This window comes from Zea mays, chromosome 3 (genome assembly GCF_902167145.1).
Source record: "Zea mays cultivar B73 chromosome 3, Zm-B73-REFERENCE-NAM-5.0, whole genome shotgun sequence".
Taxonomy (NCBI): domain Eukaryota; kingdom Viridiplantae; phylum Streptophyta; class Magnoliopsida; order Poales; family Poaceae; genus Zea; species Zea mays.
In genome coordinates this window covers 189,299,930-189,371,712 of record NC_050098.1, presented here as the reverse complement: position 1 = coordinate 189,371,712, position 71,783 = coordinate 189,299,930, and the positions used below count along the sequence as shown (strand labels likewise).

The 71,783-nt window shown below is 45.7% G+C and overlaps 3 protein-coding genes and 1 pseudogene across 7 annotated transcripts; 3 read left to right on the top strand and 1 right to left on the bottom strand.

Moving 5' to 3' along the window:
• Nucleotides 1–17,355: 17,355 nt before the first annotated feature.
• On the bottom strand, nt 17,356–22,906 carry LOC103652423 (probable glycosyltransferase 3; annotated as a pseudogene).
• A 26-nt stretch (nt 22,907–22,932) lies between these two features.
• On the top strand, nt 22,933–25,413 carry LOC100278334 (EPIDERMAL PATTERNING FACTOR-like protein 6). Of its 4 annotated transcripts, XM_035965798.1 has the most exons (5): nt 22,933–23,189; nt 23,321–23,407; nt 23,529–23,709; nt 24,017–24,060; nt 24,584–25,413. In XM_035965798.1, the coding sequence occupies exons 3-5, from the start codon at nt 23,532–23,534 to the stop codon at nt 24,782–24,784; spliced, it is 423 nt and encodes a 140-aa protein (XP_035821691.1). In that variant the 5' UTR covers nt 22,933–23,189; nt 23,321–23,407; nt 23,529–23,531; the 3' UTR covers nt 24,785–25,413. The 4 variants fall into 4 exon arrangements, with proteins under 4 accessions (XP_035821691.1, XP_035821690.1, XP_008672645.1 ...); XM_035965797.1 differs by having other exon boundaries at nt 22,933–23,407; XM_008674423.4 differs by having other exon boundaries at nt 22,936–23,189; nt 23,321–23,709.
• A 17,325-nt stretch (nt 25,414–42,738) lies between these two features.
• LOC100281650 (uncharacterized) lies at nt 42,739–45,933 on the top strand. Of its 2 annotated transcripts, none has more exons than NM_001154569.1 (2): nt 42,739–43,088; nt 43,833–45,891. In NM_001154569.1, the coding sequence occupies exon 2, from the start codon at nt 44,129–44,131 to the stop codon at nt 45,668–45,670; it is 1,542 nt and encodes a 513-aa protein (NP_001148041.1). In that variant the 5' UTR covers nt 42,739–43,088; nt 43,833–44,128; the 3' UTR covers nt 45,671–45,891. The 2 variants fall into 2 exon arrangements, with proteins under 2 accessions (NP_001148041.1, XP_035821738.1); XM_035965845.1 differs by lacking the exon at nt 42,739–43,088 and having other exon boundaries at nt 44,129–45,540; nt 45,600–45,933.
• Nucleotides 45,934–46,870: 937 nt separating this feature from the next.
• LOC100383263 (uncharacterized) lies at nt 46,871–48,631 on the top strand. The gene is given in 2 exon segments (NM_001175923.1): nt 46,871–46,947; nt 47,303–48,631. Coding segments are annotated over 2 exon segments (1,296 nt in total). The 5' UTR covers nt 46,871–46,917; the 3' UTR covers nt 48,569–48,631.
• Nucleotides 48,632–71,783: the final 23,152 nt, after the last annotated feature.

Sequence of the window (71,783 nt, the reverse complement as noted above, 5' to 3'; positions counted from 1 at the left end):
ACCGCGCACATCATGCCTACGGCAGGCACACGAAAGAACTCAAAACAAGGACTCGCTAGCAGTAGCAGAGCGCGCGGCACGCACGAGAGGCGTTGCGGCTCGATTGCCAGCGACCGACCCACAGCGTGCAAGGTGCAGCCATGCATGTTCTCCTGCGTGGCAGCTTCTACGTAAACTTGTAAAGTAGTTTACGCCTTTACGGCAAAAGGAGGCAGACATATATGTACTGAAAGCGAATGGTTCGCGGACCGGCGTACCGTATGTATGGAATCAAGCTAGCTTCTAGCTTACAGGCCCGACGAAAGCATGCCGCCGATCGATGCCTTGCCACTGCCACCCGCTGTTCTGTTCAGCAGCTGGATGCCTGGATGGATTTCGCCAGCAGACAGAGGACACCCTGCTGACGCTGACCAACGCCCGAAACAGGATGGTGCCTTGCGCCTGCAACCGCTTCAACAACTTGCATCCTCCTGTCACTCACCACGGACGGTATGGTATGCGTTTCCGTTTCGGCGTTCCGAGAAAGCACACGCGGACGCGCTCCGATCCGCGCCCGTATCTTCTGGACGCAGCTGCGCGGGCTAGGGCTAGCTCTTCCTGCTCCATGCCCTTCTCTGGGTCGTTGTGTAGCAGGCCGAGCAGCGTACGTAGGGGGCAAGCAGCCCGTGGCGTCTGGTAACCGATGAGATGAACAGGTGCGCGGATATGACGCGGGATGAATTTATGCGTGTTTTTATGCTCTTCGAGTTCATTATCATGTCAGGTAACTATATCAGGTATAAACTTAAAGTTAAAGATAACTATATCAAGTATAACCTTATTGTTAAAGCTATCAAGTGCGACAAATAATTTTTTTTTACATCAGTTCTATCCTTAGGTCCAATGTCAGAAGCGTGACATAACTCTGACAAAAGCTGACCTTAACTTAGTAGCTTCAAATCTTCTTATTATTGCTCTAACACTTTTGATTCGGCTGTCCGGATGGGTATTCGACAATGATTTACCAGTTACAGACTAGTAACGTACTTGTCATAGCATTCCACGTTTTCGTTGAACTAGAAAACAATACGTATATGCGTTGAACAATTCCAAAAAAAAAATGAAACAACTTTTGCATAAGATTTTGCTACATCACAAAGAGTAGTATCGTATACTTGGGGCCCATAGATTTTCGGGCCAGAGCGGCTGCCTTCGTTCCTTCCCTCCCTTTAGGGCCGGCCCTGTAATGTCCTTACTGCGATGCTTCGTCGTTTGGAATTCTGCTAAACATATCTGAACTCGTCCATTCAGGTGCTTAGATAAGGCTGCTGACGTTTTAGAGGACCAAGGGATGGTCAGTCATCGCCCATGGCTAGTACTACGTCTGGATGCCTCCAATATGCATGGTTCACCTGTGTCTTCTATATTATTCCGCTGCAATGTAGGAGTACCAGACTGCTACTACTTTCGTTCAGCAGGGGAACGCAATGAACACACTAGGATCGGATCCTTCCTCCTACTATTAGATTAACGCATGCCCATCCTGTTCATTCATGTGCCCCTCTTCTTCCTCTTCTTCTTCTTCTATCCGCATATCGTAGTCAGCGTGCTCGCTGGTTTGTACTCAGCAGCAAGAAACTTATACTATTGAGATGATATAAACGATCTCCTGTATGTATGCAACTAGCTAGCGAGGGACGACAAATCAATCAGGGGACGGACGCATGCATGACATGAGGCATGAGCTCAAGCCTGAGTTCAAGGAAGTATACAAATGATGACACCCACTAACCTGAAGCTTGTGTAGAAGCCTCTATATCATTACGCTCAGTATATGTGCTCAGGCCTTAGTGTTATCATCTTTACAAAGCCACGTTTGTCAAATATATATAGTCAATAGCTTATGGTCTTTAATTCATGGCGCAGGGCGTCCGAAAGGGCGCCTTATGTTCTAGGATTGTTTGAATATACAGACAGTTCACCGATAGCTATATGGTTTACACTGTGTTTGCTATGATCGAAAAGGCGCTCTTTCGCAGCAGGTTCGCCTTCAGCATTGTATCTGTTCCTGTGAGGCTGTGACTGTAGCCAAGCGAAGAACTTAGCATGAGGCGCTCTTTCGCAGCAGGTTCGCCTTCAGCATTATATCCGTTCCTATGACAGTAGCCAAGCGAAGAACTTGGCATGAGGCGCCCTTTCGCAGCAGGTTTGCCTTGCATTCGCGTTTCGCGTGGTCTGGCGCAAGTTCTCAAGATCACCATTCCGCTGGCTGCCTGGCTCTGACGACGGTCCGGGCATGTTGCCCTACGATTTCCAGGGCCTGAGTGGCCGCGACCATGGACATGGAGCGAGTGTGACAAGGGAACGTCAATTGACCCCAATTTCGCTACATGACGACGCGTTCTGCCGCTGTTTTTTTCTTTTTCTTTTTTGAGGTATGAGTGAGAGCACAACTGAAAGAAGGCTGACGGCGATACTGTGAGATCACGAAAGACGGTACCGAGTACCGACTGATGCAGTCAATTAACGTGTACACATCTCCACGTCGTTACATGTGCGGTGCACATTGCTCTGATGTTCTTCCGCGTCAAACCCAATACAACTACAGTTTGTTAGTACAACTCGAGCCGTGGCGTGACGACTGTTGCGCCACATGCCTCCTGGGCCCTGCCCCTTGTAAAAATTTGGCGCTAGGCCAGCACATATCGTCGAAACCAGACGCGACGCAAGCAGCCAAATGCCTTCACATCGGCGGCTCAGTCCCAGCTGCAGCTTGGTGAGTGGTAACCTCACTCGCATTTGGCGCCGGCGCGAGAGGACGGGTCAATGCTACACAGTGCACACACGGAATTGTCGCCGGGCCGATCCAGATCTCGCCGGCGAGCAGAAATTTGTAATTGTTTCGCCGGTTTGCCATTTTTTAGGCTTAATTCGAATGCCATTATCAAATATGTCACACATGCTATAATACCATTTTGTCATTTAATAAAACAATAAAATGATATATATAATTCCCAGCGAGCACTGCACCGCCGACAGTCGGCGGCGACGAACCAATCGAGCGCGCGTGGTGCTGGCGTCATCAGCAATGGCTCCGTCGTCGGCGTTGGACGACTTTTGGTGCTGACCGTGGCGCAGGTCGGCATGAGGCCAGCGTCGGTATTGGCCGACGACCTCGAGCAGCCAGGCCGGGTTGAGGGCACAGTCCATCTCCGGGCTCGGCGAGGCGGCACGCCTTCAAGTGCTGCCAAGGAGGCACTCCGGTGAATGGATGGCAACGTCACGCACGGCGACGAGCGTGACGAGCTTGGCCTCGTTGGTGCTGCCAAGGATGACGCCGCCACCGGTGCCGCGCCCACGGCCCACCCAGCTGCGGTGGTGCAGTTTATGAAGCTGGGCGACAGACGCAGGAGCTGTGAGCCAGTCGAGTGCGAGGCGGACCTCATCTCCGTGGCGGGCTGGCGGCTGGCGCAGCCTGCCATGTTAAGCCGCCGTTGTTCAAGGCGGCGCTGTTGGTGGGTGGGAAGAAGTTGGGGCTAGCCGCTAGCCCAATGGGTCATTTCGAAGACGACGGAGGCTGTCAGCTCCTTCATACCGATGAAGACGACGAAGAATGGTGCCACGGACAGTTACGCCTCACAAAAGAAAACTGAGAGTTCTATTCAATCGTTGTTTCGTTTTTTCGTTTTATAAAATAACAAAATGGCATTATAGCGTATGCAACGTGTTTGATAATGGCACTCGAACGAACAAAGACTCCAAAAATAATGGCAAAATAGCGAAACATAGACCTTATAAATGGCATAATTCCTAATTTCTCGCCGACGAGTGGTGAGTGGCGACGTCTGCTCGGGCCGACCAGAGGCGTTGCTGGGTCGCTGCCCTCCCTGTTCCTCGACGCGACCGAACTGCGTCGTCGCGCGCCGCGAAGGACCGTGACTCGACGACGACGGACGGTTGAGCGAACAGGGGTGCAGCGATCGAACGACAACGATCGAATCGGGACACCGGACGAGTAACGACGTGTGCCGCGACAAGGCCACCGTCTAATTTTAACTCTGGAGCCTTGGCTGCCAGATGCCTCGCCAATTGGCAAGTTGTACCGACGAGACGATGAGGATTGCCGCAAGCTTCATCCAAGACTGCTATGAATCTGTTCAGCTGAGAAACGCAATGTCTCAAACTCTTCAGACGCACTAGTGGGCCGTCTGTTCAGTTGCAAAGTCAAAAGTCTCAGAGTCATACGGACGTACTAGTGCGCTATCTACAAGAGATAGTTTTAGAGCATCTCTAGAAGTATTTCTAAATCTCACTCTCCAAATTAGAGTCATTTGCATAAAAAATCGCTTTTTATATCTTTTCAATATCCAACAGTTTTTCAATATTTTGTTTGCACTTTAAAGAGCCATTCACGTTTTCTATATTTGACTAGCGAGAAATCTGAAATAGAAGATGGCTATATTTAAATAGCCATTTAGATAAGATGTTGTAAGAGATATTTTTTAAAAAAATCTCTATTTATATAGATTAGAAAAAAATATAGAGAGCCTCTTAAGTTGCTCTTAGACCCTTTTTGGGATGGATTCACTTTAAAACTTTCAGGTCTATTCCAACTTCTATCTAAACAGGTTCAGCTCCACGAGCTTTAGCTTTAAAAAAATAAAATTAATGGCTAGTTTCATAAAATTGTCGAAGCTACTCAACCGGTGCTTCAAAAACATTGTTTTCACACCTCCTTACAAAGCTACATCATGTAAAACGGTCGGTAAAACGCCGTACCGATTCCGAATCAAAATTCCGACAACCGATACCGTTTCCGAAAAATACCGATACCGATAAATCCGACCAAGAAAAACCGAAAACGGTTTTCGGAATTCCGAAAAATTCCGAAACCGTTTTCATCCCTAGCTACATAAAAGTTACCCACCATGCCATTGATTACACAACCTATTGATTCATCACTCTCCTCTCCTCATTAATAAGGGTAATTAAAGAAACCCACACAAATTAATTGTATTATAAAAGCTAGAGTCTATGTGTAAGCCAAACACTACTGAAACACACCTTAATAATATATTAAAGTTGTATTATGGCGAAGCTGAAAAAACAAAGCTGCAATTTTTTAAATGAAGCCCTCCTAATCGTAGCCTTAGCTTAAACTTCTCTGGAGAGTGAGAATCACTGTCAACCAACATGACAATTAATTGAGATAAAAATTAATCATCCCTTTATTTACACTAGGAGCTAGCTATGAGGTAAAAGAATCCGCTTCGTCCTAATCCTCGTCATATTCTGCTACATATCAGCAGAGAACCAATTCACATCATCGCCTCTCCTCTACTCCCTCTTACTTAGGATCTAATGTCAATTAGTCAAAAAAAATCAAGGAGCAAGTCTAAAGGATTAGAATTAAAGAGTGAAGCTATTCTAACTAGGGCCTAGGATATGCTTCTGGAGTGAAACTACTTTGCATAAAGCTGTCATTTCAATTCATAGTCCATTCAATAGTTGTGAGATAATGACATAGTGTAACTCTTAAGTCTAGATAGATATTTAACTTAAAAGTCTCCACCATAAAATTGGCATACAAATAGCATTTAAGAACATTTGGAGAGACGATTATGCTGTGTCTTTGAGATCTAGCAGGGATTGTTGGTGTTTATTGGACTCGTCTTATTTACATAACAATAAAATTCCAGATAAATTCTCAAAGGCCTATTCATGAATCTGACTTTGCCTTGTGCAACAAGTTTAGAATTGAATCCACCAGAACATGAAGACCATAACCAAGTAAATTTCCGATTTTGCTTTGTGTGACAAGTTCAAAACTGAATCATCTGGTCGTGGTTTCCTATCTTTTTTGTGTGTGCTTATCCTGGGCCTAATTCCTCTATATAACAGAGAGGATGTTCTTCTCGGAAGGTATGAGAAATAGCCAATTTACTATGGATTAGGGTTTTAGATAAGGGAGTCCTTGGTGTTACGCGATCTTAGGCTCCAGCAGGCTTGTCCGGCTGGCTGATAGTCGTAGCTGCTACAACTGCTCGGACTGCTGCAACAACAATCTATTGACACAAAATACTGTAGAAGCCACAGTCGCAGCCCGATTAAAGCCACAACGAACAATGACATGGAAAAGTAGGGCCTCTGAAACCTCGCTTTGCTAAATAACATGCATAGATGTGTGCAAATCAAAATTTTGGACGACAATTACAGACTGCTCACTGAGTTTATGCACTATGACGTTTGAAGACTTCGACAACACCTTGAACTCATATTCGACTAGGTTGAAGCTGAAAGTCGCCTAGAGGGGGGTGAATAGGGCGAAACTGAAATTTACAAAGTTAATCACAACTACAAGCCGAGTTAGCGTTTGAAATATAATTGAGTCCGAAAGAGAGGGCGCAAAACAAATCACAAGCGAATAAAGAGTGTGACACGCGGATTTGTTTTACCGAGGTTCGGTTCTTGCAAACCTACTCCCCGTTGAGGTGGTCACAAAAACCGGATCTCTTTCAACTATTTCCCTCCCTCAAACGGTCCCTCGGACCGAATGAGCTTCTTCTTCTCAAACAATTGGAACACAAAGTTCCCGCAAGGACCACCACACGATTGGTGTCTCTTGCCTCAATTACAAGTGAGTTTGATCTCAAGAAAGAATGAGAAAGAAAAGAAGCGATCCAAGCCCAAGAGCTCAAATGAACACGACAAATCACACTCTCTAATCACTAAAGCTTTGTGTGGAGTTGGAAGAGGATTTGATCTCTTTGGTGTGTCTTGTATTGAATGCTAGAGCTCTTGTAAGTAGTTGGAGGGTGGAAACTTGGATGACTTGAATGTGGGGTGGTTGGGGTATTTATAACCCCAACCACCAAACTAGTCGTTTGGTGGAGGCTGCTGTCGCATGGCGCACCGGACAGTCTGGTGCGCCACCGGACACTGTCCGGTGCGCCAGCCACGTCACCAGGCCGTTGGGTTCCGACCGTTGGAGCTCTGACTTGTGGGCCCGCCTGGCTGTCCGGTGGTGCACCGGACAGGTCCTGTAGACTGTCTGGTATGCCACCCGCGCGTGCACTGCTCCTCTGAGCGCGCTGGCGCGCATTTAATGCGTTGCAGTCGACCGTTGGCGCGAAGTAGTCGTTGCTCCGCTGGCTCACCGGACAGTCCGGTGTGCACCGGACATGTCCGGTGAATTATAGCGGAGCGGATTCCCGAAGCTGGCGAGTTCAGAGTTGCTCTTCCTTGGGGCACTGGACACTGTCCGGTGGTGCACCGGACAGTCCGATGAATTATAGCGGAGCCCTCTGAAAATTCCCGAAGGTGAAGAGTTGGGCGTCGAGTTCCCTGGTGCACCGGACACTGTCCGGTGGCACACCGGACAGTCCGGTGCGCCAGACCAGGGCAGCCTTCGGTTATCCCTTGCTCTCTTTTGTTGAACTCTTTTCTTGGTCTTTTTATTGGCTTAGTGTGAACCTTTAGCACCTGTATAACTTTTTGACTAGAGCAAACTAGTTAGTCCAATTATTTGTGTTGGGCAATTCAACCACCAAAATCATTTAGGAAATAGGTGTAAGCCTAATTCCCTTTCAATCTCCCCCTTTTTGGTGATTGATGCCAACACAAACCAAAGCAAGTATAGAAGTGCATAATTGAACTAGTTTGCATAATGTAAGTGCAAAGGTCATTTAGAATTGAGCCAATATAAATACTTATAAGATACGCATGGATTGTTTCTTTAATTTTAACATTTTGGACCACGCTTGCACCACTTGTTTTGTTTTTGCAAATTCTTTTGTAAATCATTTTCAAAGTTCTTTTTGCAAATAGTCAAAGGTAAATGAATAAAAGTTTGAGAAGCATTTTCGAGATTTGAAATCTTCTCCCCTTGTTTCAAATGTTTTTTCCTTTGACTTAACAAAACTCCCCCTCAATGAAATCCTCCTCTTAGTGTTCAAGAGGGTTTTGATGTTAATTTTGAAGAGGGTATACTAATTTGAAATTACATCACAAATAAGATACCAATTTGAAAATCCTTCTTTAAAACCAATTGAAAGACTAAAATTTTTGAAATTGGTGGTGGTGCGGTCCTTTTGCTTTGGGCTCATGCTCTCTCCCCCTTTGGCATGAATCGCCAAAAACGTTATCATTAGAGCCCTTTTATAACTACTTTCTCTCCTTTGGCAAATGAAACATATGAGGAAGACTATACCAAAGATGGAGAGATACTCAGAGCGACGGCGAAGGACGAGTTACGGAGTGGAAGCCTTTGTCTTCGCCGAAGACTCCAATTCCCTTTCAATACACCTATGACTTGGTTTGAAAAGTACTTGAAGACACATTAGTCATAGCATATAAAGGACATATGATCAAAGGTATATTTATGAGCTATGTATGCAAGATATTAAAAGAAATTTCTAGAATCAAGAATATTTAGCTCATGCCTAAGTTTGTTAAAAGTTTGTTCATCAAGTGGCTTGGTAAAGATATCGGCTAATTGATCTTTAGTATTAATGTATGTAATCTCGATATCTCCATTTTGTTGGTGATCCCTTAGAAAGTGACACCGAATGGCTATGTGTTTAGTGCGGCTATGCTCAACGGGATTATCCGCCATGCGGATTGCACTTTCATTATCACATAGAAGAGGAACTTTGGTTAATTTGTAACCATAGTCCCTAAGGGTTTGCCTCATCCAAAGTAGTTGCGCGCAACAATGGCCTGCGGCAATGTACTCGGCCTCGGCGGTAGAAAGAGCTACGAAATTTTGCTTCTTTGAAGCCCAAGACACCAAGGATCTTCCCAAGAACTGACAAGTCCTCGATGTGCTCTTTCTATTAATTTTACACCCCGCCCAATCAGCATCCGAATAACCAATTAAATCAAATGTGGATCCCCTAGGATACCAAAGCCCAAACTTAGGAGTATAAGCCAAATATCTCAAGATTCATTTTACGGCCGTAAGGTGAGCTTCCTTAGGGTCGGCTTGGAATCTTGCACACATGCATACGGAAAGCATAATGTCCGGTCAAGATGCACATAAATAGAGTAAAGAGCCTATCATCGACCGGTATACCTTTTGATCTACGGATTTACCTCCCGTGTCGAGGTCGAGATGCCCATTGGTTCCCATGGGTGTCTTGATGGGCTTGGCATCCTTCATTCCAAACTTGCTTAGAATGTCTTGAGTATACTTTGTTTGGCTAATGAAGGTGCCTCTTGGAGTTGCTTCACTTGAAATCCCAAGAAGTACTTCAACTCCCCCATCATCGACATCTCGAATTTTTGTGTCATGATCCTACTAAATTCCTCACATGTAGATTCGTTAGTAGACCCAAATATAATATCATCAACATAAATTTGGCATACAAACAAATCATTGTTAAGAGTTTTAGTGAATAGAGTAGGATCGGCTTTTCCGACTTTGAAGCCATTAGCAATAAGGAAATCTCTTAGGCATTCATACCATGCTCTTGGGTCTTGCTTGAGCCCATAAAGCGCCTTAGAGAGTTTATAAACATGGTTAGGATACTTACTATCTTCAAAGCCGGGAGGTTGCTCAACATAGACTTCTTCTTTGATTGGTCCGTTGAGGAAGGCACTCTTTACGTCCATTTGATAAAGCTTGAAGCCATGGTAAGTAGCATAAGCTAATTTAATAATATACGAATTGACTCAAGCCTAGCTACGGGTGCATAGGTTTCACCGAAATCTAAACCTTCGACTTGGGAGTATCCTGTGACGGAACCTCCCAAGTAATTAGGCCCACCTACAGTTGTCCTTGTCTAACAGACATCAGACACCCTGTAGATGTTCCTAAGTCACTTGACAAGCTCGGTATCTTTCCTTACCTTACCAGGAACGTTTCACCCGTCTTGCAGACTTTACAGAACATCGGAGATAAAGAAATGCGGAAGCGATAACATAAATTACATTTATTTTAAAAGCAAGCTTAAGTTATTTTATTACAAACCAGAACTAAAAAGGCGAGTGCTGAGTAGTAATATTATACAAACCAAGGGAGGCACAAACTCCTCCCGATAAGCTATAAGCAAAAGTTCCTATGTGGAGGACCAAGTCCTCCCGCACTTCAATCTTGTTTTTCTTCATTTGGTACCACCTTGGAGCAAAAGCAACAAAAATTTGTCGCTTCCTCACCTAAAAACAACAAAGGGATAAACCCTGAGTATGGAATTACTCAGCAAGTCTTACCCGACTAAGGAAAAGACTCTCAAGGGTATGCTGGATAAATAGGAGTCAAGGAGAGGCTTTAGCAAAAATCAACTTATACTTTTGCAGAAGTAGCTTACTAAAGTGAGTCCTTACTTTCAATCTTTTAACGCCATATTAAGTATTAATAGACTCTATTTGCATCTAGTCTAATTTCAACATCTCATCAATACCACATCATTTTTATCTAAAGTGAGAGTTCTTGAACTCCGTTCCGTTGTCGCTTCTAATTTTCTTGATCCTTAAGCCAAACTCATTTTGAGCCCATCTCAAGAATCCCTTTAAGGTCTCTTGGGTGTGAGATTTTTCCTGCAAAAAGAACACCCAAGTGAAGCGATAATAATCATCCACAATAACTAGACAGTACTTACTCCCGCCGATGCTTATGTAAGCTATCAAGCCGAATAGGTCCATGTGTAGGAGCTCCAGTGGCCTGTCAGTCGTCATGATGTTCTTGTGTGGATGATGAGCACCAACTTGCTTCCCTGCTTGGCATGCGCTACAAATCCTGTCTTTCTCAAAATGAACATTTGTTAATCCTAAAATGTGTTCTCCCTTTAGAAGTTTATGAAGGTTCTTCATCCCAACATGGGCTAGTCGGCGGTGCCAGAGCCAACCCATGTTAGTCTTAGCAATTAAGCAAGTGTCGAGTTCAGCTCTATCAAAATCTAAGTATAGCTGACCCTCTAACACTCCCTTAAATGCTATTGAATCATCACTTCTTCTAAAGACAGTGACACCTACATCAGTAAATAGACAGTTGTAGCCCATTTGACATAATTGAGATACAGAAAGCAAATTGTAATCTAGAGAGTCTACAAGAAAAATATTGGAAATAGAATGGTCAGGTGAAATAGCAATTTTACCCAAACCTTTGACCAAACCTTGGTTTCCATCCCCGAATGTGATCGCTCTTTGGGGATCTTGGTTTTTCTCATAGGAGGAGAACATCTTTTTCTCCCCTGTCATGTGGTTTGTGCACCCGCTGTCGATGATCCAACTTGAGCCCCCGGATGCATAAACCTACAAAACAAGTTTAGTTCTTGACTTTAGGTACCCAAATGGTTTTGGGTCTTTGGCATTAGACACAATAACTTTGGGTACCCAAACACAAGTCTTTGACCCCTTGTGCTTGCCCCCAACATACTTGGCAACTACTTTGCCGGATTTGTTAGTTAACACATAGGATGCATCAAAAGTTTTAAATGAAATGCTATGTTCATTTGATGCACTAGGAGTTTTCTTCTTAGGCAACTTAGCACGGGTTGGTTGCCTAGAACTAGATGTCTCACCCTTATACATAAAAGTATGATTAGGGCCAGAGTGAGACTTCCTAGAGTGAATTCTCCTAATTTTGCTCTCGGGATAACCGGCAGGGTACAATATGTAACCCTCGTTATCCTGAGGCATGGGAGCCTTGCCCTTAACAAAATTAGATAATCTCTTAGGAGGGGCATTAAGTTTAACATTGTCCCCCTTTTAGAAGCCAATGCCATCCTTGATGCCAAGGCGTCTCCCACTATAAAGCATACTACGAGCAAATTTAAATTTTTCATTTTTCAAGTTCATGCTCGGCAATTTTAGCATCTAATTTTGCTATATGATCATTTTGTTGCTTAATTAAGACCATATGATCACGAATAGCATCAATATCAACATCTCTACATCTGGTGCAAATAGGAACATGCTCAACGGTAGATGTAGAGGGTTTGAAGGATTTTAATTCTACAACCTTAGCATGTAATATATCATTTTCACTTCTAAGGTTAGAAATAGTAACATTGCAAACATCAAAATCTTTAACCTTAGCAAGCAATTTTTCATTCTCAATCCTAAGGCTATCAAGAGATATATTTAATTCTTCAATCTTAGCAAGCAAATCAACATTTTCATCTCTAAGATTGGGAATTGAAACATCACAAGTATTAGAATCAACTTTAGCAATTAGTTTATCATTTTCATTTCTAAGGTTGGTAATAGTGTCATGGCAAGTGCTTAGCTCACTAGATAATTTTTCACATTTTTCTACTTCTAGAGCGTAAGCATTTTTAACCTTAACATGCTTCTTGTTTTCCTTAATTAGGAAGTCCTCTTGAGAGTCCAAGAGATCATCCTTCTCATGAATAGCACTAATTAATTCATTTAATTTTTCCTTTTGTTGCATGTTGAGGTTGGCAAAAAGGGTGCGCAAATTATCCTCCTTATCACTAGCATTATCCTCATCACTAGAGGTTTCATATTTAGTAGAGGATCTTGATTTTACCTTCTTCTTTTTGTCGTCCTTTGCCATGAGGCACTTGTGGCCGACGTTGGGGAAGAGAAGTCCCTTGGTGATGGCGATGTTGGCGGCGTCCTCGTCGGAGGAGGAGTCGGTGGAGCTCTCGTCGGATTCCCACTCGCGGCACACATGGGCATTGCCGCCCTTCTTCTTGTGGTACCTCTTCTTTTCCTTTCTTCTCCCCTTCTTGTCGTCGCCCCTGTCACTAGAAATAGGACATTTGGCAATAAAGTGATCGGGCTTACCACACTTGTAGCAAACCTTCTTGGAGCGAGGCTTGTAATCCTTCCCCCTCCTTTGCTTGAGGATTTGGCGGAAACTCTTGATGATGAACGTAATTTCCTCGTTGTCGAGCTTGGAGGCGTTGATGGGTTGTCTACTTGATGTAGACTCCTCCTTCTTCTCCTCTGTCGCCTTGAATGCTACCGGTTGTGCTTCGGGCGTGGAGGGGCCATCTAGCTCATTGATCTTCTTTGAGCCTTTGATCATCAATTCAAAGCTCACAAAATTCTCGATTACTTCCTCGGGAGTCATTAGTGTATATCTAGGATTGCCACGAATTAATTGAACTTGAGAAGGGTTAAGGAAAACAAGTGATCTAAGAATAACCTTAACCACTTCGTGGTCATCCCACTTCTTGCTCCCGAGATTGCGCACTTGGTTCACCAAGGTTTTGAGTCGGTTGTACATATCTTGTGGCTCCTCCCCTTGGCGAAGACGGAAGCGACCGAGCTCCCCCACGATCGTTTCCCGCTTGGTGATCTTGGTCACCTCGTCTCCTTCGTGTGCGGTTTTTAGCACGTCCCAAATCTCCTTAGCACTCTTCAACCCTTGCACCTTATTATACTCCTCTCGACTTAGAGAGGCGAGGAGTATAGTTGTGGCTTGGGAATTGAAGTGTTGGATTTGGGACACTTCGTCCTCATCATAATCTTCATCCCCTACGAATGGTACCTGTACACCAAACTCAACAATATCCCATATACTTTTGTGGAGTGAGGTTAGGTGATATCGCATCATATCACTCCACCTAGCATAATCTTCACCATCAAAAGTTGGTGGTTTGCCTAATGGGACGAAAAGTAAAGGCGTATGTTTAGGAATGCGAGGATAGCGTAGGGGGATCTTACTAACCTTCTTGCGCTCATGGCGCTTAGAAGTAACGGACGGCGCGTCGGAGCCGGATGTGGAAGGTGATGAAGTATCGGTCTCGTAGTAGACCACCTTCCTCATCTTCTTTTTCTTGTCGCCACTCCGATGCGACTTGTGGGAAGAGGATTTCTTTTCCTTCCCTTTCTTTTTGTTGCGGGACTCTCCCGATGAAGCCTTCCCGTGGCTTGTAGTGGGCTTGTCGCTGGTCTCCATCTCCCTCTTGGTGTGTTCTCCCGACATCATTTCGAGCGGTTAAGCTCTAATGAAGCATCGGGCTCCGATACCAATTGAAAGTTGCCTAGAGGGGGGGTGAATAGGGTGAAACTGAAATTTACAAAGTTAATCACAACTACAAGCCGAGTTAGCGTTAGAAATATAATTGAGTCCGAAAGAGAGGGCGCAAAACAAATCACAAGCGAATAAAGAGTGTGACACGCGGATTTGTTTTACCGAGGTTCGGTTCTTGCAAACCTACTCCCCGTTGAGGTGGTCATAAAGACCGGGTCTCTTTCAACCCTTTCCCTCTCTCAAACGGTCCCTCGGACCGAGTGAGATTCTTCTTCTCAAACAATTGGAACACAAAGTTCCCGCAAGGACCACCACACGATTGGTGTCTCTTGCCTCAATCACAAGTGAGTTTGATCTCAAGAAAGAATGAGAAAGAAAAGAAGCGATCCAAGCGCAAGAGCTCAAATGAACACGACAAATCACTCTCTCTAATCACTAAAGCTTTGTGTGGAGTTGGGAGAGGATTTGATCTCTTTGGTGTGTCTTATATTGATGCTAGAGCTCTTGTAAGTAGTTGGAGGGTGGAAACTTGGATGACTTGAATGTGAGGTGGTTGGGGATATTTATAACCCCAACCACCAAACTAGCCGTTTGGTGGAGGCTGCTGTCGTATGGCGCACCGGACAGTCCAGTGCGCCACCAGACACTGTCCGGTGCGCCAGCCACGTCACCAGGCCGTTGGGTTTCGACCGTTGGAGCTCTGACTTGTGGGCCCGCCTGGCTGTCCGGTGGTGCACCGGACAAGTCCTGTAGACTGTCCGGTGTGCCACCCGCGCGTGCACTGCTCCTCTGCGCGCGCTGGCGCGCATTTAATGCGTTGCAGTCGACCGTTGGCGCGAAGTAGCCGTTGCTCCGCTGGCTCACCGGACAGTCCGGTGTGCACCGGACATGTCCGGTGAATTATAGCGGAGCGAATTACCGAAGCTGGCGAGTTCAGAGTTGCTCTTCCTTGGGGCACCGGACACTGTCCGGTGGTGCACCGGACAATCCGGTGAATTATAGCGGAGCCCTCTGAAAATGCTCGAAGGTGAAGAGTTGGGCGTCGAGTTCCCTGGTGCATCGGACACTGTCCGGTGGCACACCGGATAGTCCGGTGCGCCAGACCAGGGCAGCCTTCGGTTATCCCTTGCTCTCTTTTTTAAACCCTTTTCTTGGTCTTTTATTGACTTAGTGTGAACCTTTGGCACCTGTATAACTTTTTGACTAGAGCAAACTAGTTAGTCCAATTATTTGTGTTGGGCAATTCAACCACCAAAATCATTTAGGAAATAGGTGTAAGCCTAATTCCCTTTTAGAAGCAATCCTCACCGTGAATAACGATGAGTTTGTTTCTGTTAGATACATTCAAAATAGATTTAATCTACCACTTGGATATAATTTTATTTGCTATATGTGATTTAGTCATTGTTCACGTAGTGATCGCTTTAGAAATTAATTTAATCTTAAAATATACAATTATCTAACAACTTTCACTTCAACTAGTTGTTAATCTATTAGTTGATAAATATAGACAAAATTGAAGTAGAAAGTGCTCATGAATTTATCCGTAAGAAATAATTTATTTTTATTTTAGTCTTTGTATTAAACACTTGACTAAAATCAATCCATCTAAATTTAACTCAACTAAATATTAATTTATAAACTTTAGTCTTAGACCATCTAAACATGTTGAAGGAGTAAGTATAGTAACGGCTATAAAAGACTAAACTTTGAGTTGGAGGAGAGGGTTATAGGAGAAGCAGGCTATTATCTTACAACGGCTTAGATACGAGAATAAAAAAAATCTTCTGAGAGAGAGACTGGTGGTCTAGTGGATTATACATTGAGGCTCTGTTTATTTCTAGTGCTAAAGTTTAGCATAACATTTTTTACTAAAAAGTTTAGCACATATAAAACCAAACAGGCATACTAAAATGGCAGCGCTAATGTTTAACACCTATTAGCTCATTAGCTCTTTCTTTGGTGCTAAACAGTGCTAAAAGTGGTCTGCTCACCCATTAACAAACTCCATTGTCCCTCCTTTAGCATTGCTATCCAAACAGAAGTAAAGTGCTAAACTTTAGCATCTCTTTTAACACTGCTAAAGTTTAACACCTTGCTAAAGTTTAGAACATAGGATACAAACACGTCCTAAGACTCTCTCTAGTAGTGTGAACTAAATTTCATTCGCTAAGAAATATTCCATATCCTTTAGACTTTAGAGCACACTCTAAAATATTTTATCCATTATATCTTCTTCATCTCCAACAACGTCATCAATATCTCATACCCTATATCAATTTTTATGTTCTCCCGTAACCCCTCACTTCCTAGCTGACGCGACCACTGATTATCTTGTCACACATCCTTCAAGGGAAAGAGCCCACGCTCGGACGCAAGAACGTCTTCTCCGTTGCGCCGTTGGCAGCGGCCTTCGCCCTCACCTCCCCACGGAACATGCCACTCTTGACAACTTCGCATCCGGATCCCGCGCTATGGACCAGATGCTCTAACGTCATGGAAAGAATGCGAGCTAGACGCTGGTGCCGCTCGCATCCCACGCCAGCAGAGGCAACTTCCTCCCGGCGCCTCTCACATCGCTCTTTGCTCACCATCGCCTTCGCCCCCAACTGCATCTTGTTGTCGTTGTAGTAGTGTGATGTGCAATATGCCTCGGGCCCATGAAGATGCAGATAGCGGACGAACAAAGACACCCAGATTTGGCGGGCACCAGAGGCGAACACTATTTTAGCAGATGCGATACAGGTTGTTGTTGGAGGCTTTGTGTTCTAATAAAAACGTTATAGTTAGGGTACCATACCTTTTTTATAGGTTGTTGTTGGAGATCTAACTATTGTACAAGTGAGCTAAGAGGTTGGTTGCAACAATCCTTACGACCAATGGTAAGCTATATTAATAGCCTTGCTCTTAGACGACAGGCTATCCTAGGATGCTTGACCATAGCCGCTGAGTCCACTAAGACTGTGGCCATCATATTATGTATATGGTCGTGCAAAATATTATTTTGTACAATAAAACATACTGTTTATACTGTTTAGAGAGTGAAATTTAAAATAGTAAATATCTCTACTACTTATTAAGGCTGTAAGGGTAGCCTGTCGTTCTGCCTTCGTTCAATCTGGATCGTCCATCGCCACACTAACCTGCCCTCCTCACCCCACCCCATCCGCGCGCGCAAAAATTTGACGCAAGTAGACAATACCAAGAGCTGATTACACAAGCTGACTGCTTCCTCTGTAGCAGGAAGGTTTATAAGTTGCTACCGCAACCTTTGGCTGGCCGATATGGTACAATATATTTGTGCTGCGGTAGCCTACATGTGCTGCGTTATTTGGTTAACGTATGAGGCCCATCTATCAATGAAATTCTATAAGGCCCATCTAGGAAAAACCCTAAAGACTTCATCCGCGCAGGCAGTCGCGCGGCGGCTCTCATCCCCCGTCGGCGCTCGCCAGCGACTCGTGCCGGAAGCCGTAGAGCCTAAGCACCTGGTTGTCGGCGAAGTTGAAGGCGCGCTCCATGCCGCTGGCGCACCGGTCCATCGGGTACTCATCACTGCGATTCTTGCCGCCGTCGCAAGGATTACAGCCGGCGAAGTTCGTGACGAAGGGCCAGCGGTCATCGCCGTACCCCAGGTGGTGCTTCTCCATGGCCTTCTCGTGCCGACCAGCGCCGTCCAGACGCCGTGCAGGTAGTACTGGTTCTCGAGGTACACCCGGTCCATCCACCGCTCCTTCTCGGTGATGAGCAGGTGTACAAGCGCGGACTGGTCGTCGGCCGCCCCGCCAACGTCGCCGTCAGCAGCTCCCCGGCGTCATGGCGAGCGCGGCCCTTGGGCGCCATGACGACCCACGCGTCAAGCAGGTCCAGTGACCACTGACAGTTGCGGAGCAGGAAGCTGGCGGTGCTGGCGGCGTCCCAGGCCCGACGCTGGAAGAGCTGGTACGAGTCGCCGCGCACCACGAGGTGGGCGCCCTCGTAGCGCGCCAGCGGGAGCTCGAACCCCATGTCGGTGACGAGCGCGCCGACGTCCAGCCACCACAACCACTCCACCTCCGGGTGCGCCAGCATGAGGCGCCGCAGCAGCGCGAGCTTGGCCCACCCGTCGCCGTAGCCGGCCGACCGCAGCTCGGGGTCCTCCAGTCGCGCCGTGGCGTGCACCATATCGACGCCATGGAGGCGGCAGTAGTCGAGCCTGTTCTTGGTGGCCCGGAGCAGGAACCGGTCACCGTCGGGGCTGCCGCAGGGCCCCTGCGGCGATGCCGTGACCAGCAGCACCCGCGGGCCGCCGCGCGCGTCGCGGGACGGGAACCCCGGGTTCTGGTGCAGCCACCGCCGCCGCTTGGCCTTCCACCGCGTCACCCGCGGCTGCAGCCTGTAGTTCGCCGTCGTCCACGCGGCACCGCAGTCGTAGTGGTCCCCCGTGGCCGCAGACGAGCTGGTCGACGTCGGTGCCTCGTCGTTGTCGTCGGGGCCAGCGTCCGGGTCATCGTCGGAATCTGCGCGTATCTCGTGGAGGATGCGCTCTCATCCCCCGCAGGCAGTCGCGATCTGTACGCCGTCACTGCTCCTGCCTGAGACGTCGGGCGTGTGCCTCCGTTCCTTGATCCTGATTTCTGCCACAGTTCGACTTGTACGTGACATGATTCATCCGCTGACGGCAGCCCAATCAGCAATCAACGGACCAATCCATTGTTTTCCCTTTTGAGGTACGCTTTGATTTTGTAGTAAATTGCAGACCGCACACAACATTCTATTCTAATCTAGCCCCTGTCAATTCTGTAGCATATTAGCATTTTTTATTTATTCATGGAGACATGAACGAGCTCCCTCAATATGATGTTGGATTGTTTATTTGTTTTCTATTCTGAACCTGTACGTGCTAGGCTGGTTGGGCTCCTCTACTTATTTTATTTTTTGTGTATTAATAAATTAATTGACTATTGTCCAATTGTACCATCTAGAAAACTATGTCTTCTTCAAATTGGATTATAAAATTTAAGTCTAGGCATCAAAAGTGTTAAAAAAGCAAAGAGCGGAGGAATTAACTCAATCTCAGAAAGGGGTTATGGAGAGATTTATCATTAAAGAACCACAAGTTTTTTTCTCACAATGCTAAGATATTTGATCAAGATACTGCAGAAGATACAGAAAATCCTAATCATATTAATGATAGTGAGACAGAGACCCCACAAATATTGTTGGCCAAGCTCCTAATAGTGTTGATGATGCTAGCTTTGATGATAACTTGGGTAGTTCTGCTGCAAATATTGATGATGCACCTTTTCATGTTGATATATTTGATCTAAGGTATTGGGATTCACTAGATCCTCGACAAGTTGACATCTTAGTAGTAAAGGGACCAAAAAGAGACCTATCAATTGTGAAAGGTCCCAAGGATAGATTGACAGTCTGAAGAGGAATCTTTTAGAAACAACTATTTATGTCTATTGTTGATCATGCTATTTCTTCACTTACGAGGAGATTTGAATAGTATCAAGGTTATCAAAAAATATTTGGTTTCTTATTCAGTTCTGATGCATTGCGGTCATTAGATAAAAAGAGTTTAAAATCTTGTTGTCATCATCTTGAGGATGCACTTAAAAAGATGGACAATCCGATATTGATGCAAATGACCTGTATGTGGAATTGGGTTTTCTCCAAGGTTTTATTCCACAGAACAATATTGGTCCTCTTGAAATGCAAATGGCCAGTATGACAAAAAAAATAGGACATTATTCTTCTTATTCGTTGGTTTTACAGTAGCGTCAGTCTGTACAATATGATTCTTTTTTGTAACAAGCGATGCATGTTCAGTATGTTTGCTCTAAATGTTGTTTATAGTTCCGGTACCACATTTAGTTCTTTGAATCTTTGTGAAACTTGGTAGATCAATTGGTGCTTGTAATTATAGTTTTTCTTAAACTTCCTGTTCAATATTAGTAGGGTGGTGACATACACACATGGAATATGTAGAAACAGAGTAAACAGTTAGAGCTTAAAGAGTGTATGGCCACTGCATTGGAAAAAATAGTCGCTATGGTTGATAAACTTCTTTTTGGATCGAAAGTTTAGGGTTATCCTATTGAATTGAGATAGACCTTAAACAATGTTATATATAAATGTGTCATGTGTTACACTGGTTCTTATTTTGACTTACATACAACAAAAACAATTCAGAATTTTGGGTTTATTATTGGTTATTAGGATAGTTGTGAACTAAGTCAGTTACCAGTTTACTTGTTCTATAGGTTGTGGTAGATTTGATTTTGTTTAGAAATGTCTTGTAATTTTCTGGCTGCTTTTCTTGAACATAAGAGTGAAAGGAGTCTAAGCTACGACAGCCTTAGGTCACACACTAAACTTTGCATTTGGTTCTTCATTTTCAACTACATTTGCTAGGATGATTATAACATTCATACCATGTCTTTCCAGGTTCTCATGAGAATGTAATTCGATATTTCACCTCTTGGTTTGAGAACGAGCAACTTTATATTCAGATGGAACTATGTGATCGTTGTGTATCTATGAATCAGAACCAGCCACTGAAGTGTAGGGAAGCCCTGGAACTGCTGTATCAGGTTTGTGGCTTTGTCTTTCACCAAATTTATTCCATCTTGGTCGTTGAACCTGGTCTCGTAGGATAAGGCTAATTATCATATTCCCCTTATAGACTGTATATGCTTAAGATTTTATATTAGTTTCTTGGTGCTTACATCAAACACCTTTGGTTAACTCAGTGCCTGCATGTCCCTTTTAAGATGTGTGCAGGAATATATGTTCATGCTTGTTTACCTCAGTCGTGAGCACAATTGTCGGATATATACAGTTTGTCTGTAATGCTGATGATGGTTCTCATGACAGATATTACAATGCTTGCTGTTAGACCTTTGCTACCATTCTCTATAGATATTCAGTTCAGATGTGTAGATTGTCTAGAAGAGTACTAGAAAGACAAGAAATATGCTTTGCAATTTATCTGTATGATTGTGATAACTGTCATGCTTTTGATGCATTCTAACGCAATGCAATTGAGTATCTGATCTGATATTTTTGGTTCTCTAACATTCTGCAATTTGTTCTTTGTTGACCATTGTTTTCTCTCATCTGCTCCAAGCATAAAATATCAGGTACTACTTACTATACCCTTTGAATTTGACTACTCTGCACAGACAATTAATTATCTACTGAGAAGTTAAACTGCGAAACTATGTAAGTGTTATTGTTGTGTGAAAAGTAACCCATGACAACCATACCATTTGTTAAACTGTGCATGGATTAGTGTAGTTTGCATTCGTGTACCGTAGATATCAGTTTTTAGTTGGAAACAAAGAAAAGTGGTTCTTTGTTCAGCTGTGCTTATCAAGTTGTTATTTTCTATGGATTCAGTTCTTCAGGACAGAACCATACGCCTATGAACCATCAAGCATTCCACGTTATTCACCATGCAAAGAAAGAGACATGAAGATGAAGTATGAGAAACATAAAAGGTTTAATGATACTCTTTGCACTTATTGCAACTATTTATTGGCTTTTGTTCATGGAAGGCTTCAACGTGTGGTTCTTTTTAGGAAGTCTAGGGTCAATGGGTCAGTATACCGTCACAGAAATCGGCAACACACATCGCAAAATCTTGGGTCAGTTTTTTCTCAAGACTCCAGTAATAAGCTGCAAGCAAATCTAAAGGTGCGTAATCATGTAATTTGGGGTCACTTCTTTCAGCTTGTAATTAAGTTAGCTCCTATGATGTGGGAGCACGTGTGCTGATCTCAAACTTACATGCTGAAGGTGGTCAGTGGGATGACACAAAGAAAATAAGAGGGCAGATGGGAAGAGCATGGGTATAGAGAAATCTCCTGGCCATAGCTTCATCCAAGTAGAAACATTCATAATTTAGTTTAGCATGAATATGATATCTGCCTGCAATAGACGACTAACAAGAGTGATGCCAAATTGCCAACCAATGTAGTTTCTGATTTACTGGGTATGAGCCCTCATATTTTAATTTCCATAGACCTGTGCACATGTAATTATTATTCTTGTATTATTTTGGGCTTAAAACCTGCATAAAGCATTTTGTCAATCCCGTCTTTTTAATAACTAACTAGGTGAACGTCCGTGCGTTGCTGTAGAGTGAACATGTTATAATAAGATATATTAAAATTTTAAAAAATTCTAATTTCCATTTTATGTTGTTATGTCTTTTAAAGTTAAGAATTTTTATATAAGTCTTACACATCGAATAAATTTCACCATATACATTAAAATGCAATGCTTATCGACCACTCAAGTAATCTTCTCTTGTAACCTGAAGTAACCAAAATTGGACAATGATCAACAACCACCTTATGCTAAGGTAGAAAAATAAAAAGTAAAAATTTATAATACATGCTATCATGTATTGCATCTAAGTACAAGCACATGTAGGTCCACCAAATAGGTTTGTTATAAGAAAACAAAATGAAGAACTTTAAAAGATGATAACAAAAACATAAAATGAAAATTAGAATTTTTTAATTTTAATATATCTTATCATAACATAACATGTTCACTCCGTAGCAACGCATGGGTATTTACCTAGTAGATGAATAAGCTACTAGACCAGTGACAGGTGTAGTGGTGGGACGAGCGAGGTTCCAGCTCCCAAGTCTATGGAGCTTCACTTAAACCTACTCTAAAATGTAAAATATACACAAAATAGTGTATGAGGACTCATATACTGTAAAGGGTTTTTAGTTTAGCTTCTCCTAATAAATTTTCTGCCTCCATCTCTTCTCTTTGACTTGTCGCCGAGTATTCGCCCATCCACTGCTAAGTCACACTGTCTCGACCCAAGAACGACCAGATTACCAGACCCCCATTATGTACGTCTCCGTATTGGACATTTGGACCAGTAGCTGGGCCTGGGCCCCTGTGTTTGCGTTAACTTCTGTCAAGTACCGCAGGCTTTACAGGTGCACATGGATGCATCAGCTCCTCCATGGCTCCACCACCACCGCCGTCCTTGCTTTCCCCACGGGTAGAAGAAAAGGCGAGCGAGTAACTGTGACTGAGTGATGAGTATCCATCCGGTCCGGCAGCGGCAGTAGTAGCATTTGGTGACGCCGATTGACATGGATCTCTAGCAGTAGCCGGCACCGAGCAGTCACCCCACCCCAGACACACACAACTACTCCTAGAAGTCTACCTGAAGTGACGGGTGAGGAGGCGAGAGCCGAGAGGTGGAGGATGCGAGGCTGCTAGCACGTGCACTACTTGAGTCAGTGTACGCAGCTACTGGCTACTGCCCCTCTGCCTGCGTGCTCTCCGGCCTCTTCTGTACTAGCCTCCTGTAGTATGGCCGTGCACAGTGCCTCCTTCTCGGCTTCTCGCTGATCCATTAAACTTGACGATCAGGTTGCCTGAGGTAGCCGCGCTGAGGTTTGAGCGGGAGAGGGACGCAGCTAGAGGCGGGGGGCTCTATATTACAATGCAGCAGTGAAGGTGCGCAGCGCGAGCGCACGCCCTCCCCCGTGCCTCTCGGTTTCCTAGATTTGGTTGCCTGCCGACGTCCGCCTCTACACAGTTTGCTGCGGCGGCTTGAAAAAGAGGAGTTTCCCTGCAGACCATGGAGTGCTCCCGGGGGAGGCAGAGGCAGATGCAGAGGTGGAGGTGGTGTGGCAGATCCATGCTAAAGCTGGCGGGGTTGTGCGTCGCCGTTGCCATCTGCCTGTGCGGCGTTCGGTCCTGGGCTTGCAGTGGCAGCGGCAGCGGCTGCAGGGGGAGTACTGTGTTGCTCCGTTCAGGTAACGAATCAAGAAAGGTGTTCTCACTCCTATGCAGATGTTTGCCGCATTTCGGAAACTTTTTCTGGGTGGGTTCTCTCGAGTGACCTGCTCTTGCATAGTTAGTTATTGGTGTGACACGTTTCTCATCCGTAGTTCATGTTTGTCAAGGTTCATTCGCTAGTTGCTTGCTTCGTCATGCCGTGTTCTTTACGCACGCAGCAGTCTGCAGTCGTCGTCTAGCACCGGATTGAGCTTCGTTTCACTGCCATTTACGCTCTCAAAGTAAGTTCATTGACCTCTTTTTTCCCTTTTTTTTGCTCTTCAGAGTCCTTGAGACGAGGACGAGCGGCAGCATCTTGCGGTAATCAGGTTGGTATCCATCTCTCTCTGCTACCTCTTCTTCTCCTCTATCTACTGAGCACGTACCGATGAGACCGCGTTTAGATCAAACCGGCTTGATTAGCTGTTGCCTTGTTCTGTTGTTCGTAGTCTGCTCCGAGAACCGCATTCATGGACCAGCCGCTAGCACATCAAATCTGAACCCACACACAGAGAGAGAGAGCGATACAGGACACGTCGCCAACCACACCCGGCTCTCCGCCATGGCCGGCCCGGTGCACACTGCAGCTGCCAGTAGCGAGTAGCGATCACAGGCACATGCCAGCTCGCAGCTCCGAGCCCCAGTCCCCAGCCGACAGCCCTCCAACAACGCCGCCGGATCCCACGCCTTTTGACCATACGTCACTGCCGATGCAACGGCAATGCAACACCAGCAATGATAGCGACCTTACCCCTACTGAATACTGATACGTACGTACGTTCCACGCGTACGTGCCCTCGGCAGCGAGTACTGACGATGATTCATTCATTATTCTTCTTGCTACTCGCACAGGGGTGCTACACGACTGGGCAATGGCGGCGGCTGCTGGCGGACGGTCCGGGGTCATACCCGCCACGGTGCACGTCCAAGTGCGGCGACTGCAGCCCGTGCTACCCGGTGCACGTGGCCGTGCCGCCGGGCGTGCCTGTCACCACCGAATACTACCCGGAGGCGTGGAGGTGCAAGTGCGGCAACCGGCTCTACATGCCATGAGCCCATGAGCGAGCAAGGAGGCGGCCAGCCGGTGAAGAATCTCTCGAGAGCGCCGGCCGCTGGGGCCGGCGCTGCATTATTGCGCCGGGCCGGGTGCCTCTCGCCTGCGCGCGGTGTCGTCGTGGTCCTCGCCGCGCGCATGGGCGGGATCTGCGCTCTGCAGCGCGCGTGGTGACCTACCACAGGCACACTGACCGGCTGCCGGCTGGGATACTGAGAGACTGCATGTCTTTTTCCGTGCCGCGCGCTGGAATTCGCACGGCCCTACCACGAGCACGTGCCGTACGGGGCGTCAGCGCGTGCTGGATCGAAGAGGGATGCGAGCTGAGAGAGCGCGCCTGATGAGAGGCTGAGACGAGACCTGATGCGGCCCACACCTGCACGTGTCCGTATAATCTGTTCAGAGTGTTCATAATCGATCTTTTCAAATTTTTCTCAATGCCGTTTTCCGCATCTGAGTCCTGTTACACAAATTTCCTGGTGAACTCTGTAGCCAAATGTAGTGTTGCCGTGTTGGATACTAGCACTATATATCGTGGCAGCATGGAACAGTTCCTGGTTGGTCTCCCCGCGCTGTACCCAGGTTCAGTATACCAATAAGTAAAAGCACATAGATTTGGACCGAAAAACTTTTGAGATGGCTTTCTGATTTATGTTTATGTTTATCATAGCACTGCCTATAAATTAAATCAGAATCACCTAATATGCTTGTCGATATAGTAATTGAATCTAGAGATGCTATATGTTTTTAGAATATATTTCTTACAAAAGATACATATAATACTTCTCCTCAAGAAATTAAGTCATTTTATGAGCAATCTGTTCCAAATGTAATTATTGAACAACCACAAGAGCATAAGAACAGTAAAATAGCTTTAAAAAGGGCAAGAGATGAATAATTTCAAAGCCATTTTGTAACAATTTCACTATATACCTCATAGATATTACAGTATGTCTATTACAGAAATATATGCATCTTATGGTACAGATAGATGTGGTAATAGATCGCGATCCAAATGTTTCTTCACTAATTGTTAAGGCTCTAAATATTTTCAGTAAAAAATGAATATAAATAAGGTCTGATCTTAAATATTTTATAGTGTATGATTTAGAGTCCGTTATAACCTCTAGGTACATATGATTGGGGAAAAAACGATCCACAGCAAAAATGGACCCTATCATGCTTAACGAAACTTGGGAATCTTCGGTTACACAACATGTGCTGCCTATCGTGCGCGTAGTGGAATTGGACAAATGGTATTCTTCCTGTCTAACTAGCGACAGGGCGAAAGCGAGAGGGAACGCCGTCCAATTCAAGCGCGGCCCACTTCTAGTTCGGATGTAGCATCGGCCTTGAGGCTCACGTGGGCAGCAGGTTTTACAATAGTATGGTCAACGTGACAACGATACCGTGGTTTAGAAAACTTTAGTATAGACCGTAGTATAAATATTTTTTAAAAAACAGATGTATTCAAAATAGTGTTTTACAGAGTTCAACCAAACACTTTTCATTCAGAATACTATAATATTTTTTGAAATATCATAGTATTGCATTGGAACTGGCTAGCGAAAGTTGCTTTTGTATTTTTCTTTCTACCATTTTTTTCCTTGTTTATTTTTGTTCTTTGTTTTCTGTGGGTTTGTATTATTCTTCTCGCTTAAATCTTCTTTTCTCTGTGGAGTTTTATTCTTCATTTTCTTTTTTATTTTACATGCAATTGATTGTTTTGCGTATGATGTGTCGTGTGATATACAAGCAATGTGCTATAATAGGGTTTTGGATGTACCAAATAATATGCTCTATTCTTACCTCCGAGTATTCATATAATATTTGTGAGATATTCTTTGATATAGTTTAGGTTATTCAAGATTTCAAGTAATGTTCATGCGTTTTTTGTATTCTCCCTCAACTACACCTTTTCTTCTTTTACTTCAAAAACTACACCTTTTCTTTTTCTTTTAAAATCTGTGTTTCCCTATATGTATGGTTGTGATGTTTACAAAGTATACATGTGATATTCTATGATACTACCCCATTTTTCTGTATTTGACGCCTGATAGTACAAATATACACTAACAAATGTCAAATAAAAAAAATCCGGCGGAAGTATATTTTATGATGTGCTTTATGATGTCTCGCGACGACGCAAGTCTAAAGAAAGACGAGATACCATAGTAAAGAAAGTTCTCTTTCACGTTGTTGAGCTCTAAAAAGAGCAGTGCGGACGGTCCGGCCCCGAGGCCGGACGGTCCGCGGTCCGGACTGTCCGCGGTGGTGGCGCGGACGGTCCGCGCGCGTGCAGAGTCAGTTAGGGTTCCTAGTTTCTCGCGGGATTTGTTACCTAAAACCGCGGGATTAACTCGAGAAACAGTTGGAAACGGATCCAGACCTCCCCCTTTATATAGATGAAGGGCTACGGCCGATTGAACCCCCAACAATCGAACAAATCAAGTCTATTACTCGTTTTTACCTTATGCATTAGGAGTAGTTCTAGTCTAGTTCTAGTTTAGCCCTAGTTTAGTATTCCAATCCCCAAATTCTCCGTCTCTCCTCGACTCTACGTCGATTAGAGGAGTCTAGATCGGCCTGCCCGAGCCTAGACAACTCCTATGATCTCTCCTCCCCGACGGGGTCCCTCCCGGGAGCGAGATCCAGGCGCCGTCGGCGATCTTCTGCCGCCCCTGCGCACGCGCGGACCGTCCGACCGTTAGGCAGGGAATCCTAGCTCCTGCACCAGGCCGCGGACCGTCCGGCCCTGTGCCGCGGACCGTCCGCTCTTGTGCAGAGAGCACCGCCACGCCTCGCACCAGACCGCGGACCGTCCGGCCCCTGCGCGCGGACCGTCCGCCCCTGTGCAGAGGGCACCGCCGCCGGTTCTTCTTGAGTGATTGGCGCTCCGAAAAAGCGTCAACATACTTTTTGGCGACTCCGCTGGGGACGGTGTTTAGATCTACTAAAAATCAGGCCCTCAAATGGCCGGTTCTAAAGATCACACCGATATCTCCCCGGACAATATCCTGAAACCGGATGTTGAAAGTTTGACGGCCGATGAGCAACAGCAATACGAGGACTACATGCGTCAAGCGAGGGAGAAATTCTTATCACAATACACGGTGGATCGCCACCAGAAAGTTGTCAAACATGGAGAGACCGACCTCGCATCTCTTCTATCTTCGCTTCAAGTCCCCAACGTAAGTAAACCCGACGACATCCAATTTATTAAACAGTATGTAGATCATCAGCAGAATCAAATGAAACAACAGATTGGAGGGTTAGAAGAGTCAATTAGAAAATTAACGCATACGTTGGAGAAGTCTGTTGCTCCTAGTTTTCCATCATATGAGACTAGTAACAGGATATCTATGTATAATACATCGGCAACAAATGGGGATTTGCAGACCCAACCATTATATGGTATGCCGATGAACTCATATCCAGGGCAAGTACCACCGCCGCCATCCCTGCTTGGCAGATCGGCGCCCCTGAATACGGTCGGACCATCCGGCCCATACGCGAACCGTCCGGCTTGCTCTGTCGGACAGTCCGGGGCCGTCCTAGGACCGTCGTCGTCCCTGTTTGGCAGATCGGCGACCCTGGACACGGTTGGACCGTCCGAGATGCTACCCGGACCGTCCGACCCTTACGCGGACCGTCCGGCTTTCTATGCCGGACAGTCCGGGGTCGTACCCGGACTACCGCGTGGCGCCCCAATAATGGCGAACACGACCGGCCAGTTCGGATGTACCACCGTACAAACCGGATACACATATGCGGAACCTGCTGTTGCACACCATGCACCAAATTATTACACACCACAACAGCAGTATATTTCGCCTTCTACATATTTAAACCATAATGCACCATATAATCACAGACCGATCAACACTATCGATCGGTCACGGCAAGAAGGTCGGTATACTAATACCCGACCAAATGAGCCCCACAGCCCAGGATCCGGTGGTCTACCACCGGATGCAATGGAAAAAATTAGGGAAGAGATGACTGAACTATTTCGAGATAAGTTCGGAGTTAATGTAGCCAGAGTAGGGCAATCATACCAAAAGCCATATAATCATCGGTTTGACATTGTCCCATATCCACAAGGGGCAAGGATACCAGAATTTTCTAAGTTTTCTGGTGAGAATGGGAGAAGCACATACGAACACATAGGCCAGTTCCTAGCACACCTAGGCGAATTGGCTGATGGAGAAGCATTTCGTGTTCGGTTATTTTCTTTATCGCTTACTGGTACTGCTTTTGCATGGTACGCTGCCCTGCCTCCTAATTCCATTAATTCTTGGAATGAGTTAGAAAATAAATTTCATGAACATTTCTTTGCTGGGGAATATGAATTAGGATTAGGTGACTTAGCTTCAGTCCGACAAGGACGCGAAGAATCGATTAATGATTATATCCGGAGGTTCCGGGACACTAGAAACCGATGCTTTCGGATCCATGTTGCAGACAAAGAGCTAGCAGGGCTAGCTTTTAATGGGTTGCTATCCTACTTAAGAGACAAATTAGATGGAACCCAGTTCTTTTCGATAGCCCAGCTACATCAGCGGGCTTTAGCCTGTGAAAGCCGATTTAAAGAGACATCAAAATCGGCCGCCCGTACTATACATCTAATAGAGCGTGATAGTTCAGATGATGAATCCGCAGATGTATATACCGCTGAGTTTATTTGGCCAACAAAGGCCAAATCTTCAGCATGTTCTTCCTTACAGCCGGTTCAAAAGAATCGGCAAGAAGAGATTAAATCTACCTTTAATGTTGCCAAATGCGATAAGATATTTGATGAGCTACTTAAAAATGGCAACATTAAATTAACTCATAATATCCCTCCTATAGATGAATTAAAGAGGCGTGCTTATTGTAAGTGGCATAATTCTTTCTCTCATGCCACCAATGACTGTAATGTTTTTCGTCGACAGGTACAATCGGCCATAAATAAGGGCCGGTTGGCTTTTCAGGAAATGCAAGTGGACACACAACCATTTCCTGTTAATACAATAGATGTCGCATGCGAAAAGATTTTAGTTCGGCCCGAAATGGCTGATAAAAGCAAAAGCAAAGACATCATCATTGACGATCCTCGCACGTCAAATATATCGCAAAAGGAGATTGCTCGAAAGGCTCCGGACGATAAGGCTAAAAGGTCCGGAGGCACCGGGGGGCAGGCACAATTAATGAGCCAAGCACGACAGCCTGGCCTGAGCATCACAGACGGTATGACACCTACGGGCGGACGGTCCGGTGCTCAGACAGACGGTTCGGCTAACTCTGCCGAACAATCCGCCTATGGCCAAAGGCGTCAACCTCCACACAAAGCCTTAAAAGGGAAAGAGACGCAACGGCAAAGCACATATGGTCGGTTGATCAAAACTGACTCTACTTTTGATCAGTTGCTCTCCAAGAATACTAGCAAAAAGATCGTTCTACGTGATCGGTCAACGAAGAAACCTCGGTCACCTGCTAAAACAAAACGGGTAAACAAAACGGCTCGAAAGGCGACACAACAAGCATCGCCTATTCATTCTATGAGACCAGGGTACTTTTCACCTATTTACTCATCGTCGGTATATTATCCTGTTCAAACATGGAATGGCACGATGATGAATCCATGGTACATGTATAGTCCCTTCGTCTATCCAGACTGGGGGGCACCTCCATTCTATTCCTTTTGATCCATTGATCAAATGGTCATGGCCGAGAAAGATACAATCCGAAACGGCCTTTATATTGGTGCTTTATTGAATAATCTTCATATCGGAAAGCCGGTGACCTACATCAGGTTTAGTTCATATGCTTTTGGTTCATCAACCTTCACCAAAAGGCAGGGGGCATATGTTGAGCTCTAAAAAGAGCAGTGCGGACGGTCCGGCCCCGAGGCCGGACGGTCCGCGGTCCGGACTGTCCGCGGTGGTGGCGCGGACGGTCCGCGCGCGCGCAGAGTCAGTTAGGGTTCCTAGTTTCTCGCGGGATTTGTTACCTAAAACCGCGGGATTAACTCGAGAAACAGTTGGAAACGGATCCAGACCTCCCCCTTTATATAGATGAAGGGCTACGGCCGATTGAACCCCCAACAATCGAACAAATCAAGTCTATTACTCGTTTTTACCTTATGCATTAGGAGTAGTTCTAGTCTAGTTCTAGTTTAGCCCTAGTTTAGTATTCCAATCCCCAAATTCTCCGCCTCTCCTCGACTCTACGTCGATTAGAGGAGTCTAGGTCGGCCTGCCCGAGCCTAGACAACTCCTAGGATCTCTCCTCCCCGACGGGGTCCCTCCCGGGAGCGAGATCCAGGCGCCGTCGGCGATCTTCCGCCGCCCCTGCGCACGCGCGGACCGTCCGGCCCTAGGGCGCGGACCGTCCGGCCGTCAGGCAGGGAATCCTAGCTCCTGCACCAGGTCGCGGACCGTCCGCTCTTGTGCACAGAGCACCGCCACGCCTCACACCAGGCCGCGGACCGTACGGCCCCTGCGCGCGGACCGTCCGCCCCTGTGCAGAGGGCACCGCCGCCGGTTCTTCTTGAGTGATTGACGCTCCGAAAAAGCGTCAACACACGTAATCCTAGTTAGTTTTCTTAACTTTCGAGTATTCGACAATGATATACGAGAGAGTAACATTTTTTTAGAGAGGATGAGGCGAAGGCAAGACCTGTCAATCAAGCAAGCCCGCTCCCACTTTGGCGCCTAGTAGTCAAATATATTGGTCCATATTGGTATCCATCCGGCCCAAAACTTAGGGTCCGTTCATTTCTACATTCTGTTGATAAAACTTATACAAATTAGAGAAATAATCTGGATAAGAACAATTCCGGACTTCCATTCCGTGTCAACCGAACGGGCCCTTGTACCGGAATAAGCAAAGATTTATTCTAACTCATCAAAATATATATAAATTAGAGAAGTAATCCGGCTAGAAATTAATCCGGGGCTCCAATCCAAACAACCGAACAGAGCCTTAAGCAGATTGAACCCAAGTGCAAGAAACAAGACCAACTCGGGCATCATTCATTTCCAAAGCGAAACCCGAAAAAAAGACTAAGATCAGGCGATGTTGAGATAATGAGATTGGCCATGCTGCTCTTGCTGTTTGCTCTCGCCCTACTCCAGTCCAGATTCATTTCTTTGGCCGGCAGACACACCGAGTCGTACGCTGGCCAGCAAGGACAAAGACAATCTGGCATTCTGGTGCTCTGTTTTCCTGCGGTTGCTTTGGCTCAATAATTGCAGTTGCTTTCTAAAGCTGTTGATTTTCAGTTCGGTAGGACTGTCTTAACCTGCAGGTTGAGATTTTATTCTCAACCCGGTGTGCAAGCCTAGCAAATATGAGTGTAAATGGTTTGATCCTGCTTGTTCGGTTATTTCTTTCCCACGTGGATTACATGAGATTGGAAAAAATTATGAAAGATTTTGACTTATTTGGGATTGAAACCCATCCAATCCCATTCAATTCACATGAATTGAGAGCAAAACGAACAAACCCTTAGGCTTGATTTGGTGATCCGGAATACCGGGAGGATCAGAGGGAATTGAGGCGGAAATTAGTTCATTTCCCCTCAATTCCCTCTAATCCTCCCGGGATCCCTTGTCACCAAATCAACCCTTAAACCGCTCAAAAACCTTGGATCAACAAGCCTAGTTCCTAGTACTAAACAAAGGATGCGTTCAACGAACAATTTTTGCCAAGCACGCAACTGAAAGTTAGCAACGTCCCGGCCAAAACAAACACCGACGACGTCCTGATCATAAGTTGTTGCGTTAGCCGCTATCTCTATGGCTGCGCGCCTACGGCCTACGGCCTACAGGGCGGAATCTGAACTGGCCATCAAAAGAACACGACCTATCTTAGGCTATTTACAATAGAGGTTTTATGGAGTGTTTCATATATTAATTAACCTGTCATATGACATATCATATCATTTAAGAAGGAAAAGTTTCATAGAGTTTCATGGGGATGAAACCATGTTAACTCGTTTCCAATGTCTTGGAAATTATGTAAAACCTCCACTGAGAGTGTTTTGTTTTATCTTCATATAATTGAGTAAATCCTATTAGTTATTTATATGTGTTGACGTCTTTTCGGAGCGCCAAACACTCAACAAGAACCGTGGCGGTGCCCTCTGCACAGGGGCGGACGGTCCGCGCGCAGGGGCCGGACGGTCCGCGGCCTGGTGCGAGGCGCGGTGGTGCTCTCTGCGCAAGGGCGGACTGTCCGCGGCCTGGGGCCGGACGGTCCGCGGCCTGGTGCGCGGCTGGGACTTCTGCCTGACGGCCGGACGGTCCGCGCCCTGGGGCCGGACGGTCCGCACGTACGCAGGGACGGCGGAAGATCGCCGACGGCGCCTGGATCTCGCTCCCGGGAGGGACCCCGTCGGGGAGTAGAGATCCTAGGTGGTGTCTAGGCTCGGGCAGGCCGACCTAGACTCCTCTAATCGACGTAGAGTCAAGGAGAGGCGGAGAATTTGGGGATTGGGAGGCTAAACCTAAGCTAGACTAGAACTACTCCTAGGATAAAATGTGAATAAAAGTTGTATTGATTCGATTGTTGATGATTACAAATCGGCCGTAGACCTCTCTATTTATAGAGGGGGGGCTGGACCCTTTACACAACTGATTCCGAGCTAATCCCGCGAATATAGCTAACAACCGTAGCACAAAACTCGGAACCCTAATCTGTTCTGCGCACGCGCGGACCGTCCGGCCCACAGGCGCGGACCGTCCGGACCGCGGACCGTCCGGCCTCAGGGCCGGACTGTCCGCCGGCTCAAAACCGGTTCGAACATATGCCCCCCTGCCTTTTGGCGGAGCTGGGCGAACCAAAAGCATCTAACTCGATGTGATCACATCGGTTTTCTTAGGCATCTTGCCACATACTAGGATGGTACTGTTTGAGGAAACGCCCATTCAAAGCCTTAGATAAATCCTTGCCTTGCAATGTTTGTAGTAAATAAGCGTTACCAAACATCACCTGTTTCACTTTATAAGGACCCTCCCAGCTTGGCGACCATTTCCCGAACTTTCGGTCTTTATTCCTTAGAGGCAGAATGGTCTTCCACACCAAGTCTCCTACTTGGAATGATTTTGCTTTGACCTTCTTGTTGTAGGCCCTAGCTACCATGATCTTGTCCTTTTCTATTGCTCCCAAAGCTATCATCCTCTTGTCGGTCACCTCATCAATATTATCCATCATTGAATTATAATAATCAGTAGTAGTTAGATCATTTTGTCTGGCAAACCTGACAGCATTCAAACTTATTTCCACAGGTAACACTGCTTCCTGCCCATAGACAAGCTCAAAAGGAGATACTTTAGTAGCACTATGCTTAGATATTCTATGAGCCCATAAAGCTTCAGACAAAATCTTATGCCAATGTCTAGGATTATCAGATACCTTTTTCTTTATCAAATTAATCAACGTCCTATTACTAGACTCGGCCTGTCCATTGGCCTGAGCATAATATGGAGACGAATTAAGCAGCTGAATTCTGTATAATTCAGCAAATTCACGTACCTCCTTTGACATAAAAGAAGTACCTTGATCTGTAGTCAAGGTTTGGGGAATGCCGAATCTATGAATAATATGCTCAGTTATGAACTCAATTACCTCCTTGTGCGTCATGTTCTTTAGAGCAACGGCTTCAGTCCATTTGGTGAAATAGTCAGTGGCAACTAACACAAACCGATGCCCCTTTGATGATGAAGGATGAATTTCTCCAATAAAGTCTAATCCCCATCCTCTGAATGGCCAAGGCTTGATGATAGGATGTAATTCGGCTGCAGGGACTAACTGTAGGTCGCCGAATTTTTGACACACTTGGCACCCTTTGTAGTACTTGAAACAATCAGCTGTCATACTAGGCCAATAAAAACCAGACCTTCGCAACAACCACTTCATCTTTGGAGCTGATTGATGGGTACCACAAATCCCTTAATGTACTTCGGCCATGGCTAATATAGCATCATCTGAGCCCAAGCACTTAAGCAGGACATCATTAACCGTTCGGCGGTAAAGTTCATCACTCATCAAAACATACTTGAAAGCTGTTCGCCGAATGTTCTTATCTGTCCTGATATTGGGATTTTGCAAATAATTAAGTATAGGTGTCCTCCAATCACTTGTATCGGCTTCATTGTCAGCCGAATCGACTAAGAGAACCTTTCTGGTAACCTCGGACGGTCCGGCGTCAACACGCGGACGGTCCGCGACCTGGGAATTTGGCTCTGCACTGGTTATCAGATTTTCAGTTTTGTGAAATTTCCCTCTCTTTATCCGATAACCCGATGCATCTTGTGCCAAGTTGTTAGCTCTATGATTCTCAACTCTAGAGATATGCTGAATACTGAATTCATCAAAAGAATGGATTATGCTCCAACATTTCTCAAGATAACTATTTAGAGTACCATCAAGACATTGATATTCTTCTAACACTTGTTGGACAACCAGCTGAGAATCACCAAATACCTTCACATGTTTTACTCCCATACCATTTAACAGTTCTAAACCGAATAGGAGGGCCTCATATTCAGCTTGATTATTAGTGCAATACGTTTCCAATCGGCTAGAGAAGTCAAAGGAGACATTACTTGGTGAAACAAGCACAATGCCAATTCCTTGCCCTTCATTGCAAACCGATCCATCAAAATATAAAGTCCAAGGAGTAATAGTGAGGTATGATATGTCTAGTTCATGAATATCATCAACCCGATGTTCTACAATAAAATCTGCTATGACTTGGCCTTTCATAGATTTCAATGGTTCATAAGCCAAGTCATATTCTATGAGTGCATAAGCCCACTTACCAATTCTACCACTCATAATTGGGTTATGCAACATGTACTTGATTACATCGGCTTGACCAGAAACAGTGCAACGACTAGACAGTAAATAACATCTACATTTGGTGCATGCATAGAACAAGCATAAGCATAACTTTTCAATAAAAGTGTACCTTGTTTCAGCATCCACCAACCTTCGGCTTAGATATGTCACCACATGCTCCTTCCCCTCAGTTTCTTGTGTCAGAACAGCCCCAATAACCCTGTCTTCAGCTGCAATGTATAATCTGAATGGTGCTCCTACTTGTGGTGCTTTTAACACGGGAGCCGAAGACAAGTATTTTTTAATGAGATCAAATGCTTTCTGCTGCTCTGCCCCCCAAGTGAATTCAGCATCATTCTTAAGCCGAAGGATAGGGGTGAAGGCATCAATCTTCCCGGCTAAGTTAGAAATAAACCTTCGTAAATAATTCACCTTGCCAAGAAACCTCTGCACTTCGACCTTACACGTCGGAGGCCCCACATTCCGAATAGACTTGATTCGGTCAGGGTCTATTTCTATACCATGTTCATGGATGACAAATCCTAAAAACTTACCAGCCGACACTCCAAAAGCACATTTACGTGGGTTCATTTTTAAACCATACCAACGCATTTTATCAAAGGCTTTGCGCAAATCAGCTATATGAGAACTAAACTCAGCCGATTTGACTACAATATCATCAATGTAGACTTCCACAGTGTTTCCTAACAACTCATGGAAGATCAGATTCATAGCCCTCTGATAAGTAGCACCAGCATTTTTAAGACCGAATGTCATGACAACCCATTCAAATAAACCAATGAAGCCTGGACATATAAAGGCCGTTTTAGACGCATCTTCTTCGGCCATGAAAATCTGATTATATCCGTCATTACCATCAAGGAAGCTAATAATCCTATTTCCTGATGCATTATTGATTAATGTATCGGCTATGGGCATGGGATATTCATCCTTAGGAGTTGCTTTATTTAAATTACGAAAATCAATGCATACTCTAAGCTTACCTGACTCCTTCTCCACCGGCACAATATTGGAGACCCACTCTGCGTATCTGCAAGGTCTAATAAAATTAGCTTCTAGCAGCCGGTGGATTTCGTCCTTGATTCGTGGGAGAAGATCTGGACGAAATGTTCTAGCTTTCTGCTTGAAAGGTCTGAAACCAGGCTTAATAGGCAGCCGATGTTCGACAATTTCTCGGCTTAGTCCAGGCATTTCAGTGTAATTCCAAGCAAAACAATCTGAATATTCCTTCAATAGACCGATCATCTCATTTCTAGAATCGGTCTCCAGGGTCTTGTTTACAAAAGTCGGCCTTGGAGTTTTACCATCTCCTATGTCAATCTCCTCCAAAGGATCGGCCGATGTAAACCCCTGTCCTAGTTTATCAAGATCTCTGAATTCCTCTATCATGTCTCCCACAGAGGAATCAGATGATCTTTGCGTGATGGCGGACTTTCCGGTCTCGGGGACCGGATCATCCGTAATACTGTCTTTTCGCTGTGGTAGATGTTCGGCCTTAAAGTCCGAACTCTTTTGTGAAAGACCATACCATCCGGCCTTGGCGGCCGAACTGTCCGTGACCAAAGACTCATGAACTTTGTGTGTATTCATCATTTAACTTTATTTAGGATTTAGCCGATTCTCCATCGGCTCTAGCATTACAGGAATGAAACCTTTCTTATCTATACTTATGAATTGATAATCAGAAAAGTCTACTCCTGTGAGACATGTAGCAGTCTCGTAAGTCCAGAGTACAGGGGCATCAGCCACAGCGATGCAGGCCGATACATCAGCATGTACTTGTTCTATGTCATCGCCTACCCATTGTATCAGCATTTGATGTAATGTAGAAGGTATACATTGATTGGCGTGAATCCAATCTCTTCCTAAGATTAAACTGTAATTTCCTTCTACATCAGCGACGAAGAATGCAGCAGCAAGGGTCTTAGTCCCGATGGTTAATTCAACGGACGTGACTCCCCTGGCTTTGATCGAACTATCAGTTCCAACACCGCTGAGGGTCATGTTGGTCTTGACAAGTTCGTCATCTTGTTTACCTAATTTTCTGTATAATGAATAAGGCATTAGATTTACAGCCGCCCCTCCATCTACCAACATCTTAGCAATCGGTATCCCATCAATGTGGCCGCGCACGAAGAGCGGCTTTAAATGATTTACCGATTCTTTTGGTTTAGTAAAGGCGGCTTCTTTAGGACCAAAATCAAACTGGGCAACAACAGGTTCATCGTCGCCGATGATCGTACAATCGGCAGAAAATGTAATAATATTTACATCCATACCTGGGTGTTCTGGAGAAGCCTCGTAGTCGACCAGGTCTTCTCCCAGCAGGTCGTCCTCTTCCATTGATGTTGTCGTGTCGTTGGAGGCTTCCTGGTGAACGGCGGACGGTCCGCGTGGGGTGGCCGGACGGTCCGCGCTTGGTGCAGATTGACTTTCTATTTCTGTGGCCGTTTGTTTTTTCTCAACGGCCTTCGGTCTCCATTTCTTTTGCGGTGGCGGGTATAATGGATGTGTGTCATTAAATGTCTTTTCCGCCTCTTTCTCCTGGCTCTCCTTTGCTCTTAGGCGCTGTAATTTTCTCTTTTGGGATCGTGTCAATCCCGCTGGGCACCATCGAGGCATGGAGTATTTTGGATCGGCTGTTTTGATGGTAGCCGTATCCTTTTCGGTTGCGTTGGCCGATTCGCCGAAAATCATCGGCCCTTTATTGTCTCCCTGTATGACAACATCTGCGGTGCCTATTTTGATGATGTCCCCTTTTGTTGTTTTTTGAGTTGCTGCAGGCATATGCCCCCCTGCCGGATTGGTCGGCCTTGAAGGCCGAGTAGTCCGGCAATTCTGTTGGGTTTGTGCCTGGTGACCGGATTGAGCAGTGCTCAATCGGTATTGTACTGGTGGCGTCAACCTATTGAAAACAGATGTTTGGGGTGCCCCCCAGGCGGGGTACTGTGGCATCCCAAATGGATATGGTGGCATGCCCCACATTTGATTTGGGACATATGGCGGAGGTAAATATGTGTACGGATATGGCATAGGTGGATATGGAGGTGGAGGTGTCCATGCAGGTATGTTAGGTCTTACTTGTATAGTATGACCTTTCATTTCTTCCGATTGGTGGGGTGGTCCAATCGGCCTACCCTGGCGCTGCTCATGAATGGGTGAGCGGGGTCGCTTTGCTGGCCGGTCACTGGGGCCGGCCTTCTTTTTTACGTATTTAGACAATAATTGATCAAAAGTTGGGCCGGCTTTAACCAACCGACCAGCTGCTTTAAATGTATTTGTTTTCCACGTACCTATCTCTGGTCGTCGTGGTTTGAAAGTACGTGGACGTTGTGAATCCTGAGTACGGCCGGACTGTCCGCCAGAGCTCTCCGGACCGTCCGGGATACGCAACACGGGCTCCTGCATCTGTCTCCCTGTTTGCGCTTGCCCCCCGGTACTGGAGGCTGTGATGGTCACCTTTAGGGTCTCCCCTCCATCGGGAGTCTTCTCGGCCACCACTTTCCTGCAAGAAACTTTACGATCCCCATCGGCCTCTTTAGCATTGCCGATGATTGTCTCTTTGCCTTTATCGGCTGTGTTTGGCCGAACTAGGACTTTCTTGCCCTCGAAGTCAATCATGTTCATCGGAAAGGGCTCTGTATCCACCTGCATTTCCTGAAATTTCAATCGTCCTTCGTTAATGGCCGATTGAATCTGTCGACGAAATACATTACAATCATTAGTGGCATGAGAAAATGAGTTATGCCACTTGCAATATGCACGACGTTTTAGCTCGTCGGCGGATGGAACAGTGTGATTTATTTTAATGTTGCCATTTTTAAGTAATTCATCAAATATTCTATCACACTTACCAACATTAAATGTAAACTTAACCTCCTCTTGCCGTTTCTTTTGAACCGGCTGTAAGGAGGCACATGCTGAAGATTTGGCCTGCTTTGGCCAAACCATTTCAGCAGCATACACCTCTGCTGATTCGTCTTCTGAGCTACTTTGATCGCATTCTACTACATGTACGTTGTGACGAATTGTTTTAGTAGTTTCTTTGCTTCGGCTTTCACAAGCCAAAGCTCTCTGGTGTAATTGTGCTAGTGTAAAGAATTGGATGCCTTCTAATCTTTCTTTTAAATAATATCGCAGACCATTAAAGGCTAATCCTACTAGCTGTTTCTCTGCTAAATGAATTTGAAAGCATCGGTTTCTTGTATCTCGGAATCTCCGGATGTAATCATTAACCGATTCATCTTTTGTCTGTCGCAACGACACTAAATCTACCAAATCCAACTCATAGTCACCGGAGAAAAAATGATCATGAAATTTTTGTTCTAGATCCCCCCATGATGAAATGGAATTAGGAGGTAAAGTGGCATACCATGCAAACGCGGTTCCTGTTAGTGACAATGAAAATAAACGTACGCGGAATGCCTCTGTGTCGGCCAATTCTCCCAATTGTGCTAAGAACTGACCTATATGTTCGCGTGTGTTTTTCCCTTGATCACCCGAAAATTTTGCGAATTCGGGTATCCTGGTTCCCTGTGGGTATGGGTGGTGATCAAATCGGCTGTCATAAGGTTTCCGATATGATTGCCCCCCAGGGACCATGCTTACTCCGAGCTTATCTCGGAACGCCCCGGCTATCTCTTCCCTTACTATATCAATGGCAGCCGGTGCGAGACCACCGACTCTCTGGTCAAACATAGGTGGGGTTGGCTGGATATTAGCATGCTGCCTTTCCCCCCATTGGTTTGAGTTACGTGGTGCATTTCCATTTGCCCTATATGGGTCATAGGTTTGATCGTTTCTTTCCGGCCTCCTGGGTGGGGCCGGAAAGCTTTCCTGGGCTCTGGACCTTGAATTAATGGGTTGATGCATTGTATAGTGCGATGGGAAGTGCTGCTGGGACGGGTGAGGATTCCGGTAACAATCCTCCTCAAAAAGGTCATGTGCGGACTGTCCGGACATTGGCCCGGACCGTCCGTGATTATGTGCGGACCGTCCGTTGTTTTACGCGGACGGTCCGACTGGGTAGTTTAGGTTCTGTGCCGTGTGTGGTGGCTCGGGCGCATATCTAGGTAACTCGTTAAAATTAGGCCCGACTGTTGCTGGCCCGGACGGTCCGCGCTCACGTGCGGACGGTCCGGGCATGTGCAGATCGGCTGGTTTGCTGCCGATTTGCGGTTGATTAGGGTATGTGTCCATCGGCATCCCATAAAGGGGTTGTGACTGGTCGTGACAACCTGTAGCCGATGTGTTACACGCGTTATCTCCTAACTCAACCTCATGCGAAGGAAAATTTGCGATACTAGATTTATCAAATGCACGTACTAGTCTCTTAAGATCGCTTTGCATACCCCCTATGATGTTCTGCATTTGTTCACGCTGATCTTCTACATAATTTCTAAGAGATTGCAGATCGTTGGTATTACTTACATTGGGGATATCTGGCGTGGGTTGGAGCGAAGCTGGATCCGTCGCCCGATGTCGGACGACCTTGTTGTTCCTGTCCACTTTGAAGTTGGCCAAGAACTTTGCTTTCGCCTCCTGGATCATCCGCTCCTTGTGCTCCTCGAACTGGAGCTGCTCGTCAGCCGGCAAGGTTTCCCAAGTCGGCTCTATGATGTTGCTTGGAGAAATATCAGAGCTTTCCCTTGAACCGGCCATTGAGGGCCGATTTGATGAGCTTATATGTTTTGTCCCCAGCGGAGTCGCCAAAAGTATGTTGACGCCTTTTCGGAGCGCCAAACACTCAACAAGAACCGTGGCGGTGCCCTCTGCACAGGGGCGGACGGTCCGCGCGCAGGGGCCGGACGGTCCGCGGCCTGGTGCGAGGCGCGGTGGTGCTCTCTGCGCAAGGGCGCACTGTCCGCGGCCTGGGGCCGGACGGTCCGCGGCCTGGTGCGCGGCTGGGACTTCTGCCTGACGGCCGGACAGTCCGCGCCCTGGGGCCGGACGGTCCGCACGTACGCAGGGACGACGGAAGATCGCCGACGGCGCCTGGATCTCGCTCCCGGGAGGGACCCCGTCGGGGAGTAGAGATCCTAGGTGGTGTCTAGGCTCGGGCAGGCCGACCTAGACTCCTCTAATCGACGTAGAGTCAAGGAGAGGCGGAGAATTTGGGGATTGAGAGGCTAAACCTAAGCTAGACTAGAACTACTCCTAGGATAAAATGCGAATAAAAGTTGTATTGATTCGATTGTTGATGATTACAAATCGGCCGTAGACCTCTCTATTTATAGAGGGGGGGGGCTGGACCCTTTACACAACTGATTCCGAGCTAATCCCGCGAATATAGCTAACAACCGTAGCACAAAACTCGGAACCCTAATCTGTTCTGCGCACGCGCGGACCGTCCGGCCCACAGGCGCGGACCGTCCAGACCGCGGACCGTCCGGCCTCAGGGCCGGACTGTCCGCCGGCTCAAAACCGGTTCGAACAATATGCATCATTTAATAAGTATGCTGACATATGAAATAGTGAGATGAAACTCTCTATTAAGAGAGGCTATTTCATTCATCTATAAATCTAATGTGACATTTTTGGAAACAGAGACATAAAATCCTTTGTGAGTAGCCTTACCGCATACCGAGGTGGCGGCGTGGCGCCCGTGAATTAGATTAGCCCGCCGGCCGGCACACCTGTCGGCTCCCGGCTGGCGCCAGCGCAGCGGGCCGTGCCCATGGCCATGATACGCATACGCCTCGCGGGGCGCGGCCGCGGGGCACGGGAAAGCGCGCGGCGTGGCGCAGCGCAGCGCCTCGTCCGTCCAGTGAGGCGACGGCGTGGCGTGGGTGGCACTACCACGGCAGGACAGCTCATGCCTCGATAGCCTTTGCTGTTTTGTCTTCTCTGCCCCTCCTATTTCCATCGCTTCGCAGTTCGCAGTTCGCACACTCCGATTTCCGCTCCCGTCAACGACCGCTGTATCTTCGCACCGACCGACGGGCCCGCCGGCCGTCGATCTCCTGTTGCGAAGCACCTTGCCCCTAAACCCGTACCCGTCCACGAGCCAGCTCGGGTCAGGGGCATAGACGTCCACTGTAGATCCCTCGCGTCAGGGGTATAAACGTCCAATCCCCCACTTAACCGTCACCACGCCCACTTGCATCGCCGTTGCGGAATTGCGGAGCGCGCCGCCAAAACAAACGCGTCCTGCTGCCGGAATCAGAAGATCCCGAGGGGTTCTGATCTGAGGGCCCACCATCCTCTCTACACGGCACAGGAACCCAACTACTACTACTACAATCGTTGCCAGGGAGCTCAACCGACTCGGGACCAAAATCGGCTGCTGTTGCTGGCTGGGACGAAATCGGAGGCATCCGCCTTTCTCGAGAGATCGAGCTCCGCGCCGGAGCAGGCGGGCCAGGCGGTGCCGCTGCTGCCTGCTGGTGGGTTTACAACATAGGGATGGAGTCGAGATCCATCCGGATTCGACATTCGAGGTCTTCTGCTTTGCTGGTAAGTAACCCTAACCTTCTTGGATGCCACCGTTGAGCTTAGATGCACGCGATGTTATTTTTGGTACGTGCTGTGAGCAACGCGCAGCCGGGTTCAAATCATACATCCTTTCCGTCACTTGACCCTGTTACTTCCCGGCGGCGGAGTGGAGTACCAATTTATCCAAGGTTCGGCCCGATCAGATTGGCCTATCCTTCCTCTATAGAACGCGCGTCATGGATCTCAGTTGAAGACATAGGTCTTTTCATCAAGGTCCTAGTGCATTTGAAGTTTCAAAATATCGGGGCCTCGACTGGACCCGATGGCTCCCCGCTAGTCTGAGTCCGACCCTACTTCTGGACTCTGTTTTTTGTGAACTTTAGATTTGTCTTGACAAAGTTGTTTGTATTTTCTTGATTTGCCAGAAGTCACCTTTGTGTTGCCACGACATAGAATTGCAGTGGATAAAAAAAACTGAAACTGGAGGATTTTATCTTAAATCCGTTATGTGACCATGGCTATTATGGCTAATGGTATGTGTCTGAAACATGTAATACTTGTTTAAATCGGCCGAGCTGATTAAACCATATGTGTGATCTTCAAGGCTTTTAACCCGTAATGCGACTTTGGTGGTAGAGCCATAATGCATTGAAGTTCATCTGATGTTCCCTAGTTCTCGAAGTACCTGTTTAACATGTGACCTTAAATCACGATTGTCACTACACCTATGTCTATATATCCTAATCGAATTGTTCCTATTGGCAGTTTTAAACCTGTAGAGGCAGAGGACTTGGGAATGCTGAAAAATGTGCCTGCAAACCGACGGGGGAATTTTTTGTGCAAACAAGATTCGACCTCTGTTCAAGCAGATATTGTTGGCTTCTCATGAGTATGGGCTTCATGCTGATACTGCCCTTATTTTCAATGATTTAAAGCACAGTAGATTGAAGGCCTTTATATTTGTTGGCCATCACCTTGGAGACGACGGTTAAAATCTTCTACATTCTTTGATAAGTGGTGTGGCGCTTGTTCATTATTCTATCGTTGCATAGTTTGATACGATGGATGGGAGGAGGACAATTTTGATGGGACGATATGAAATTGGTAAACAGCTGGGACAAGGAACCTTTGCAAAGGTCTTTTATGCTCGTAATCTTACTACTGGCCTGGCTGTTGCCATAAAGATGATTAACAAGGACAAGGTCATGAAGGTTGGGCTCATGGAGCAGATAAAGAGGGAGATCTCAATAATGAGGTTAGTGAAGCATCCAAATATTCTTCAGCTTTATGAGGTTATGGCTAGCAAGAGCAAAATTTATTTTGTTCTGGAGTATGCTAAAGGTGGTGAGCTTTTCAACAAAATTGCTAAGGGGGGAAAGCTCAGTGAGGATGCTGCGAGGAAATATTTCCAGCAGTTGGTCAGTGCTGTTGATTTTTGCCACAGTCGAGGTGTCTATCACCGTGACTTGAAGCCTGAAAACCTTCTACTTGATGAGAATGAAAACCTTAAAGTCTCAGATTTTGGCCTAAGTGCTCTAGCTGAGTCCAAGAGGCAAGATGGTCTCCTGCATACCACATGTGGAACTCCAGCTTATGTTGCTCCTGAAGTGCTGAGTAGAAAAGGTTATGATGGTGCAAAGTCTGATGTGTGGTCTTGTGGAGTAATTCTTTTTGTGCTTGTGGCTGGTTACCTTCCTTTCCATGACACAAATTTGATAGAGATGTACAGGAAGATTTCCAGAGCCGAGTTTAGATGCCCTCGTTTTTTCTCAACTGAGCTGAAGGATCTGCTACATAAAATCCTTGTTCCAGATCCAAGCACTAGAATTTCTATCTCGAGGATAAAGAGGAGTGCTTGGTACAGAAAACCGGTTGAAGCACATGCAAAGAAAAATGAGGCAGAAACAAGCGAGAATACTTGTACGGGTGAAGGTACAACTTCTGTCTCAACAGAGTGCAGTACGTCTGAGGGAAATCAAGGGCCATTAAGCCTCCCAAACTTGAATGCATTTGACATCATCTGTCTCTCAACAGGTTTTAATCTTTCTGGGTTTTTTGAGGATAAGTATGGTCGCAGGGAAGAGAGATTTACTACCAGACAGCCTGTAACAACAGTATTTACAAAGCTGAAGGAGCTTGCCAAACGCCTAAAGTTGAGGGTCAAGAAGAAAGAAAATGGGACCTTGAAATTGGCAGCTCCGAAGGAAGGAAAGAAGGGTATGCTTGAGCTTGATGCAGAGATTTTTGAGGTTGCTCCTTCTTTGCTCTTAGTTGAGTTGAAAAAAACCAATGGGGACACGCTGGAGTATCAAAAGCTAGTGAAAGAGGAGATAAGGCCGGCACTGAAGGATATTGTTTGGGTTTGGCAAGATGATCAACACCAGTGCTCACAATCACCAGAGTCTCTATTATCACCACCGGAGACACAGGATGAATTGCGATTATCATTGCCTCAGCAAGAGGGTCAAGACTTCTTAGAAGCCCCATTGCCATCACTATCGCTTGACCAGTTGAAATCACCAACTGCCCCAGAGCAAGCAGAGCAACTGCCACAACCAGAACAGTTGCAAACGCCAATCGCTCCAGAGGAGCAAATTAACTAGCTCTAACAGCCAGCTGGTAATTCATATGCCCCTCTCAGCCATAGTTCATAGTTCTATTCCGGTTTTTACTCTTTGTTCCGGCTTTTCTATTTCTTCTGGAATTGTAAAGCTGTATGCCTGTATGTACTGCAGAAATGCCATGTATTCCAGTTTGAAATGATATAATACATCATACATCCGATGTTAAACCAAAATTTTGGAAAGAATAATATTCATTGACCAGCACTATTGAGTTGTATGAATTTATGACCGAAAAGTCTTCATGATTGGTTTCCTCTACTATCACAGCTGTAAGCAGATTTATTGCTGTGGATTTTGGCTGTTATGATCGTATTCTAAGTTCGTCGCGGAGATTTGTTTCCCTCGCGTAGTGCTCTGTGTGTCTTAGGTTTGAGCCTTGCTAATTGCCATGTTGATTAGATAGATAGTGTGGCAAAAATTCTTCACGCTTCGGTTTGCTTACTGCAGATGCCAAAAAAGCAAAGGAAAAAGGTCCCGACAAAAAAGAAAGGATTTGCATGTACAATATCAGCAGTGGAGTGTTGAGTTAGGCTCAACTCGTGTCATTTACTATATTTCTCCTTTCACCTTGCAATCCGAAAATTTACAATTCCTGTACCAAAATGCATCTATCTGTTCTGTTTTTTTTTTTGCTTTCTTTGGATTGCTGTTATCCACGAATTAAACAAATGATATGAATAAGTTTTCATTATAAATTGCCATTTTTTGTTTCTTTATAGAAATATGTGTGGATTGTGAAGAAAATGATAACAAAAATAGTTGATACTTCTTTGAGGGAGGTGGAAATTTCTTGAGGTATTCGTGCTTTGAAATGATTCAGTAACCTCTTTTACAAACAGATCGTAGTACACTTGCTGTCCATGTCCTGCAGAGGAACGTCTCTCCTGGAGACATACAAAGGCATCCAGATATGTCCCCATCGAAGAAACAGTTAACAAACAACAATGATTCGCTGTACTGGTCAAATGAAAAATATGACTACTCTTGCTCTTGGTTGGATGACCGGGCAATGATTTCAGCTTTGCTTGATGTGGTCATAGAAGAAGACTCTGCAAGTCTACTCCCCCCGGTACTGTATTCAGTGGCACCATATTCTCTGGTTTATAGCTCTGGGCCATTCTAATTCCCTACATATTGTTCTATCTGTTTCAGGAGCGCTCTCCCCTCTTCCTCTTGTAGCTGGTGTGGAGGCTGAGCTGCATCCGGTCTCTGTTGGCCATAAGAGCATGGATGCAGAAATGAAACAGCCACTTGAGGTAAGCTACCATGTGATCTGTTCGGATGCTTTCTAAGATTTCGTTGTGGATTTCTAGATCTGTTTTAGCTGTTGATTTTTCACCATAGTTGTGCAAGTATTATCTCCTTCTAGTACTTTTCATGTGCTGCTTGTATATTCTCAATCTCAAACATATAGCAAACCTTAGTAAGTTTAGTTTCTTCCATTTCTGCACTTTGAAAGCAGAGTTCAACGTGGAACATGATTGCTTGGTTGTAGCAGTTACATTACAGATTTGTACCCCCACCCCTCATCAGGCTATCTATTCAAGTTCATGTTAGGGAACTTTGCCTTGTGCCCAAGTAGTAATCTCGTTTTGCGGTCTTGCTGTGCAGGGATCCATGTCCCTGAACATCGACAGCGAAGGTGAACCCCACATTGGAAATGGATCGATCGTCGTCGAGAACCCTGCATCTGACCTGGTGAAGTCAGAATCTGACCGAATAAAAACCTTTTACCAGACGGTCCTGTCGGCTATCATGGTGTTCGTCACGGCAGCGCTATCAAGCTACAAGGACATGAAGCCTCTTTACTCGACCACAAGCCACGGCAAAGCTCACCTCAGCAACCTCCTAGTCGACGAGGGCCTATTCATATTCATGACCTTCTTGTGTGCTATGGTCCTAATGATGTCTGAGTTCGTCGTGCACCAGCATGGCCGGCGGGGCCATGTCTGGTGCTGGGTTCGCACCATTCTCGTTGCAGTCACCGGTGTGATGCTAATCGTGGCTGACACAATCCTCCTCATCGTGACGAACCGAAGCAACATGTTGCTGTCAGTTCTTCTTGTACCGGAGGTGTTGCTTTTCGGCGTGGCCGTGAGCGTTGGAGCATGGATGCAAGAGAGTTTACCCAGCTCGGAGCTTGGCAGCAGGTACGATTCCGCCATGAAGGGAACCTTTGATATAGCTACAGTTGGCACCATTGTCTCGTTCACGCTTCAGGGGGGCATCGTCTTTGGCTACCTGAAAACCCCAGACAGTAATCAGGTCAAGCATGACCCGCCGCTGGACCTCGCTGCGTGCTACGCCACCTCGACGCTCTCCCTGACCGGAATGACAATGTGTGCCATGCCGCTGGCATATCTCCCCAACGGCATGCTGGAGGTTCTCGTCAGAGTCGTCGAGAGGCTTAGGAGTGCTGTGCTGGCCGCTCTGGCGATGATGGCGCTGGTCGTCTCAGTGGAGTTCCTGGATGGATTCGTCGTGGTCTCCTTCTTTCCCGACGCCGTCACGATTGCCCTGTACTACGTGGTGAAGCTGTTCTCGGCATGTCAACCCCGAGAGGAGATCTCACAGCTGGACTTCACCTTCCGGATCGTTGCCGCCGCGGGGTTCACGCTAATGACTGGACTCTATGCGGCTTTTACGGGGACAGATCACTATGGCTTCAACCTCAAGACCGCTATGTTCATCCTGTTGCTTGCAGTTGTGTCGAGCTTGAGCCGTCTGGCAATCCCACTTCACATGCCTGAGGCGGGAGTGGGAGGAGTCATCGAGTTCGGCATTGTTAGTATAGCTCTCTCTTTTCCCCTGCTGGCGCTTCTGGCTGCCATTCCATTGGTGTTCAAGGTCTTCGTCGACCATTACATCAATCGCTAGTCTTTGGGTTGTCTGGCGCAATTCTTCCTGTGGTACAGTGCCAGTAATGAATGATGCGTTTTTAAACTAAGGGCATAAATTTAAAAATCTTATTTTTATTACTGCATTTACTCAGTCTAGGTTGCTTGTTTGGAAGAGCAACAGCAAGAGACTAGCCAGATCCTTTGTAAGGATAAATTTGGCTATTATTAGAAGAAAAATGTCTTTAAATTTAGTAGCTCTCTATCCGTACAGTTTTACTATTTTATCTACAGTTTTACTATTTTATTTTTAGATAGCCTACTTCGATCATCATATAAAGTTCTGAATTTATGGAGTAGGTTGAACTAGTGTACTTTTTAAAAATCTATTTTAGAGAGTAGCTAACTTAGTAAATTTGGCTAGTTTCTTAGAGTTGCTCTAAGGTGGTGTTTTAATGTACTTGAGTTAATAGTTAGTTGGCTAAAAAGATACTAGAAGAATTAGTAAGCTAATACTCCCTCCGTTTCTTTTTATTTGTCGCTGGATAGTGCAAAATTACACTATCCAGCGACAAATAAAAAGAAACGGAGGGAGTAAATATCTAGCTAACTATTAGCTACTTTTGCTAAAAGTAGCTAATGGCTAAACTAGTAGCTAGACTGTTTGAATATCTTTAGCTAATTTTAGTAGTTAACTATTAAATCTAGTGCATTTAAACATGACCTAAGTTTCCTAATATTGCTCATCCCTACAACTGTATTTGGCAGAAAAAGATCCTTGCTGACCCATGGTTATATTCCAGTTCTTATTAAGGATCCGTTTTGGTTTAGACCCTGTTTGTTTCACTTTGTTTTGCGTAATTGGAATCTAACTAATGGAGTAAGTTATTTTTTTAGAATGTGACATAACTTTTCAAAGTTTATATATAAGCCTATCTTAAGTTTATTGGATGAGAGATGGAAATCGATTCTATAGATTTACTTGCTACTATTCTAATGTATAACTTATATCACACTCTTATATTGGTTTCTCTATAGCATAAAAGTAGTGTATAACTATCTCTCTTATATGATTTAGGGTAATATACAAATATATTGTATATACAAATATATTAATTTAATTAGTTTCTGTATACATTATGATTATTAAAACTGAATTCAATTTCAATGAAACAAACGCGGCCTAGGGTAATTTCATAGGAATTTCAAAGGATCCGATTCCACTGGAAACGTTTCACACAATGCCATTTGGAACAAAGGAAAGGTAAACTGAGGAAAGGTTGGACATTGTTCTATTTCACAGGAGTTAAAAATCCAGTCGGACTCGGACCTAAAATTTTGCGGAAGCCCGAGAGAAGTAGAAAACTCTACTTGCTAACTCACACCAGAGCCCGTGGATATACCTCAGGCACTAGTATGCCCCCACACCACCACCATGGACGGCGAGCTTGACGTAGCTTAACAGAGCCAACTTGGATTATTTAGCTAATTGTAGCTGCTCAATGCAACAGCGTTTTTTATGTACAACAACAGTGGCAAGAACGAATTCTTTTAGTCCTAAGCAAGATGCACTAGGCTAGTATCAAATAGCAAACATAGTTTTATATCTAATTTAGGTTTTTGATTTTTAATTTGCTGAAATTCCTTTTGATTTAATTTTGTAAGGTTGGTGTAATTGCATGTACCCAGAGTTATATCTAATTTAGGCTTGATGGCGATAGTCATGTACCAGAGTGTCAGAAGTAGGCCTGGGCATTCGGGTTACCCGAAAATTTCGGGTCGAGTTATTCGGGTAATTAAAAGTTCGGGTTTTAGAAAGTGTTACCCGAATTTGCGCTGGGTAATATAGTACCCGAAAGTTCGGGTACCCGACACTTCGGGTTCGGGTATCGGGTACTCCCGAAACAACCAAATTAAATTTTAAACACAGCCACCAGAGCAGACGCACAAACAAAACAATCAAGTTCTCAAGATTCAAGTGTTCCCCGAATTTTAAAAACAGCAAACAGAACATACATGCTCAGTAGCACATGACAGTACAGCACACATGCATACACTCCACTACTCCAGAGTACAGACAGACACGGACGACACAAAGCCACAAACAGTGAAACAGATGCACACGCCCTGACGCCCAGCTCAGTAGTTCAGTAGATCACGGCATCACACATACACATAACACACTACACCAGATAAGAATATAAGATGCACAAACAGATACACGCAACACGCCCAGTCGCCCAGCACCATTGCACTTGCACGGCTGCACGCCTGCACCAGGCCACCAGCCACCAGCACAGCAGCACTCCAGCAGAAACCGGCCACCAGCAGAAAGCCAGAAACCGCCCAGCTCACTGATTAGGCTGATTAGCAGAACTGCAGAAACCAGCAGCCACCAGCACTCCACTTCAGTACTTCACCAGGCAGCAGATTAGGCTGATTAGCAGATTAGCAGCCATTCTGCTATTGATGTGTTGTTTATCCTGCCATTCTGTACACGAGATTAACAGCTCACTGATTAGCATTAATAAAAAAGAGTATAAAATTATTTAAACATTAAACAATTCATAGCAGATTAGCAGCTCACTGATGATGTGTTGCTTGAGACTTAGAAGTGGAAGTAGCCTCGGTTCTTTTTCCTTTGCCACCATTACCAAATTCTTCAATTAGCTCTACAATTAAAGGAGTGGAAGCATTGAGCTATCAATTAGAAATGGTTAAACATCAAATACATACAACAAATAATGGAACATACCCTTCTCTATAATAGTCAATTCCTCGATATTCTCTTATATGTTAATGGGAGTAGACCTTCTTAGCCAATCTTGGGTACATACAAGGGCCTCCAACATGAAAGGAGTAAGGAAAGTACGAAAATCATCCAAGATACGTCCACTTGTGCTGAAAACGGACTCTGAAGCAACTGTTGATATTGGTATAGCTAGGATATCTTGGGCCATGTGAGCCAAAACCGGCAATCTATGTGCATTGTCCTTCCACCAAATGAGAATATCGATCTTTTTTCTGTGTCTTCACAATCTTCAGATAGGTATTTGTCAAGTTCTGATTTGGTAGTGTTGTTACTACTATTAGTCAGATAACCTCATGTGGAGATACTTGCCATCTGCTATTGTTGTTTTCTATAATTGTCTTCTCAAATAACCAATAGCACTATCATTGGCACTTGCATTATCAACTGTTACAGTCATAATTCTATCCAAACCCCAGTCCACCAAACTTTTGATCAAGCTTTTCCCAATATCATCCCCCTTATGCCCCTTTATCTTGAAAAAGCTAATGACTTTCTTCTGCAAAATCCAATTCTCATCAATAAAACTTGCTGTCACAGTCATATACCCATCTTGTTGTTGGGAAGTCCAACAATCTGTTGTTACACTAACTCTTTGACAAGAGTCTTTGAAGAACTTCTTTAGCTTGGCCCTCTCTAGGAAGTATGTACGAACAATGTCCCTAGTACAAGTTCTTCTAGATGGCACTTGGAACCGTGGGCAAGCTTTTGACATAAATTTTCTGAAACCTGACTTCTCACCAAAAGCAAAGGGCAACTCATCTTCTATGAGCATTTCAGCAAATGCATCCCTTAATGAATTTTGATCAAACCTCCAAGTGCTAGGAGCTTCCCCTCCGGTTGCTTGCAAAGTACCTTGCTTTGGGTCTTTATCAAATTTATTGGGGTTGCGCTTGCAGACATTAAAATGTTTATTTAATGAAGATGTACCATGCTGATTGGAATCAGCCTTAAGGATACGCTGACAATATTTGCACTTAGCAGACTTTAGCCTACCCTTCTCATCTTTGATCTTAATGAAATGATCCCACATACTTGACCTTGGCACAATCTCCTTCCTTGCCTCCTTTTTCTCAGTTTCGTTCTCAGGGTCTACAAAATTAGCATCCACTTGGCCTTCAGTTCCACTAGATTTACCCCGTATAGTTTGTGACTGATCACCTGTTGTTTCCATAGTTGCTTGCTCAAATTGAGTAGCAGTACCCATAGATTCTTTTTCCAATTCCATGTCTACTATATCATCGATACTATTAGGCATCTGCAAAAACCTCAAACCTTATACTAACTTGCTAAGTTAGTGATGTTTAGACAACATATACTAAGTTACTGATGCTCAAAAATACATACGTTGCTCGATTCCTCGGTCGGTGTCGTCGTGTCGACCGATGAGGTATGCGTGCTCTACTGCCGTGCTGCCTGCTGCGAGCCTGCGAGGTCGGATAACTCGAATTAGGGTTAGGGATGTGCTCTGCTGTCTGCTCAGTAGAAAATTAGGGATGAGCAAATTAGTGACCCTAACCTGGATGACAGATTGGCAGAAGCAGCTCAGCAGGATGGCGTGGGCGCGTGGCCGGCTGGGTTCGGTGGCGGCCGACCGCGTGGTGGTGACTCGGCGCCCCGGGAGCCGGGATGGCGGGATCCCCTGCAAGGCTGCACTGCGATGCGAGCCCTGGCGGCTGGAGCCTGGAGCTAGACGATGGCGCAGCTTGATGGCTGCCGGCCCTGGCCTACCACGAGGTTGGAACTTGGAAGACGACGAATGGCGATTTGGCGAAGGCGACGGCCGACGGGCGTGCGCGGTGTGCGGGGCTGCTGACTGCGGTGTGCGTGCGTGCGGGACTGCTGAGTGCTGGCTGCGGTGTGCGTCAGGTCAGGGCGTGCGAGCCTGCGGCTGTGGGGTGTGCGTGTGCGGTTTGCCTGGTGGGCCTGGGCCGGCCGTGTAACAGACTAACAGACTAACCGTGGCAGATTGGGCTGTAGGAATTTCGGGTACGGGTTGTTCGGGTACCGGTTGGCGCTACCCGAATTACCCAGAATTATTTCGGGTTTCACAAGTTAGTACCCGAAGTTACCAAATAAATTTCGGGTACCCGGTATTACGGGTTCGGGTTCGGATATTTTGGGTTCGGGTAACGGGTTTTTTGCCCAGTCTTAGTCAGAAGGTAGGTTCAGTTCAATATAAACATAGACTTGGTGATCTCAGCTTAACAACTATGCTTATTTTGGATTAATAAGACTATTGTAAATCTTCATATATGTTGTGCGCTGTGACGACTGCTGACAACCTAAAACTTGTGATGGTGCAAGTCGGCAAATGTCAGCCCACAAGCAAGAGGGCAAACGTCGTAGCAGAGCCGTTCTTGGAGGGGAGGGGGGGTGAGTTCCGTAGGGCCCCCACCTTCACTAGGCTATATCAATAGCGTGTGTGCATATATAATATTTAGTTTCAGCTCTAATGTGATCTTTGTAGTAAATAACTGGCTTAGAGTGTTAGACTACGCAGCGCATACACTGATTCATGTGTCTCGTTGTTGGGACCGACTTACACGTGGTCAGGTGGACCCAATCACTCGGGAATAGAAGAGCTCAGGTGCACAACAAAACAGTAGGTAAGTAATTGTAGCGTCTTGTTATCCGTGTTCCGTCTATATACAATACGGTGGTATTTATAGGTAACCAGACGGGTAGGTGTATCCCTAAGTATCATTATACCCACGGTTACCTGCTTATCCCTAGAATACCCCCTACGGGGTTATTACAGTGGTTTGAGGTACTGAAAGGGAAATGTGCCCTTGGGCCATTTCTAAGTATTTTGGTGATTGAGTGCAAACACAAGTGCTTAAATGTGAATCTATGCCCATGGATGAACAAAGTGCAAATCAAGAGTAAAGGTATGTTTCTAGGCCTTAGTACATTGGTTTTGTATACTAATATACTTGTTTAAGTGTTAGAAACAGAAAGAAGAAAAGAAAAGAGGTGAAAAAGCTTGGCTGTGTACAGCCAAGACTCTGCTCGGTCTGGCACACCGGACTGTCCGGTGGTGCACCGGACAGTGTCCGGTGCGCCAGGCTGACTCGGCGTGAAGAGGCCGCTCTCGGGTATTCGCCGACGGCGTTCGGCTAAAAATCACTGGACTGTCCGGTGTGCACCGGACTGTCCGGTGAGCCAACGGTCGGCCGCGCGATCTGCGCGGGACACGTGGCCGAGCCAACGGTCGGAAGGGGGCACCGGACTGTCCGGTGAGCACCGGACATGTCCGGTGCGCCAACGGCTCCCAGATCTGCAACGGTCGGCAGCGCTGTTTAAGGAAAGAAATCGGGCACCGGACAGTGTCCGGTGTGCACCGGACTGTCCGGTGCACCCGACGACAGAAGGCAAAGATGGCCTTCCAGATTTACTCTCAACGGCTCCTAGCTGCCTTGGGGCTATAAAAGGGACCCCTAGGCGCATGGAGGAGATAACCAAGCAACCTAAGAGCATTCTTGATCATCCACACTCAGTCTTTGCGCATTCGTTCGTCATTCCTAGTGATTTGAGCTCCGTTCTAGTGAGAACTTTGAGATAGTCTTTTGAGCTCGATTCTTGGCCGTGTGTGTGCGCATTTTGCTGTGGATTTGTGTGTGTTGCTTCCCTCCCTTACTTCGTATTTCTTTGTGAATCTCAAGTGTAAGGGCGAGAGACTCCAAGTTGTGGAGATTCCTCGCAAACGGGATATTGAAAGGCAAAGCAAAACACCGTGGTATTCAAGTTGGTCTTTGGACCGCTTGAGAGGGGTTGATTGCAACCCTCGTCCGTTGGGACGCCACAACGTGGAGTAGGCAAGCGTTGGTCTTGGCCGAACCACGGGATAAACCACTGTGTCATCTCCGTGTTTGATCTCTTGTGGTATTGTGTTTTGTTGAGACTCCTCTCTAGCCACTTGGCGATTATTGTGCTAACACTTAACAAGTTTTTGTGGCTATAAGTTTAAAGTTTTACAGGATCACCTATTCACCCCCCCTCTAGGTGCTCTCAATTGGTATCAGAGCCGTTCTCTTCAAGAAAGGGACTAACCGCCCGAAGAGATGGATCCTAAGGGGAAGGGAATCGTGATCAACGATAAGGAGAAGGAGTCCTTCGTCAACGAGCCCAAAGATGACAAGCCTACCGACTCCGGCTCGGGCCATAGACGGAAGGAAGGGAAGAAGAAGAAGACAAGGCGCATCAAGGAGATCGTCTACTACGACGACAGCGACGGATCTTCCTCTTCCCAAAAGGACGACGACAACGACTACAGGAAGACGGTCAATTCGAACTTTTCATTTGATTATTCTCGTATTCCACATAGTTCGAATTTGCATTTGCTTTCCATTCCTCTTGGCAAACCTCCACACTTTGATGGGGAGGACTACGGATTTTGGAGTCACAAAATGTGTAGTCATTTATTCTCTCTCCACCCAAGCATATGGGAGATTGTAGAGAATGGAATGAAATTTGATAGCTCGGATAGCCCTATGTTTATTAATGAACAGATTCATAAAAATGCACAAGCTACTACTGTGTTGCTAGCCTCTTTGTGCAGGGACGAGTACAATAAGGTGAGCGGCTTGGACAATGCCAAGCAGATATGGGACACCCTCAAGATTTCTCACGAGGGGAGAAAACATCACCATGCTCACTAAAATGGAGTTGGTGGAGGGCGAGCTTGGAAGATTTGCGATGATAAGGGGCGAGGAGCCAACCCAAACATACAACCGGCTCAAGACCCTTATCAACAAAATAAGGAGCTATGGAAGCACACGATGGACGGACCATGACGTCGTCCGACTATTACTAAGGTCCTTTACCATTCTTGATCCTCATTTGGTGAATAATATTCGTGAGAATCCCAGGTACACCAAAATGTCGCCCGAAGAAGTTCTTGGGAAGTTCGTAAGCGGGCGAATGATGATCAAGGAGGCAAGATACGTGGACGACGCGTTGAACGGTCCTATTCATGAGCCTCAACCCATTGCTCTCAAGGCAACGAGGAGCAAGGAGGCGCTACCAAGCAAGGTGGCGCAAGTTGAGGCGGCCGGGCTAAATAATGAGGAGATGGCCCTCATCATTAAGCGCTTCAAGACGGCGCTTAAAGGTCGCAAGGGACAGCCAAGCAAGACCAAAACAAAGGAGAAGCGCTCGTGCTTCAAATGTGGTAAGATTGGTCATTTCATTGCTAACTGTCCCGATAATGAAAGTGACCAGGAAAAAGGGGACAAAAGGGAGAAGAAGAAGCATTACAAGAAGGCCAAGGGCGAAGCACATATCGGAAAGGAGTGGGATTCGGATTGCTCCTCCTCCGACTCCGACAATGAAGGACTTGCCGCCACCGCCTTCAACAAATCAACCCTCTTCCCCAACGAGCGTCACACATGCCTTATGGCAAGAGAGAAGAAGGTGAGTACTCGAGACACCACTTATGTCTCTTCTAGTGATGATGAATCTAGCGATGAGGAAATAGATTACTCTAGCTTGTTCAAGGGATTGGATAGAAATAAGATTGATAAAATCAATGAATTGATTGATGCCTTGAATGAGAAGGATAGACTCTTAGAGAAACAAGAGGATTTATTGTATGAAGAACATGATAAATTTATAGAAGCACAAAAATCCTATGCTTTAGAAGTTAAAAGAAATGAAATGCTTTCTTTTGAACTATCTACTTGTCATGAAACCATTTCTACTTTAAAAGGTGTCAACAATGATTTAAATGCTAAATTAGAAGTAGCAAATAAATCCAATTCTTGTGTAGAACATGTTGTAATTTGTACTAGGTGTAAAGATTTTGACATTGATGCTTGTAGTGAACACCTAGTTTCAATTTCCAAGCTTAATGATGAATTGGCTAGTCTTAATGCTCAACTTAAGACTAGCAAGAATGATTTGGATAAACTAAAATTTGCAAGGGATGCCTACACGATCGGTAGACACCCCTCAATTAAGGATGGACTTGGCTTCAAGAGAGAAGCCAAGAACTTAACAAGCCATAAGGCTCCCATTCCCGCCAAGGAGAAAGGGAAGGCCCCTATGGCTAGTAGTGTGCAAAAGAACCATGCGTTTATGTACCATGATAAGAGACAAACTAGAAATGCTTATAGGAGTTACAATGCTTATGATGATTTTGATTCTCATGACATGTTTGTTTCTAGTTCTTCCCATATGCATGGTAGAAATATGTCTAGGAGAAATGCTATTCATCATTGTGACACCCCAGTGTCACCTAGGGTTTCTCTTAAACAGCCAAACCAAAAACCATCATTTTATGTGAACCAAAGTAAGCATGAGCATCAAAACAATTTAAGTGAGAAAGAATTCACCAAGTATATACTTAAAAGTGTCATGATCAAAACAATTGAGACTTTTGAAAGATAAGAATGTGCAACCCTAATTCAAAACCCTAAGTGAACCCCATGAACAAAATTCAAGAAAATAAGCAAAAGAGGATGAAAAGTTTAAAATTTTGAGTTAAGCCAATTATATAAGTTAAAGTAAATTTGTTAAGCAACAAGAAAGATTGAGAAGGCTTAGCCAAAATAACTCAACTAAATCCCCAAATCAGCCCTTGATCAATGAACCCATAGAGAAATTCAGATTTCTGAAATTCTGAATTTCAGACCTCTTCTCAAAGATCATCTGTGTTCTCTGCTTTTCCAAACTCAAAGCCAGAAGATCCAAATATCAAAGTCGTGCCAAATTACCTTGAACACATTCTGGGAAAATTTGAACTCAAACCAAATCCATTTGACACGGTTTTGGCGCAGCTCAACCTCGGGACCAGGCATTCTGACACTGGCACCTTGGTGACGCTACAACTCCCTGTCCCTAGCCTAAAACCGCACGTCGTCCATACACAAAAGACAAAGCTTGGTCTGGTGAACAAATCCCTTGCAGTGATCTTGCCCAAATTCGCGAAGATTTGCTCCCAATCGGCGCTTGAACAGGGGCAGAGGCAACGGGAACACGTGTTCGACCGCGGCTGACACCCCTGGTTCACGCCCGTTCGCGCACCGCGCCTTCCCAGTGCACGCCCGCGCGCACTCGCCGGTCCACGACCGCCCGTGCACCGCGCCGTGCCTATAAAGCCTCCCCAGGCGCGCCCCACTTTGCCCCGCACTCACCCTCACCGGCCAGCCACCGTTCCTTAGCTCTGGCGAGCTTAATTCCGCCCGCCATTGCCGCCAGAGCTTCGGCCGCCGTGGCCAGCCCACTCCAGCCACCCTCCAGCCCAGCCAGTGCTTCGGCTAGCTCCGCCAGTAGCCCGTGAAGCTTGCCAAGCCCTCGGACCCGACCGGACTTCACCGGAGGCCCGAGATCGACCTCACCGGACTTCGGTCCTCCGCCGCCGCGCGTGGACCGAACTATCCAGTGAGTCTCCGCCCAATTCCTTTCGCTCATGTCTTCCCTGGCATCCCGTGGACCTCTCTGACCCATTTGATTGAACTATCTCGCCGTGACCAGGCCGGTCTCCTCGCCGCCGACGAGCATCCCCGCCTGCGCGCGTGGACCGACCGACTCCGGCCATCTCCGACGGCGTTCCGCACACCGTTGTGATCCCCGCGACCTCCCCTTCACCCTCGACCACTTCACCGGAACAGTCTCGCCGCCGGTAAGCCCCTCCGCCCTTTTCTTCGCCGCGGCTACTGTTTGAGGTAGAAGAAGGACCTCGGGTTAGGTTCTGTAGAACCCGAGGGGTTTTCTGTAATGTCAGCGACTCACGTGAATAGTAACCTAAGGACTGATTCGCGAGGAAAACTTAGGAAAACCGCCAGGGACCCCAGTGCAAAGTGGATTTCCCATTTAATCAATTCTGTTATTCTTTTAAAATAACCAGAGAACTTAGAAAATCCATAACTCGATGAAATCTTAATAAAAAGTTGTCAAACCAATTTTGCTAGCTCTAGAATATTATGGCCTATCATTTAAAAATAGTGAACCATATGCTTTCTGTTCTAAATTTTAGAGTTTAAAATTAAAAACAGAAACCCCCTAAACCTTGTTTAATTAAGGAAAATTAGTTTTTCTTTTGTGCTGAGCTTAAGAAAATTTGTAGGTGTCTATACCTTATTTAGACACTGTTTAAAAATAGTAGGAACCCCAGCATTAGAGATTATGATGTAGTTATTCATTTAAAGCCATTTTGTCCAAAACTTAGGGAAAATCAGAAAAGCATTAGAAAATGTTGAACAATGATTAGTAATATTTTTCCTAGTTTACTTATGCAACAGAGAACCTAGGAAAAATGCAGAGACTATTAATTAGGACCAGTTTCTAATTAAGATGCTTTAATTAGCCTTATGTAGGCTGAAAATCAATTATTAGAATTGCAAAACTATGACCAAAGTGGTTAACAAAAATCCAGTGAACTTATAACCACCAGAGCCCCACTACAAAAATACAGAACACCCCAGCCTAACTTTTTAAGTAGGGAAAATAAATACAGAATGATAATAAGGCATTTTTTCCAATAAATCATAAGCAACCCCTTTTAATGTGATAAGGGGCAACCAAAAATTTGCTAAGTCCATGATGAGATAACCCACCAGAGAAAAATACAAACCCATGAAAAAGAAGTGAACCCATGCCTTTTGCTAGTAATTTGTGAGAAAGGCCATTTAGCTCAAATAATGCAAACCACCCCTTTCCCTTAAGCAAAAAGAAGCCAAACTCCAGAATGATTGCTCTTGCGCAAAATACTAGATAAGAAAAATAAGAACTCTGTTGTTTGATGTTTTTCAAATATGATGGTAGTAGAAAGCACCCCTTTGGCTAGAAACCTTAAGAAAACCATAGGAAAATAATTAAAGGGTATTAATGACTAGAAAATTGTATCAAGTCATGTTATGACACCTAAAAGCCAGCAAAAATAAGTTTTAAAGAATTACCCACTGTTAAATAATAGTTGTAGTTCAAAGTACCTCTTCTGCCCTAAAATTTGGTAATTTTGTCCAGAGAAAACCATTCATTTTCTGAACCCCAAATTTTGAGACAGAGAATCATACACCAGTAACAAGCCACTGTAATTTTTGCAGAATTTTTGGAATTTTATAAAAGCAACTTGTAGTTCAAACCTACTCCAAAACATTGAAAAGAATAAAAGAAAAGAGAAGAAGGAATAAACCTCGTCCCATTAAAACTAACCCAATTTACCAAGTATACCACTAAAAGGTTTTACATAAGTAAGGTTAACTTGATTAAATTCAAAAGACCATACATCTTTAAAGTTGTAAATTCTAAAGCACATATCATATCATGCATATATCTTACGCATTGCATTCATTAGATTGTAATCTTGCCGACGGAGAGTACGTGCTCATCCCCGAGCAAGGACCTGTCCAAGAGGAGGACCAGGAGCAGGCTCCAGAGGCTGCTATTGAGGATCTCCCCGCAGCCCCAGCAATTGAAGGCAAGCCCCGGTTTTATGCATAACCATGTTATTATATGCTACTTTACTACACTTAATGCTTGTAGGATTGCAATGTGCACTTAAGTGTAGGAGTTGCTTGAAACCTCTAGTTGCATGAACTTAGGATTCCTTTTTGAGATGAATACTAGTATGCTAGGTCGAGTAGCTGCTTGCTAATCAGGATCTCGGTAGAAGTCGAGTGATTTTTCTAGCACTCGCGCGAGGTCAGGAATTGATTGTATTCATCTTGATAATGGGATATATATATATTGGTCTATGGACTTGGGTCCAGGGAGGATGCCTTGTCCATGAGACGGGAAAAATGAATTAAGGATTAATGTGTGGATACCTGAGTCAAGCTTTTGAACGTACTAAGCACATGCAGGGAAAAATGGTAACCGGTAAACCTAGTACCTGAGTGAAGCCGGGCGCGGACTTTATCCCTCATGCGACCTGAGACAGGGTCTCCCATGCTAGCTATGGTGGGTACAAGTGTGGTCACTGCACGGCGGCAGCCGGGGTCAGTGGAGCATTGTATGCCAAGGCGGTGAGGCCTGGACGCGAACGGGGAATCAATGGGGACGGTTGTCATGTGTGGGGTCGGAGTACCCTGACATGCCGTGTGTTTAGGTTTACCTTGCAAGGTTTTAAAACTCGATTCGAATCGTCTGCTTCTCGCAGCTAATGAGACTGCTTGATTCCTTGTACTGCATCGAGTAAGAAGTGAAATGAGGATTATATGAGATAACTTGTTGGTTGAACTAATTGATTGTTACCATGAATGCTTAGAAGGAGCAAATCTAGCTAAGTTAATGATGGTAGAATTTGAAAAGCTAAAAGTTGATTTTAGAAACAGCTAGTGCTTTTGGCAAACCAAACCCCTCAGCCAAACAGCTGCATAGTCTAGAGGTAGAGGAGTAGACTCCTCACACCGGTTAAGTCTAGCTGAGTATTAGTATACTCAGCCTTGCTTGTGGCACCATTTTTGCAGGTACCATGCAGGATGTAGTTGATGGTGTGACTTGGCCTACCACCCTGCCACTGGGTTGGACGGTCGAGTGAGATGTTGCTCCGGCAGGAGAGGAGCATGAGGAGTAGTGGGCTAGGCCTTGCCCATTTCCTCATTACCGACGACATCGATTATCCGCTGCACTTTAATTTATGAACTTTATTTGCTACTCCAAAAACTCCGATTTATGTAATAACTCAGTACTTAATTTGAGGTTTCCTGTTTTATTGTATTTCTTCTGTGACTCACCTTCGAGTGGGATTGTGGAATTTGATCCTGGTTAAGTGGCTCTATCAGACTAGATCTGAGGGACTGACGGGTTATTCCGATTTAAGTGTGTTACGGCCCCTGAGGCGTGACTTAGGCACTTAAGCTGGAATAATTCGGGTGGTTCTGCCACAGCTGGTATCGGAGCAAATTCCACCACAGAGAAGGGCAATAAACCATGAATACCAATTTTCAAAATCTAAAACTTGCCTAGAAGCTACTACGGATCGTCAGGACTAGACCGCTAGACCTAGGACGAAAGGCCTTAGGCATAGAGGGAGAAATAGGTGGCTAATTAATTAGGCCCTGTGGGCCAATACTTATATTGTAGGATGCCCTAAAAAGGCACCCTATTTTCCTTTTGAGAGGCAACGTTTCTTTCAGCATGCATGCATTATAAAACACAAAGAAGAATTAAAATTTGAGCTAACCCCCTTTTCTTCGAAACCATCCGGGCTCTCTTTTTCTTTTTCCTTCCACCATAATCTTTATCTTTGATTCCCTTCCGCAGATGAATTCACCCACCCCCGCCAGTGGAGGAGACTCTCGTTTCAGTTCTGACTTCCTTTCTCGCGATGGCTTTCCCTCCATCTTGTGGGAAGTGCTTAACTCCGCCGGTTACCCTACGCCCCCTTTGTACACGGTGCAGTTGTATGAGGAGCATCGGGTACCTCGTTGTCGGGTCTGGCTAACTTTGGAGGCTCATCCCCTTCAGCCGGGTTGGCGTTCTCTTGACTCTGAGACGATTGGACTCAGGACGGACGACACCGTTGAGGCAGCAGCCATGAAGACTCTGACGACTTTCTGTGGCTACCATCCCCTGGAGATGGTGATGCACCCCTTGGGACTCTTCCCTGCTGAGAAGAAGGATGATCCCATGTGGTGTAACCGCGTGAGCCATGTGAAGGATGTGTGGGCAATGTATCCTGACTTGGTTGGGAGGGTCACTGTTCAGTGCATGAGTGCGCTGTACCGCCTTCAGGCCCTTCAGAGCGATGCTATGACACTTCTTGCTAACACCGCTCAGGCTGCCAAGCTCACTCTCGACAATCGGGAAGATTTTGTGGTCGACCTATCCACAGAGTTGGTGGAAAAGGATCTGCAGGTGGAGAGGCTGAGCCAGCGTATTACCACCCTGGAGCAGCAAGTGGAGATCCGAGATAACACTATTGATGTCTTGGAGAACCAGCTTCACGACGTGCAGAGGGAACTTGAGGAAGCCAATGACCACTTGGACATGCACCACCAGGAGATGGAGGCCAATGAAGCAGGAAGCGAGGGAGAAGAGGCTCCCGAGGAGCTAGGACCAGCCCCTGGTGCCAATGGGACTACCTCCGTGATACCTCCTTCACCCGTATCCAGTGTCGCTTCCACCGCTCAGGGTTAAGCAGTCGCTTTGACATTTTTAGGCGGATAGAAACCTATGCGAGCTTAGTAGTATCACATTTTGGACTAGGCTTGTGGGTACTTTCCCCTGATTATGTAACCCTGTAAACTTTTGATATCTGTGGGATCCTTGTCACCATGTTATCTTTATTTCGAACCCAATATTATGATTATGGCATTTTTCTTCCATATGAGATGATATCTTGACGTTCGGAAATATGAGTTGGGATAACAATGGCGACAATCTCTGTTTTCAGATGGCAGCTAGGCAGCGTCGCGGGCAGAATGAGCAAGCTCCCCGCCACCACCCCCAGCTCCCACAGTGCAGGAGCTGATGGCCCAGCAGAATGAAATTCTACGACAGCTCTTGCAGCGCCAGCCCCACCCTCAGCACCATGGTGGAGGCCAGCATCAGCGGCCTCCGGCTATGGCAACGTACTAGGAGTTTCTGAGCACGCAGCCGCCCTTGTTCACCAAGGCAGAGGATCCGTTGGACGCCGACGTGTGGCTTCGCGTCGTCGAGTCCAAGTTTCCCCTCCTCACGGGAGACTGCCCTGATGAGGCCAAGGCTCGCTTCGCCGCACAGCAGCTTCGCGGCCCTGCTCGGACTTGGTGGGACCACTTCCGTGCTATGCTCCCCGCTGATCATGAGGTGTCTTGGGAGGAATTCAAGACTGCCTTCAGAGGACACCACATTCCAGCTAGCATTCTTGATCGGAAGTTGAACGAATTCCTGGCCCTCAATCAAGGAACCCGCACGGTACTGCAGTATGCGCAAGCCTTCAACGACTTATGCCAGTATGCAGGGTATCATGCTGATTCCGATGAAAAGAAGAGGGATCGCTTCCGCAGGGGTCTCAATACCAAGCTGCGGGAACGACTCAACACTGTCCGGGCCGATAGCTTCAATGAGTTGGTCAACATGGCCATCTCTCAGGAGGATTGCATTGTTGCTCACCGGGCAGAGAAGAAGAGGAAGGCACCAATGGCAGCACCATCCGCTCAGGCTCAGAGGTTCCGGATTGTTTCTCACAATCAGAGCAGGGGTTTTCAGCAGCAGGCAGGCAGATGGGTGATCAGGCCACCTCAGCAGCAGCAGCAGCCGACACCCAACCGCTATCCAGCTCCCGCCCCAAGAAACAATCAGCCTCCGCAGCAGCAGCAGTTCCGCCAGGGCAATGGGAACAAGTGTTTCACTTGTGGCAATATGGGCCACTATGCCAAGAATTGTCCCAGGAACCAGCAGAGGCAGATGCCAGCACCAAATCAAGACAAGGGAAGAAAGCAGAAGGTGCAAGTCAGGCAAGGGAAGCTCAACTTCACTGCTCTAGAGGAAGTGCCAGAAGGAGCTCCTATCATGACCGGTACCTTTTCAGTTTATAATCAACCTGCTTTAATTCTGTTTGATTCTGGTGCATCTCATAGTTTCATTAGCCAAAAGTTCAGTGCTAATTGCAAACTGCCATTCTCTCACTCGAAAGGGTCATTCATGATAGTCACACCTGGGGGTAAAATTGCAACTAATCAATTAAACCAAAGTGTGCCTATTCGACTGGGAAGCCACATTATCAAAACCACTCTTCTTGTATTGGGATTGGAAAATGTGGACATTATTCTAGGAGCAAATTGGATGACCTTGCACCAAGTTGTGCTTGATGTAGCCAGTCGTACCGTGGAAGTTAATTCTCCTTTCTGCGGGAATTTCACTTTGATTCTGCCTAGTCAGGGTTCTTCTCAGTCATGTGCTTTCTCTATGACGGAGTTACCCCTGAAGAAGATCCCAGTGGTCTGTGAGTATGCAGATGTCTTTCCTGATGAATTGCCGGGAATGCCACCGGACCGGGATATTGAATTCGCCATCGAGTTGCAACCGGGAACGGCCCCAATTTCCAAGAGGCCCTACCGAATGCCACCCGCTGAGTTGGCAGAGTTGAAAAAGCAGTTGCTGGATAAGGGATTTATTCGCCCAAGCACTTCGCCTTGGTGCTGTCCAGCACTATTTGTAAAGAAGAAGGATGAAAGCTTGAGGCTGTGTATAGATTACCGCCCTCTTAATGCGGTAACTATCAAAAACAAGTATCCTTTGCCTCGTATTGATGTTCTCTTTGACCAGTTGGTCGGGGCCAAGGTGTTTTCCAAGATAGACCTTCGCTCTGGCTACCATCAGATCAAAATACGAGCAAGTGATATTCCGAAGACGGCATTCTCAACCAGATATGGGCTATATGAATTCTTGGTGATGTCATTCGGGCTGACAAATGCACCAGCATATTTCATGTATCTGATGAATTCTGTTTTTATGCCGGAATTGGACAAGTTCGTGGTGGTTTTCATCGATGATATCCTGGTGTACTCAAAGAACGAAGAAGAACATGCCGGGCATTTGCATGTAGTGCTTCAACGTCTACGTGAGCACCACCTTTATGCCAAGTTATCCAAGTGTGATTTTTGGCTAAAGGAAATCAAATTCTTGGGTCACACTATCTCTCAGGATGGAATAGCTGTTGATCCTGATAAAGTGCAAGAGGTGATGAACTGGAGGCCACCAACGACTGTTCGCCAGATTCAGAGTTTTCTGGGATTGGCTGGTTATTACCGAAGATTTATTCCGGACTTCTCTCGAATTGCGAAACCTATTACTGAGTTGCTGAAGAAAGAGGTCAAGTTTGTGTGGAGTCAGAAGTGCGAAGATGCCTTCCATGCATTAAGGCAGCATCTGACCACAGCACCAGTTTTGGCGCAACCCGACAGCAGCAAGCCTTTTGATGTGTATTGCGATGCCTCTGGCACCGGGCTAGGTTGTGTCTTGATGCAAGACAACCGAGTCATTGCTTATGCCTCAAGAGCACTCAGGCCTCATGAGCAAAATTATCCCACTCATGACCTTGAGTTAGCAGCAGTGGTTCATGCATTGAAGATGTGGAGGCACTATCTAATGGGAACCCACTGCAACATCTTCACTGATCATAAGAGCCTTAAGTACATTTTTACTCAGGCTGATCTCAACATGAGGCAGAGAAGATGGCTAGAGCTGATCAAGGATTATGACCTGGAGGTACATTATCACCCAGGGAAAGCTAATGTGGTAGCAGATGCCTTGAGTCGGAAGTTGCAATGCAACTGTATTCTGATGGATTCTCGTGTAAACACCTTGTGTGATGAGTTGAGCAAGATGCAAATTGAAGTGATTCCTTCTGGTTCTTTGTCTCACATTTCTGTTGAGCCAACTTTGCAAGACCAGATTATCATGGCCCAGCTCAGTGACAAGGGAGTGCAGATTATCAAGAAGAATCTCCATCAGAAGGTCGAGAAGTATAATTGTTTCCGCCAGGATGAAAAAGGTGTGTTATGGTTCAAAAACAGATTGGTAATTCCTAAGGATCAGGATCTGAAGAAGAAAATTTTGGATGAGGCTCATCTCTCCAAATTCTCTATGCATCCGGGAAGCACCAAGATGTACCATGATTTGAAGCTTTTGTACTGGTGGACCAGAATGAAGAGGGAGATAGCCCAGTATGTATCAGAGTGTGACACCTGTCAGAGGATAAAGGCAAGCCACTTGAAGTCCGCTGGAGCTTTGCAACCACTGTCCGTACCTTCGTGGAAGTGGGACGACATCAGCATGGATTTCATTGTGGGTCTACCCAACACCTCTCGTCATCATGATTCAATTTGGGTTATTGTGGACCGATTGACGAAAGTGGCACATTTTCTTCCTGTGCACACCACTGATAAGGCTCAGAAGTATGCAGAATTGTATATCGACCGGATCGTGTGTTTGCATGGATTACCTCGGACCATTGTTTCTGACCGAGGAGCCCAATTTGTTGCCAGATTTTGGGAACAATTGCAAGAGTCTTTGGGAACCAAGCTAATCAGGAGTTCAGCTTACCACCCACAGACTGATGGTCAGACGGAAAGGGTAAACCAGATTCTGGAAGATATGCTGAGAGCTTGTGCGATCGATTGTGGCAAGAACTGGGATAAGCACCTCTCCTTGGCAGAGTTTGCTTATAACAATAGTTATCAATCCAGCCTAAAGATGGCACCTTTTGAAGCTCTCTATGGAAGAAGGTGCAGAACACCACTCAATTGGTCTCAGCCTGGTGAAAGAGAAGTTTTTGGACCTGGTTTGGTGACTGAAGCCGAAAGGAAGGTCAAGCTAATCAGGAAGAATCTAGAAGCTGCTCAGGCCAGGCAGAAGAGCTATCATGATAGAAGAAGGAAACCTCTCCAGTTCGAGGTGGGAAGTTTTGTATACCTCAAGGTATCACCCACCAAGGGAGTGCAGAGGTTTGGGATCAAAGGCAAGCTAGCCCCTCGTTACATTGGACCTTATGAGATCATCGAAGCATGTGGACCCGTGGCATACAAGCTGAAGTTACCTTCAAGAATGTCTGCCATTCACAATGTATTTCATGTATCTCAGCTTAAGAAGTGTGTTCGATTGCCGACTGAGATCATAGCAGAGCCAGAATTGGAGATAGAGCCAGATCTCTCGTACCAAGAGTACCCCTCCAAGATTCTGGATTGCAAGGAAAGATCAACTCGGGCTAAATCAATCAAGATGTTTAAGGTCCAGTGGAGTAATCACTCAGAGGAGGAAGCTACTTGGGAAACCGAGGAATTCCTGAGATCCAACTTCCCCGATTGCCTACCTAAGGAAGCTGGTATGTAATCACCCCAACCCCTCCTCCTGCCTTTCGAATCTAATTTCTAAAAATATGATCTTAATTCAGAATGAAGTAGCTATAAAGTAAAACTTAAAAGGACTTCCTTCTGAAGTTGCAAAGAGAATGACATTCGAAGAGCAGTTTTGCCCTAATAATAACAATCCCCACCCTTTTCCTATCAGTCTCACCCTTCGCTTCACCCCGAAAGGACTCTGGCCCGAATCTCGGGACGAGATTCCTTTAAGGGGGGAAGGCTGTGACACCCCAGTGTCACCTAGGGTTTCTCTTAAACAGCCAAACCAAAAACCATCATTTTATGTGAACCAAAGTAAGCATGAGCATCAAAACAATTTAAGTGAGAAAGAATTCACCAAGTATATACTTAAAAGTGTCATGATCAAAACAATTGAGACTTTTGAAAGATAAGAATGTGCAACCCTAATTCAAAACCCTAAGTGAACCCCATGAACAAAATTCAAGAAAATAAGCAAAAGAGGATGAAAAGTTTAAAATTTTGAGTTAAGCCAATTATATAAGTTAAAGTAAATTTGTTAAGCAACAAGAAAGATTGAGAAGGCTTAGCCAAAATAACTCAACTAAATCCCCAAATCAGCCCTTGATCAATGAACCCATAGAGAAATTCAGATTTCTGAAATTCTGAATTTCAGACCTCTTCTCAAAGATCATCTGTGTTCTCTGCTTTTCCAAACTCAAAGCCAGAAGATCCAAATATCAAAGTCGTGCCAAATTACCTTGAACACATTCTGGGAAAATTTGAACTCAAACCAAATCCATTTGACATGGTTTTGGCGCAGCTCAACCTCGGGACCAGGCATTCTGACACTGGCACCTTGGTGACGCTACAACTCCCTGTCCCTAGCCTAAAACCGCACGTCGTCCATACACAAAAGACAAAGCTTGGTCTGGTGAACAAATCCCTTGCAGTGATCTTGCCCAAATTCGCGAAGATTTGCTCCCAATCGGCGCTTGAACAGGGGCAGAGGCAATGGGAACACGTGTTCGACCGCGGCTGACACCCCTGGTTCACGCCCGTTCGCGCACCGCGCCTTCCCAGTGCACGCCCGCGCGCACTCGCCGGTCCACGACCGCCCGTGCACCGCGCCGTGCCTATAAAGCCTCCCCAAGCGCGCCCCACTTCGCCCCGCACTCACCCTCACCGGCCAGCCACCGTTCCTTAGCTCCGGCGAGCTTAATTCCGCCCGCCATTGCCGCCAGAGCTTCGGCCGCCGTGGCCAGCCCACTCCAGCCACCCTCCAGCCCAGCCAGTGCTTCGGCTAGCTCCGCCAGTAGCCCGTGAAGCTTGCCAAGCCCTCGGACCCGACCGGACTTCACCGGAGGCCCGAGATCGACCTCACCGGACTTCGGTCCTCCGCCGCCGCGCGTGGACCGAGCTATCCAGTGAGTCTCCGCCCAATTCCTTTCGCTCATGTCTTCCCTGGCATCCCGTGGACCTCTCTGACCCATTTGATTGAACTATCTCGCCGTGACCAGGCCGGTCTCCTCGCCGCCGACGAGCATCCCCGCCTGCGCGCGTGGACCGACCGACTTCGGCCATCTCCGACGGCGTTCCGCACACCGTTGTGATCCCCGCGACCTCCCCTTCACCCTCGACCACTTCACCGGAACAGTCTCGCCGCCGGTAAGCCCCTCCGCCCTTTTCTTCGCCGCGGCTACTGTTTGAGGTAGAAGAAGGACCTCGGGTTAGGTTCTGTAGAACCCGAGGGGTTTTCTGTAATGTCAGCGACTCACGTGAATAGTAACCTAAGGACTGATTCGCGAGGAAAACTTAGAAAAACCGCCAGGGACCCCAGTGCAAAGTGGATTTCCCATTTAATCAATTCTGTTATTCTTTTAAAATAACCAGAGAACTTAGAAAATCCATAACTCGATGAAATCTTAATAAAAAGTTGTCAAACCAATTTTGCTAGCTCTGGAATATTATGGCCTATCATTTAAAAATAGTGAACCATATGCTTTCTGTTCTAAATTTTAGAGTTTAAAATTAAAAACAGAAACCCCCTAAACCTTGTTTAATTAAGGAAAATTAGTTTTTCTTTTGTGCTGAGCTTAAGAAAATTTGTAGGTGTCTATACCTTATTTAGACACTGTTTAAAAATAGTAGGAACCCCAGCATTAGAGATTATGATGTAGTTATTCATTTAAAGCCATTTTGTCCAAAACTTAGGGAAAATCAGAAAAGCATTAGAAAATGTTGAACAGTGATTAGTAATATTTTTCCTAGTTTACTTATGCAACAGAGAACCTAGGAAAAATGCAGAGACCATTAATTAGGACCAGTTTCTAATTAAGATGCTTTAATTAGCCTTATGTAGGCTGAAAATCAATTATTAGAATTGCAAAACTATGACCAAAGTGGTTAACAAAAATCCAGTGAACTTATAACCACCAGAGCCCCACTACAAAAATACAGAACACCCCAGCCTAACTTTTTAAGTAGGGAAAATAAATACAGAATGATAATAAGGCATTTTTCCAATAAATCATAAGCAACCCCTTTTAATGTGATAAGGGGCAACCAAAAATTTGCTAAGTCCATGATGAGATAACCCACCAGAGAAAAATACAAACCCATGAAAAAGAAGTGAACCCATGCCTTTTGCTAGTAATTTGTGAGAAAGGCCATTTAGCTCAAATAATGCAAACCACCCCTTTCCCTTAAGCAAAAAGAAGCCAAACTCTAGAATGATTGCTCTTGCGCAAAATACTAGCTAAGAAAAATAAGAACTTTGTTGTTTGATGTTTTTCAAATATGATGGTAGTAGAAAGCACCCCTTTGGCTAGAAACCTTAAGAAAACCATAGGAAACGAATTAAAGGGTATTAATGACTAGAAAATTGTATCAAGTCATGTTATGACACCTAAAAGCCAGCAAAAATAAGTTTTAAAGAATTACCCACTGTTAAATAATAGTTGTAGTTCAAAGTACCCCTTCTGCCCTAAAATTTGGTAATTTTGTCCAGAGAAAACCATTCACTTTCTGAACCCCAAATTTTGAGACAGAGAATCATACACCAGTAATAAGCCACTGTAATTTTTGCAGAATTTTTGGAATTTTATAAAAGCAACTTGTAGTTCAAACCTACTCCAAAACATTGAAAAGAATAAAAGAAAAGAGAAGAAGGAATAAACCTCGTCCCATTAAAACTAACCCAATTTACCAAGTATACCACTAAAAGGTTTTACATAAGTAAGGTTAACTTGATTAAATTCAAAAGACCATACATCTTTAAAGTTGTAAATTCTAAAGCACATATCATATCATGCATATATCTTACGCATTGCATTCATTAGATTGTAATCTTGCCGACGGAGAGTACGTGCTCATCCCCGAGCAAGGACCTGTCCAAGAGGAGGACCAGGAGCAGGCTCCAGAGGCTGCTATTGAGGATCTCCCCGCAGCCCCAGCAATTGAAGGCAAGCCCCGGTTTTATGCATAACCATGTTATTATATGCTACTTTACTACACTTAATGCTTGTAGGATTGCAATGTGCACTTAAGTGTAGGAGTTGCTTGAAACCTCTAGTTGCATGAACTTAGGATTCCTTTTTGAGATGAATACTAGTATGCTAGGTCAAGTAGCTGCTTGCTAATCAGGATCTCGGTAGAAGTCGAGTGATTTTTCTAGCACTCGCGTGAGGTCAGGAATT

Bases quoted from the DNA above. Each gene is read 5' to 3' on its own strand.
- LOC100278334 (XM_035965798.1), top strand. From the start codon at position 23,532: ATGGAGTGCTCCCGGGGGAGGCAGAGGCAGATGCAGAGGTGGAGGTGG. The intron at 23,710-24,016 runs GTAACGAATCAA...TTTGCTCTTCAG, and splicing joins TACTGTGTTGCTCCGTTCAG to AGTCCTTGAGACGAGGACGA. The intron at 24,061-24,583 runs GTTGGTATCCAT...CTACTCGCACAG, and splicing joins CAGCATCTTGCGGTAATCAG to GGGTGCTACACGACTGGGCA.
- LOC100281650 (NM_001154569.1), top strand. From the start codon at position 44,129: ATGGATGGGAGGAGGACAATTTTGATGGGACGATATGAAATTGGTAAA.